This window comes from Mesoplodon densirostris, chromosome 3 (genome assembly GCF_025265405.1).
Source record: "Mesoplodon densirostris isolate mMesDen1 chromosome 3, mMesDen1 primary haplotype, whole genome shotgun sequence".
Lineage (NCBI taxonomy): Eukaryota > Metazoa > Chordata > Mammalia > Artiodactyla > Ziphiidae > Mesoplodon > Mesoplodon densirostris.
In genome coordinates this window covers 132,019,008-132,091,096 of record NC_082663.1, presented here as the reverse complement: position 1 = coordinate 132,091,096, position 72,089 = coordinate 132,019,008, and the positions used below count along the sequence as shown (strand labels likewise).

General features: G+C 40.2%; 1 protein-coding gene across 1 annotated transcript; it reads left to right on the top strand.

Annotated features, from left to right (window-relative positions):
* The first annotated feature begins 21,072 nt into the window (after positions 1-21,072).
* On the top strand, positions 21,073-34,841 carry NMUR2 (neuromedin U receptor 2). The gene is given in 4 exon segments (XM_060092083.1): positions 21,073-21,789; positions 28,727-28,811; positions 31,274-31,399; positions 34,546-34,841. Coding segments are annotated over 4 exon segments (1,224 nt in total).
* The last annotated feature ends 37,248 nt before the right edge of the window (positions 34,842-72,089 follow it).

The window sequence follows — 72,089 nt, the reverse complement described above, 5'->3', positions numbered from 1 at the left end:
GGGTACAACTTACTACTGCATACCGGCACCCTTACACCAGTCACTTGGTGACACTTCAACTTGCTGCCGTCTTCTTCCAGCAGTATGTTCTGCCTTCTAGACAAGAATCTGTCAGAGTACCACCACAGTCTATGTTTCCTTCCAGTGGGTGTGACACACTCAGTCATCTCAGAGGCCACACATCTCAAACTGCTAGTCAGGAGCCTTGTGGCAGAAGGGAAGAGCTTCCATGTTTCCTGATATGCTTTACCTGGGGTCCACTCTGCATGGACCTGCTTGGAATGTCTCTATTGCATTGTCTCTCCATGAATAGCCAATAGGACAATTCAAAAACTACTACTTCCTCAACTGAAAAACTAAGAACTGAATTTTCAAAAAATTCCGACCAGACAGACCTGGGTTCTCGCCTCAGTTCTACCAATTATTAAATCTGTAGTTTAAAGTAACAAACTCTCTGAGCGTCACTTTCCCTATTTGCAAAATGGGATGACACTAATGGAAATATTTTGAAGAATAAACTATATAAAATGCTAGGAATGACTGACCCTCTTAGAAGGAAAAAAAGCCCAGCTGAGAACAAAGCAATCACATACACCATTCTTTCTCCCTACTCTTTGTGGTTATAACCGATATCCCAGGCATATCTTTCATTCCTCAAAGACTTTGGTACCTGGTTGAGAGTATTTCTCTCTACAAAGTCCATCATCATGTTGGGTGTTTCACCTCTACATGTATAAATCCATTCAACACCCTGGCCATTCTATTTCACGACCATCTCCATCTCACCTCTAGTGACCCCCTCCACTCCATCTGAGACAATCTGTCTTGCACCGTACTCTAGATTTTTCCTTTAACCATAACTATTCTCTTTCCAAAATCACATATTTATGAATCCCATTCAAGCCATAATTTCCTGTTTTTCCAGTTTGCATCTTCAACTCTTCCCAATGCAACAACCAGTTCATTAATTCTTCATTAATCCCCTTTTTTCTATTTATTTCTCTTATTATTTTAGTCTCCATGATCAATTATTTAAAATGCTCAATGATATTCAAACTCCGTTGTTTCTCTGCTTTTTTTATTACACTTTTCAGACAAACCTCTATCTTCATTTGTAAAACTTTATCTACTGTCTCTATGACTATAATCTGACAGTCAAGTATGATTGGTTAAAATCATAGTGTAAGGAAGAGTAGTTTAGTAAGACATCCATGCTTTAAAGAAACACTAGTTCTCTTGTGGAGCTACGAAGCCTACATAACTCACCACCTTGTCACTACGAGTAGATTCCTCAATAGGAGAGTCTTCCCTCTCACTCACTACTATATCCTGAGGCCAGAACAACGTCTGGCTCAACCAATCTGTGTTGACTGACTGATTGACCAGCCTAAAGCGGGCCCTCATTAACCAAGCAACCTTACAACTTTTACTGATTAACTTAGTTTCCTACTTGCTGATAAGCCTAACTGAGTTGTCCTCCACCCTCCCCAAACTTCCACCTGACCTCTGACCCTTCCTCCACTTCAACTCCCTCTGCCTGTCATCTCTTTGATGACTCTCAGCAGCAATCATTTCTTTGTACTTCACAAAGAAACTAGAAGCCACTAGACACTGGCTGGAGGCCCTCTACTTTCTGCTACAAAATCTAGAAACCATCTTCCCTTCTCTCACATTAGAGGAACTGTCTTTTCCCCTTAGTCTAGGTCAATTCTCCCAACTATAAGGTGTATGTCCCCTTTCCCACCTAGTCAGGAATCTTGCACACACACACAGTGTTCCTTTGCTCTTTTCATGTTCTCTCTCTTTCATCTTTCTTCCATTTTTCTCTTCCTTTCAAAGGGATCCTTTTGGCTTCTAAATAAGTCTCTTCCATTAAAAATTGTAATAATTACCAGAACTCAAAATTATCCTCTAGTCTCAATCTCATCACTCTTCTTCCCCTTCATAGCCAAACTTCTCAAAATAACTTCTCCAATTGCTGCCTGTTAATAAGTCCCCATTTCCTTACTTCCCTCTAACTCCTAAGATTCAGTGCAATACACACCCGCCACCACTATGATTATACACTTTCACAGAGTCAAGAATGATTGTGTCTTGACTTCTTAGAGGATCTCTTAGACTCTTGGGCGAGGTTCATAGTCTATCTTGCTATTAAATGTTGGAATTTCTCAATGCGCCAATCTGTATCCTGTTCTCATCTGCAGTCTTTCCCTAGGCAACCTCACCCACATCAACAGCTTTAATTATCCTCTACAAACAAAGTCTCACACATTTACATCTGTAGCCAAGATCTTCTTTATGAGTTCTACTTACCTATATTCAACCACTTCTGGATTTTTACACATAGCTGTCATCAAGATTTATCAAAGCCAACATGCTTAAAATTAAACATAATTTCCCCCCTAAATTCAGACCTATTCTCAGGTTCTTTATTAATATGAATAGACCTATATTTGGGCTGGTATAGTTTAATAGATTGCCCTCCATTCAGTTACAACAGCCCAAACCTAGGAATCATAGTGGACACTCTCCTCTCCTACACACACTATATCCAAACCGCCAAGTATGTCTGTTTTACTCCTTAAATATCCTCCAAATCTAATTCTCTTTACCTCTACTCCACAAACCTAGTGTAAGCCCTCCTCATTCATCTCATTGACTCCTACAATTGTTTCCTGATACACCCTACAACCACTCCTAACACCTCAAACTATTCATACAGCAACTGGAGGTACTGTTTCCAAATGTAACTTTGGTCATGTCGCTCCCATGCTTATGATCCAACAGCTTCTCACTGTCTTAGGCTAAACACCAGAACCCTTAAAATGACCCAGTAAGTCCCACTTGACTGCACCACACGCCCCCGGATGTTTTCATACCCAACTTTCATTTGCTCTCCGCATTCCAGGCACATGACCCTTCATGTGGTTTCTCAAATAAATCATGCTTCCACTAGGCATGGATTCTTTTCATGCTCATCTGTGCCTAAAATTTTATCCCTGAGCTCCCTTCACCTGGTTAATTCCTACACATCCTCCAATATCCTTTCCTCTTCAGAGACATTTTTTGTCCTGCCAGATAAGACCAAGTCTCCATATTACATGCTTTCTATGCCCAGTGTATTTTTCTTTTCATCGCACTTATTCCAATTATCACCATACATCAAAATTTAAGTGTTTATTTCATTAAATGACTGTCCTGCCACCAGATTCTAAGGTCCATGGGGGCAGAATTATACCTAGCATAGTGTTTGATAAATAGTTTAAATATTAATACCTGGATAAATTACTCAGTAAATCCTGGTGGTGGTCGTGGTAAGAGTAATTGTAAGAGTGGAGCCGTAACACTCTTTCTGTGTAGACAAACAAATCTACGGAAAGAGAATACCCAAGCCCAGCCACGTTCTCTTTTGTAGCTAACCATGTTCTCATTTTTCTGAGTCCTAAATACACCCATGGCTTAATCTGGCAGATCAAAGAGAAACAGGGAGATGAAGATATAAAGATGTGACCTTCACAGATCACGTCATGGACCTCTGTCCTTACTGCCTGTCTGGTTCCCTCCTCCCATCTCTGAATGGGGCACTGGACTACCTCTGTAATTCACAGAATTAGGCAAGAAATGTAAGCTAAGCCAATCTCATTCTTTCTTTGGGGAATGTGATTCTTAAGCAGAGATAGAGAATATAGCTGGAATTAAGCATCAGACAACAGTGTCCCAAAGATGCCGTTCATGAGCATCTACTCCTTGGCTCTTCAGTTAACCTGGTTCCTTTCCTGCTTGAGGCTAGGCTGTTTAGTTCTGTGAATTACCTTTAATTTTGTGAATTACAGAATAGGCTACAACTAAATAAGTTGTGTTTGTTTATTTATTTGCTTCTACAGCATTATTAGTGCTCTCCATCAAAGAAAATTACCTCATGTAGTTAATAAGAGGAAATTAATACAGATCAGATTTTTCATATCAAAAATACACCTCCTTTTTGAGTTTTCATACATTTATAAAAATGAATCATAGATCAGACCAAAGAAAAAAACTCAATAATTTCAAAAGGCAGAAGTTGAATCAACATGTTAACATAAAAGACTAAAAAATTCAATCATGTAAAACAACAGCACAGACTTATAAACTGCCTTCAACTAAAACGTGATTGAAGACAAAAATCAGTATTATAGTTATGCATTCTACTTCAAACCACTTATTGGATGCCTCCCGGGCACCAGTATAATGGCCATCAATCAAATCTTTTTATTAGTAGATCAAACTCCTTGAACTGTTAGTGCAGGAAAATAGCATTTATTGAATGCTTACTGTATACCAAACACTATGCTTAACTAGTTATATCCATTTTGCCATTTAACCCTCACAACAATGCTAACGAGTTAGGAATGATTAATGCCATTTTACTGATGAGAAAATTGATGTTTAGATAGGGTATGTAACTTGCCCAAGGTAATATACATTCAAGCAGCAAAATTAAACCTAGGTCTTCCTGACCAGTTTAGTATCATCAATGAAATAGCAAAACCTATGAAAGAAACATCAGACCAGAAGACCAGAAAGAAACTTGTAGAAAACGTGATTATCACAAATAAGACTTTAATGCCACACAAGCTGTCAACCTGCTGTTCATCCAGCTTCCTTCCTTCCTTCTTCTTTCCTTCATGTATATACCTATCCATTTAACCAAGCTTGATTTAGTGCTCTTTATGCTTTTACGTGGCAGCACTGTCCTAGCCATGAAAGTAGAATAGTAAGTAAGAGTGCCCTGCCGTTATTCATCTTAATGTCTTTATTGAGAAGACTGACAGTTTAAAAAAGAAACTACAAAATCTCTTGGAAGCCACAAAGTATTTTCCTAAAGTATTATTGGAACTCACAAAAACCCTGTGAATAAGTGATGTAAGAATAACCCAGGGCTTCCCTGGTGGCGCAGTGGTTGACAGTCCGCCTGCCGATGCAGGGGACACGGGTTCGTGCCCCGGTCCGGGAAGATTCCACGTGCCATGGAGCGGCTAGGCCCGTGGGCCATGGCCACTGAGCCTGCGCGTCCGGAACCTGTGCTCCGCGGCGGGAGAGGCCACAGCAGTGAGAGGCCCGCGTACCGCCAAAAAAAAAAAAAAAAAAAAAAAGAAGAACCCAAATTTTCCGCATAAGGACATGGAAGTACATCCATATAAAATAACTTGGCCAAGGACCCACCCATTATGCTAAACATTCCTTAGATGGTGGAAGTGGCGTTTATATACAGGTCCTCTGACTGCTGGGATTAGAACTGCTACTTGACTCTTCCCCGTTTTCTTCTCTGGTCTAAATCATGATGCTAGACTCTTTATTGAAACCAATGACAAACCTCAGCTGGAGAGTCTGAGGGCGAACTAAAGAAGAGCATATATTATGCTGAAGAGTGCCGGCATTCTTAGTTTATATTCCTTTCCACTTCAACTGCTGTTCATACTGCTCTTCACAGCCTGCTTTGCTAAAACCTGGAAAAGATTCTTTCTGACGTATTTACAATACCCCCCCTCCTTGGGTTTGGTGTTTGACCCTGAGGACAGCCATCAGATTTATCTAAAAAGCAGATTGACTTAAGAATTGTGTGTGTGTGTGTGTGTGTGTGTGTGTGTTAGAGGTGGGGATGGGGAGAAAGAGATGGAGAGGCAGAGAGATCGCAGGCAGAGAGATCGCAAGCTAGGGAGAGAACAAACTTGGTTAGAAATTGAAATATAAAGAAACTATCAATTTGCATTTTAACCTGGGCAAGTCACTATCCCTTTCTGACTTTCAGTGCTTTCTGCATAAAATAAAGCTGTAAACCAGATAATCCCTGGGTGTCTTCCACTCGGAGACTCAACAGTTCAAAATTCACTCTGTAAGAAACAACACTCACTTCTTCCTGTATCACCGCAGGCACTGCTGAGAACTTGGTGCAGAAATGAGTGGAGAAGTTTGAAAAACCCTACAAGCCCTGCCAGCTCAGCAGGACCTCCTCCACTGTCCTCATGCCACGTCCAAGTTCCCTGCTCTAGAGATCATACCTGGGCTCACAGGGTCATTCCAATTAAAAAAGAACTACAGAAGTTATTTAGTCTAGTGTTCCTCACACTTTAATGTACCCACAAATCTCCTGGGAGTCCTGCTGAAATGCACACTCTTATTCAGGAACTCTGAGCTGGACCCCAAATTCTGCAGGTCTAATAAGCTCTCGTGTGCCACTCACGCTACTGGTCTGTGGAGGACACTTTGAAAAGTAAGAAGCTCACTCATCCTTGTCTGATTTATAATCCTTTTCCAGCAGCTCTGAGCAGTCTCCAGGCTCTCTTAAATATCTTCCCCGCTAGGAAAGTCCCTACCTCTCAGAGAGCTTCCTTTATTTCTATTCAGAGAATTCAGAGAACCATTAGAAATTTTTTCCTTGCTTTAACTTAGTATGTACCTGTTTGTAGCATCATTATTTGGATCAAAGAAGCAGCACCTTGGGAAGACTAAAATGTGAAAAATAAATTAACTTTTTTTTAGTCTCTAACACAGGCTTTACAAAGAACTTACAAAAGGAAGTAACAAAAATATATATTTAGGGTTAATTATTTTTAGTCCTATCTTTTTGACCCAGGAATTCTACTTATATGTATCCAGTTATTGAAAATGGTTTCATTTCAGTTAACTCTCCTTCCTCCTAAATTTGGTAATATGACCATTACTACTATAATGACTTCTTCTACAACTAATACTAAAATAGCTAACACTTACTTAGCACTTACTATGTGCCAGGTACCCATGTAAACTCATGATAACCTTGAAGTAGATACTATTGTTTCCAATCTCTACAGAGGTGGAATAGTGACTCAGAGAGGTTAAGCATTTTCTCAAGGTCACTCAGTCAAGCATGGTGGGCTTGGACACAGTAGTCCTGCTGACATTTTTTTCTATTTCAATCTCCTGCCATCATCTCCACTGCCACCATCTAAGTCCAAGTGACCACCATCTCTCACTTGGACCACTGGAATAGCCTGTGCCCCTCATCTTCCCCATCTCCATTCATTTCCTTACTGTAGCCAAAAGAAATCTTTCTGAAGATCGTATCATATTCTCCTGCTTAAAAGTGTCATTGGCTTCTTTAATAGCAAACTGAAACAAAACCAAAGAAAGCCCTTGGTATGGCCTATAGGTCCCTGCATGGTCCCCATCTCACAGCATAGGCCCCTGATTCAGTGGCCCCTACACTTCCTCCTAATGTACTAGACTGCCTCCCTCCCACCACAGGGCATTTGCACATGCTCTTTGCTTGGTTTGGACTGCTCTTCTCCCAATCCTTACCCCCAAAACTTCTTTTCAGTTGCTTCTCATCTCTGAGACCTCAGATCTAGGTCACATCTCGTAGTTAGTTCTGTTAATAAAGTGCCTCTCTTATGTGACCCTGCCATAATTTTACATTATTTATTAGATTAGTTGATTAGTCTGTCTCTTCATATGGATCACCCCCAAACCCTGCATACTTTCATTCAAAATACTTCCCACGGTGACAAGCACACTGTATGGTGTTATCTACAAGTAACCCTGTTGTGTAAATAGCACTAATACAGAAAATTGCCATCTACTTTATTCTGTGGACCAATTTATACCACAACAATCTGGATATGCTTCTATGTGAAACTTTGACAGCTTCTATTAACTTGAGTGTATGAAATTTTATTTTTTTAACTTAAATCAAGAAGTCCTTTAAAATGTGAATTCCAGAGCTGAGTACATGTCAGCTATGGACTGATCTTTGTGTGAGTATGTTGTGTCCATAAGAATTCTCTGTTTAAAGGTAGATATCCCAGAAACGCATGGCTCGGTAGTTCATGTGAGAATAAAATAACATTTGTTGCGTGATAATTCTGACTCATGAATCAGGGCAAAGGCAATGGTTAGGTTCGGTTCAGGTCCTAACTCTGATGGTAATTAACTACGTGAGTTCATAAGGCATTTAACCTCTCTAAATCCTGGATTTTTTCATCTGTAAAATGGAAGTAATAAAAATACCTCCTCATTGGGTTGTCTCAAGGATTAGATTAGAGAATTCAAGTAAAGCTCTTAGCTCACTTCCTGGCACATAGTTAATACTCTATCATGGAAGCTGGCACTGCTGTTGATTCTACCGCTACTGCTCCCAGTGATGAGGATGAGGATGAGGATGAGGATGAGGATGATGTTATTTTCCCTCAAAGTGATGAGAAGCTTAAAGAAATGATAAGATTTTAAACACCAATCAGGGCAGGACATTCAGCCAGTGGGGGCTTTTCCCTACTTGTAAATCATACCACATAGTCTGGTGCTGACTTTCACTGAGTCCCCTTCTGATCTGCAGAGAAAACTGCTCTGGATGCTGCTCAGGTATTCACCTTCATAAAGACAATTACTAAACCCTCCATTTGTGAGTGGTTTAAGCACCCTTAGTCATTTTCTGTTTCCAATCAATGAAAGTCATTGAGACTAGGGGACTAGAGCTGAAACTAACTTTATTTCCATCAAATAGTTTAGAAAGAAATCAACAGCTACCATGATTCTCTTCCTGGACACGTGACATCTCCTGCCACAGAAGCCCCCACTGACTTTCTGGGAAACTGTGGATCCAGAGAAGTGTCTGTGAAAATTAGGCTAAATCAAGGTCCTCTTCTTCTTTCTCTCCTGTAAACCTGCCAGAGTGCAGACCCACTGGGCTTTGTAAACAAAGGACAAGATTAGTCATCAAAGGTAGAAGGATTACCATATTAGCCAAATGCCATCAATAGTATGGAATATTAGTATTTTAGGGACCTTGGCCTTGGTGATCCGGAAACTCAGACTTTGAGAGATTTAGTAACTTACTTAGGGTTTACAGGTAGCCCAAGACAGAGTCAAGACCATGATGAAAACATTCAGAGATCTACAAGTAATCATGAAATGGATTACAATAATTATATAAGGCAGCATAGATATGGTAAAAAATGAGATGTCAGGTCACCAGGGGTATCTCAAAATCATTTATTAACTAAGCGAGTATTTACTGAGTGATTAGTCTGTCCAAACATCATGCTAAATACTGGTGACACCATCATTAGCCGGACCTGGGTCTTGCCCTTTGGGATACATGGTTGAGTATAATACTATAAACCAGGAGTTTTCTGTAAAGAGCCTGTTATGGGCTGAGTTTTGTCCACTCCAAAATCCATATGTTGAATTCCTAACTCCCAGAGCCTCTCAATGTCATCTTATTTAGAGATAAGGTTCTTATAGAGGTAATCAACTTAAAATGAGGTGAACAGGGTACGCCCTAATTCAATATGACTGTCCTTATAAAAAGAGGATATTAAGAGACAGACAGGGACACAGGGAAAACAACATGTGGCCATCAAGGCAGAGACTGGGGTGATGATTGGTGTCTACAAGTGAATGAATGCTAAAGATTGCTAGAAAACCATCAGAAGAGAGAAAAGGCATGATTCACTGTCACAGCCCTCAGAAGGGACCAATCCTGCCAGTACCTTGATCTTGGACCTCTAGATTCCAGAACTGGAAAACAATAAATTTCTGTTGCTGAAGCCACACAGTCTGTGGTTCTCTAATATAGCAGCCCTAGCAAACAAATATAGAGCTCAAGAGTAAATATTTTAGGCTTGATGGGCCATTCGGGCTTTGTCACAACCACTCAGCTCTGCCACTGTAACACAAAAGCAGCCACAGACAAAGCATAAACAAATAAATGTGGTATTCTAATAATACTTTATGTACCAAAACATGTGACAAGATGTATTTGGCCTATGGACTGTTTTGCTGACCCCCACTATAAAGTGTTAAGATGAAGGCATGTAAAAGGTAAGAGAGTAGCACACAAGAGGGACACCTCATCCAGTCTGGAAATAAAGGAGATGTCTTCTCATAAAATGTGTTGGACAAACTGAATTCTGGATGACTAGCACATGTTAACAGAGTGAAGGGAGATGAAGGAGGAGGGAAGACCACCTCGAGCAGAGGGAACAATATACACAGAGGTTTCATGCTCTTTGTGGGGCAATTGCCAGCAATATAGTCTGGCAAGAGCATGGTGTATAAAGGAGACTTAGGAACTGAAGATACAGAAGAGGAGGAAGCAGATCATTAATTACCTTATGAGTCATATTAAGGCAACCGAGACCCTTGAAGGACTTGAAGTAGAAGAGATATATGATCATATATGCATTTTAGAAACTTTATTCCAGCTACAAGATAAGATGGTATTGGAGAGGGAGCAAAGAAATGGGGGACCAGCTAGAAGTCCAGTGAAGAGATGATGGTGGCCTGGAAGCGTGAAGCGGTAGTGAGGACAGAGAATAGTGGATGAAATAACACATATATAAACGTATAAACATATATATGTATACATATATATATTTGAGGTATAATGGTTAATGGACAGGAAGATTTGCATGTTGATCAGATGACACTGGGTAAATGAGAGGGCAGAGTCAGTATGATACATAGGTCTCTAGCTTCGACAACTAAGCACATGGTAATTCACTCACTGAACAGAGAATACAGGAAAAGTGCAGCTTTAGTGGGAAAATGATGCATGAACTTGGTTTTAGACATGTTAACTTTTCTTTGTTGTTGTTGTTGTTTTTGTTTTTGTTTTTTGCGGTAGGTGGGCCTCTCCCGCTGCAGAGCACAGGCTCCGGACATGCAGGCTCAGCGGCCATGGCTCACGATCCTCCCGGATTGGGGCACGAACCCATATCCCCTGCATTGGCAGGCAGACTCTCAACCACTGCACCACCAGGGAAGCCCTAGACATGTTAACTTTGAGATGCACACTGGACACCAGGAGGAGATACTGAATAAGCAGTAGGCTATATGCAGCACAAATATGACTCTTTACAGGAACCCCAAAGGTAAACTAATCCTAGTTTCCATAACCTGATAAAATATTAACAGATGGTCACTCAGCCTTAGTTGAGTGCCTTTAGTGACATGGGTGACCCATTTCTATTTTAGTCTGCTCCAAATGCTCAAAATCTTCCTCTTTATACTGACAACCCATTGCTCTCAGTTCTGCCCTAGGAAGTGAATTAGGATAAATTAAATTCTTCTTCCATTAAAACTATATACTTTTAATAGTTGAAGGCAGGGATCGTGTCTAAGGCAGGTTTCCTCTTTCCTAGGACAATAACTCCAACTCCCTCTACTATCCCAGTTGTCCTCAATAGACTACGCCAACTTATCAAGTCCCTCTTTAAGTGCAAGAGTCAAAACTGGAGCCAATACTCATTGTCTGGCCTAACTAGTGTATACTGCGACCGATGATAACCTTCCTTGTTTTAGGCACTATACTTTCACTGATGTTATCCAGGGTCACATGAGCATTTCCTGACACGTGAGGATGCCAAAGTTAAAAACTGGGAATGTTATGCCTCTTAACCAAGCTTCTATTCCCACTGCAGAGTCTCTGGGAAATGTGTTCAAATTGCTCACATCTATAAAAGAAACACTTATAAGATGGTAACAATTTTCCTAATTACCTCTTCAACAAATATGATTTCTTCATAGCCAGTCTAGTTCCTACAATGCCTCTTTATTTATGATCCATTTACTGAGTACATTCTCAATACCCAGAACAGTACTAGATGTTAAAGGATGGGGAAAAGTCCTCCAGAAGGATGGGATTGAGAAGCTACACCCCCACGTCAGGTCTTCCCAACAGTTTTATCATGGTGTTGTGAATGGTAGAATATTCTGTATTATCCTGGGAAAAGATAGTGCTGTACAAAACTTTCTCTCCCCAGTCACAATACACACACAGCACAAAAAAGAAATAAGCTTTTGCTGTTTAAAGTCACTGAGAGTTTGATGTTGTTTGTTACTTCAGCATAATGTAGTCCAATTTATTGACTCAAAACTGCATATGGAAGTAAAGCACTGCTGTAACAAAAAAACTCTAAAATATATGGCATTAAATCAAAACTACAATGAGGTACCACCTCACACCATCATTAAAAGTCAGAATGGCCATCATTAAAAAGTCTACAAATAACGAATGCTGGAGAGGGTGTGGAGAAAAGGGAACCCTCCTACACTGTTGGTGGGAATGTAAGTTGGTTCAGCCACTGTGGAGAACACTATGGAGGTTCCTCAAAAAACGAAAAATAGGATTACCATTTGGTCCAGCAATCCCAATCCTGGGCATATATCCAGACAAAACTATAATTCAAAAAGGTACATGCACCCCTATGTTCATAGCAGCACTATTCACAACAGCCAAGGCATGGCAACACGCTAAATGTCCACTGACGGATGAATGGATAAAGAAGATGTGGTACATATATACAATGGACACTACTCAGCCACAAAAAAAGAACGAAATAATGCCATTTGCACCAACAGGGATGCGACTAGAGAGTATCCTACTAAGTGAAGTAAGTCAGAAAGAGAAAGACAAATACCATATGATATCACATATGTAGAATCTAAAATATGAGACAAATGAACCTATCTACAAAACAGAAACAGAATCATGGACATAGAGAACAGATTGGTGGTTGCCAAGTTGGAGGGGGTTAGGGAAGGGATGGAGTAGGAAGTTGGGGTTAGCAGATGTAAGCTTTTATATATAGAATGGATAACAACAAGGTCCTGCTGTATAGTGCAGGGAACTATGTTCAATATCCCATGATAAACCATAATGAAAAAGAATATTAAAAAAAGAATGTAGACAGGCGTGTCTGCGCGGCCCCTTGACAGAGCAAGCCGCAAAGAAAGGTCCCGCCAGATGGCGGGCCTAGCTGGCGGCTGAGGAAGGTAGAGAAACCATGGCTCTGAAACCGTGCCCCGCAGTCAGCGGAAGCTCACACCTGACAGGAATTCCTGAGCTTGTGTTGCAGAACAACGGATAAGGGAGCGGCTTGTTCAAACCCCTTTGTTTGTAAACTGCCTTCGCTAAGCTCGCTTTAGGTTTTACGTTCTACTTTCTCTCTTTTTTCCTCTCCTTAATTGCCTACCTTCTCAGCTTCACACAGCGCGCCCGTTCTCCAGAAAGCCGGCGTCAGCTCCCACCAAGCGCAAACCGGCTGAGGCTGGTTTGGACCACGGGCCCTGAAACTGGGCCTGCGCAGACGTCCCGTGACCGGCCTGTTGACTCCACCCTCAGATCACGCAAATCCTCGCTAATGAATATGCAGACGCACGGAACCCCTTTGCGCCTGCGCAGAACCTCAGTTACCGCCCCTCTTCCCTGCCTCCCATCACCTTTCCCCGGTCCTGAGGCCCTCCTGCTTGTCCCGTAAATGTCCCAAGCCCCTTTGCCTCTCGGGAGGCGGAAATGAGACTTGCTCTCTGACTCCTGGCTTGGCCGCCTTATGAATAAGCTCTTTCTCGGCTGAACCTCGGCGTCAAAGCGGCCCACTTGCTGCGCATCCGGCAAACGGCCCTGGTTTCTTAACAGCTCGCTGTGCTCTTTTTGTCCTGTCCCTTCTCAACATCTTTGCACCTTGACTACTTTTGTTATGTTACACTGTCAATGACAATTTTTTGTTAATATTCTGATACACTGTTAAGTTGGTTTAACATCTCTTTCTGGGCTTTTTTTTTTTTAATAAATTTATTTATTTATTTTTGGCTGCGTTGGGTCTTCGTTGCTGCGCGTGGGCTTTCTCCATCTGCGGCGAGCAGGGGCTACTCTTCGTGGTGGTGTGTGAGCTTCTCACTGCGGTGGCTTCTCTTGTTGCGGAGCACGGGCTCTAGGTGCACATGGGCTTCAGTAGTTGTGGCATGTGGGCTCTAGAGCGCAAGCCCAGTAGTTGTGGCGCCCGGGCTTAGTTGCTCTGCAGCATGTGAGATCTTCCCGGACCAGGGCTCAAACCCATGTCCCCTGCGTTGGCAGGCGGATTCTTAACCAGTCAGAGACAATGGGACCCAGAGAGGAATTTTAACAAACTTTACTAAGTTGCCCTGTCTACACACTTAGTTCCTACTGTAGGCTCTATGGTGACAGCTCCGTTCCTGGAAGAGGCCCTCTGCCTACATTTTTTAGGCAGTTGGTGGAGAGGTCAAAGGTTCTTCCTGAGTCTATTAAGCTTGTTTTCAGCTTGAAATAATCCACATGCCAAAGAAACATTTTGCTATGGCAAATTTTACTTTCCTACAAATTCTTACAAAACGTTCATATTTTAAAAGATTCCAGCTCTTTTTAAGAGATCGTGTGTGTAAATACACACACACACACACATATATATATATATGTAATTTAGTTGGTTCCTTCTCCTCATTTAAAAGACAGAATTTTCACCTTAGCATCATTATTGGAGTACTTTGAAGTCTCAGAGAACAGACCTTCTCCTGCTGAAAATGACTTATGTAAAGTAATAGTGTTTCACTAAGTGTAAGTAGTATTCACTGTTAACTTAGCATCACTGTCTCTCATTTCTTTGTCCTTTCCTTCACTCCCTCCAATCTTTTTTTTCTTTCTACCTCTTTCCTAATCCTTATGACATTTATTGAATGTGTGCTCTATGCTGTGTTGCTAAGACACAAAAATAAACAGGGCATGATCCCTGTCCAATAGGCATGGAAAGCAGGGTGGACAGAAATGGTATATATCAACTGAGAGAGTGCAGTCATCTGTAAAATGTACTCAACAACAGAACAGATTTTTTTGTTTCCCCCTATAAGACTTTGTCTGGGGCTAATAAATGGTTTTGTTATGTTTTTTTGATTATTTTGTTTTATACCATATTAATTCTTAGGTAATATATTTCAACTATACATGAACAATTGAAAATGATAATTAGTAATTGAGGAAAATTCAGAGTTTTACATTATATACCATTTATAAATGATATCAAAAAGGCTGATTAAATAATATTTTTAACTAGTGTCTTGTGATTTAAGTAAAAAGAGAGGTCAGCTGAGAGTGACTATCTTTCTGCTTGAAGAACTGGATGCAGGTCTGGGTGGGATGCCCAACTCTCATCACATTTTCATGTAAAGTCACATGGGCAAGTGTCCAGCCAAGAAGGAGAACAAAGACACGAAAAATATGCTAAGAAGTTATTTTAAATAGATGCTACTTCTACTCTTAGATTGCTTTAACTGAAGACATATTCTCTTCTTTCAAAGTTTGAGAAATATATCAAATAAAAGGCTTAATATCTTCTAGTGCATCTAAAGATAATCAACAAAGTTTCCCATCACTTCAACTTTTGTTCTGATAACTATACAATATTTCCCTCACATAAAATAGAAATAAGTATTTGTGTCTTCTGCTTTCTCATAAAAGTAGAATCCAAATAGTTAAGCATTTTGATGATTCTAGCAATAAATCCTGAAAATGACAGACAGTTTTACTGATTCACTGGAATAAATATAAGTAATTATAATCTGTCATTAATGTTATTTTTAAATGCTATAAAATAGTAGGATGATTTTATTAGATTAATGTAATTTTAGTAGTTTATAAAAAATGTTTCCTTCTATAATCTATGGATAACAAAAAGGAAAAACTATATGAAAAAAATGTTTGAGAACGTATATCTAATATTGACTATTCAAATTAAAAATAAAACTATACTACAATGGAAAGCAATAGGAATTTTGGGGTGTATATTTCATAGTAATAAAGAAGCCAATTTTCTCTAATGAAATAGATGTAAAGCTTGGTCACACACACCAAAAAAATACTAAGAACTCGGGTAGATCATATTAATTTCTGGTACATTTTTAAATAATGAGATTATTTTCCATTTTAAAAATATCAATATAATTTTTAAAGTATAACATAGTTAAAATAATAGTGGTTCATATTCTGATATCAAAATATTCACAGTGATATCTACATGGGGAAGATCACTTGATGAAATGTTAAGTAGCACATTGAAGTAAAATATAAACATACAAATGAATGTAAAATACCATCTTCTAATAATTTTGTTTTAGGTTATAAGGAAAGATGAAATCATTTCAGTCTTTTAATAAAAAATATCCAAAAAGCTGCTAATGACACTATATTAATGAAATCATTTTAGAATATCTAGAGCTAAAACAAATGAACTATCAATGGCTGACACTATCTGATGTCGGTAATCATTATCAAAGAGGTAGGAAGGTCAGATACTAATTACATGGACTCTGGAATAAGGCTCAGGGTTTGAACTCTTGCTCTGTTACTTCTTACTTTTAGAAACTTAGACATATAATCTCTAGCACCCTCAGCTTCCTCCTCATCAGAATATAGAGATAAAACTGTTCCCTATTCATGGGACTGTTGTAGGAATTAAATGAGAAAATACAAGTAAAGTACTTAAAACAGAACCTGTCACAGATTCAGCATTTGCTAAATGCCATTAGCATTTTTACAGGACCAAAATGTTCCATTAAAATCAAAACCTAAGAGTCGACATCAATATGTAAACAGAGAGCCCCATAGATTAGTCCCTTGCCCTGTAGCCATATGGCACCTAATACGAATCAGCCTCCTTCCTCAGACCATAAGCAAATCCAATTACACTCCCTGTTCAAACATCACTTTTAAATTGAGGAGGTTGGACTAAAATGCTTTACAAGATTGTAAGCTCCTGGAGGGCAGGCAGTTTTAGACTTCTCTGATTCTATGATAAACTCCCAGAGACAGAGTTGCCTACTGGAAAGAAAAATAATGTTTAGAATATAATAGAAATAACTATGGGTGTCCACTATTTCCTAGGCAGAGTGCTGGACGCATAACTAAGACTTAAAGTATTAAGTAGCTTGCCACAGTTAACCAACCAGCAACTAGTTGGAACTGGAGCCAGGACCCCCTAAATCTTTCCCAGGCTTGAAATTGAAAAAACAAAGAAACAAACAAACAAACAAAAAAAAACAACCCAGTATTTTTGTGAGTTTAAATTCTCGCAAAAGTATTGATCACTGCAAATCAGTGAATGATTGCCAAATAGGAAATTAGCTTCACACAATTTGTAAAATCTTCATCAGTGGTTTCTACTTGAATCACTCAGTATAAGCTACTGTATTCCAATACCCAAACTGTTTAAATTGCACATTGCTACCTACACAATTTAAAGTTTCAAAACAGCTACTTTGGTATCTAGAGAACAGTGACTTGAGCAGACTACTGAGAATCACCCCCTTTTTTCCAAGCTTTTACTCTGCAGGCTGCTATCTCATCTTACCTCTGGATCCATCTAAGGGGGGCCTATTGGCTGCCTTTCCAATGGGCCCCTCTTAGAGTGTGACCTAATGGATAATTTTTATAAATGGTTTAAAGAAAAGTTAAAAAAGGATACTTTAACATTTTTGTGCCATATAGACTAATTGAAAAGAAAAACTAACAAAAATGATACTAAAACATTTTAAAATAAGAAGCTTTCTAAAGAAGGCTACATGCACTCTGATTTGGGATATAACCCGATCAAAATCAAGTGAATAATTCTCCCAACCCAAACAAGATTGATTTAAAATTAAACAAGAAAATCAAAAACCGAAAAACACAAACTTCAGTGTTGTACAAAATTCAGGAAAATATGAATTATCCTGTGGAAGACATAAAGTCATTCGTGAACCCTCTGAGATCCTGTAAAAGTGTACACAAAATTAATTAAATAAAAATGAAATAACAAGATTGTGCCAGAATTAAAGATTATGTATGTCAGCATCCAATAATTCTATTCCATGCTCAGGGTACCTGAGCCTATACAGCTCCAAAATGAAAAGGCATCTCCACTTAAGCCTCCATTGAGACTGTTGTGACTACAGGCAAGACAAAGTTCTGAGCTCTGCTCCGTATCTACTACTGCCAATAGGCCTGATGTATTATTAAGGACATTCTGAACTGTGATCTCAAAAGGTAACACCATTTTCCACACCCAATGTAACTGTTAGAGAAGGATACCACTCCTGCATCCAATGGAATAATCACCATGAGAGAGAAACACTACTTGGATAGAAACACTGTGACAGAAAACACTCTTGAGGCATCTTAGTGGATCATAATGTAAAAAGTATTAAGAGATTGTCTCAGGAATGTGAGGCAGTAACAGGGGATTCCTGGTCCACTTGGCTGTAGCATGCTTCTTCTTCTTCAAAAAAAAAGAATGTATATATATGTATAGCTGAATCACTTTACAGTAATAAACACAACATTGTAATTCAACTATACTTCAATTAAAAAAAACAAAAGGCATTAGTCTAGGGGTGAGATGGTGGGAAATGAGAAAACTGTTATTAGCAGATGGGAGGATCCACATGGGGAGCTGGTAACATGTCCTTCAGTTTCTAGGTCTCAGGGACAGACAAGAGGAGTCACATGTAGATCTGATGGAGAGAATACCATGTATCACCCAGAGTTCCTGGACTTTTAACTTAAAGCTGTGTCTGGATAGGCATGTTGAGGCATCTCTGTTGGGGCAGGGAGAAGCGTATTTTTTCCTGCAAGAAAGAACACAAGCTAAATCTTTGGTATCCAGAGGGGCAGAATGTACAGTCACTAATTCTGTTTGCCAAATACTGTTGGTTTGCTCTTCCTAAACACATGGTAAAATTGTTCTTCTTATCCTTTTGGGGGTTAGGAGTGGCCATGTAATTTGATTTGGCCTATGAAATGTGATTGGTTGTGATATTTGTCTTTTCCAGGAAGAAAATTCAAGAGCCAAGGTCCCCTTTGGGCATCTTCCTTTGGGGATTATGTAAGCATAGATTGGAGCCTGCATCCCAATGTGAGAACAACATATAACAGACGCTACAAGGCAACCCTGAATGGATAGGTAGAATAAGCAGGAAATAAACCTTTGCTTACTTTAATGCACTAAAATTTGGGAATTTTTGTTACTGAAACATAACTTAACCCAAATGCCTGATACACTATGTGAGCTTGAACAAGCCCTATAAGTGTGTGCCTCTGTTTCCTCACCCGTGATGCAGACATAAAAAAAGAACCTACCTCATAGAATTATTGTACAGACTGCATGTGCTATATATAAAATATTTACAATAGTGCCTAGGAAGAATAAGTGCCTAATAAATATTAGCTACTGTTTTTTTTTAATTTGAAAGATTTTCACAGATGACACTGGTACCCCCATATCACATCCCCTTGGCCCACCTGATTTCAGCCACAGAGGGTAGCCCTGTGTTTGCTCAGACTTACCTCTGTTGATAAATTCATGCTGCATTTCTATTGTCTACCATAATATGGAAGCCTGTTCAATCTATGGGCAGAAACAGTCCAGAGACACTGGGGAGTTATTGGCCCCAGGAGCAACCCTCCTGCTCAAAACCCTCCAAAGATTTCTCTGCAGCTTGAATCAGATCCAAAGTCCCTGCATTTTGAATAAGATCCAAACTCTATCAAATCCTAGAAAAATTTATATAATCTGGTCCCTTCCAGTCATTTCAGTCTAAACACTCATACTCTCCTGTCCACTCATTAAGTTCCAGCTATACTGGCCCTCTTGATGTTCCTGAAACACATCAGACTTGTTACTGCATCAGAACCTTTGCACTTGCTATAACTTTTGCTGGGAATACACTTCCCTCAGCTCTTTGATGCTTGACTTTTCATCTGACAGAACTCAGCCCAAATGACATCTCCTGAGATAAATTTTCTTTGACCATTCTTGATAAAAGAATGCCTCCAGGGCTTCCCTGGTGGCGCAGTGGTTGAGAATCTGCCTGCTAATGCAGGGGACACAGGTTCAAGCCCTGGTCTGGGAGGATCCCACATGCCGCGGAGCAACTAGGCCCGTGAGCCACAACTACTGAGCCTGCGCATCTGGAGCCTGTGCTCCGCAACAAGAGAGGCCGCGATAGTGAGAGGCCCGCGCACCGCGATGAAGAGTGGCCCCCGCTTGCCAGAACTAGAGAAAGCCCTCGCACAGAACTGAAGACCCAACACAGAAAAAATAAATTAATTAATTAATAAACTCCTACCCCCAACATCTTCAAAAAAAAAAAAAAAGTCAACCTGGAATCCATTTCAACATGGAATTGACAAATAACAATTCTCACCTGATACTAGTGATTCTTGTTTAAAAAAAAAAAAAGAATGCCTCCAGTCTTATGTTTGTAGGTCCCTTATCCTTCTTTTTCTTTACAGCAAAATTATGATCTGTAATTATATTAATTCATTAGTTTGCTTGTACATTTTCAGAATTCCCTATTATAAGAAGAGTTCCATGTAGGCAGAGACATTTTCCTGCTTGTTCGCTGATGTTTCTACAAAGTCTAGAACACTACCTGGTACACAGTAAATCCTCAAGAAGTATTTGTTGAATAAAATAGAATGAATGAATCTCCAATTTACAGATAAGGAAATGTGGTTCTGAGAGTTGGAGTCACTTTCCCAAAGTCTTACAGGGTTTCTACAGATGTTCCTGATTTTAAATCCTACTGACTTTTGCAACAGCAAGGTACTGTCTAAAGAGATTGAAGTGTCAGACAGCAGGCAGGGCGAGATGACATGCAGGTGTTGGATTCTATCGTGGACACAATCAAAACCAAAAAGGCATATTGATCACACTTTCCCCAGGGAGCCCCGAGTTGCCAATGGAACAAGATAACTTGAGAAATCTATTGATCTCCCATTTTTGTTATGCTGTACAGGTGACAAGGATCAATGGAGATTTGTACTCTTCTACACATGACCTTGCGACCTAAATTTGTATTTCCACCCAGATTCCCAAAACTTTGCAAAATGCACAGCTCCGAGTGCCCACACCTTATTTAACTTAATGTCACCGTCTGTGACAGCTCTGCTTTCCCAGCTCCTGTCAATTCAGAGAAACGTCTCCCCGTCCTCTCCTGCTTCCTGCACAGGAAGCTAGCACGCCCCACCCAGCTGTCCTCTTACTGAGTGTCTGACACACACATTGGCCCACAGCCCGCAGAGGGGCGGGGCTTCTGTCTCGGGTGGGGGGCTCTTCAGAAGAGATCTGATGTCTGAGCAGCCCAATGCTGCTGAAGCTCTAGCCCTCTCCCGGCCTCTTTCACTGAGCCTGTGCTTTCCTGCCTGCTTTCTCTTTCTTTTCTGGCTCAGCTTGGGACAGAGGATCATTCCACAGGAGGCTCAGGTCTTGGATTTTAACGGCAGTGATGGAAAAACATGAGAATGTTTCCTGGATCTACCAAAAGGAACTGGAAGATCCATTCAAGAAATACCCGAACAACACTGATGACTACCTAGCTTTGCTCTGCGGGCCTCCACGCAGCCACCTCTTCCTGCCAGTGTCTGTGGTGTATACTCTGATTTTTGTGGTGGGGGTCGTTGGCAATCTCCTGGTGTGCTTGGTGATTCTTCGGCACCAGACTATGAAGACACCCACCAATTACTACCTCTTCAGCTTGGCTGTCTCTGACCTCCTGGTCCTTCTTCTCGGGATGCCCCTGGAAGTCTATGAGATGTGGTGCAACTACCCCTTCCTTTTGGGGCCCGTGGGCTGCTACTTCAAGATGGCCCTCTTTGAGACGGTGTGCTTCGCCTCCGTCCTCAGCATCACCACGGTCAGCGTGGAGCGATACGTGGCCACCCTCCACCCGTTCCGCGCCAAGCTGGAGAGCACCTGGCTGCGGGCCCTCCGAATCCTCGGCATCGTTTGGGGCTTATCTGTTCTCTTCTCTCTGCCCAACACCAGCATCCACGGCATCAAGCTCCGCTACTTCCCCAATGGGTCCTTCGTCCCGGGCTCTGCCACCTGTACGATCATTAAGCCCATGTGGATCTACAGTTTCATTATCCAGGTCACCTCCTTCCTCGTCTACATCCTCCCCATGATGATCATCAGTGTCCTCTACTACCTCATGGGGCTCAAAGTGAGTATCCAAGCTGGCTGCAACCGTTATGGCAGCATCCCTTCTTTTTTCTCTTACTCAAAGTTCGGAGAAACAATTAGAACTGGAGAAGTTCAGAATTGGAAGGGAGCATAGATGAGCAATAGGATGAGCTCAGAGGGGAAACTCGGAAGCTAAAGGACTGGATTCAAATTGGACAAAGAGTAACCACAACTATAACTCATTTCCTTTAACTCACCTTCCATTGTTCTTCCCTCTATACCTGTGGTTCTCAAACCCAGGTGTTCCTACAAATCACCTGGAAACCTCACTGTGGGTACCCATGGGTAGGTCGCTCCCTCCAGGAAAATCTGATTCAGTAGGTCTGAGGTTGAGCCTCATTTTAAGTAGCACAAGGCAGCTGCCCATGGAGAGACTGTTTCACACCCTGCTGTCTCTTTCCTGCCCTCACCTGCTTTGCCTGCATTGAAATTTTCCTCTGCACCAACTTGGTCTGAGTGTAAAATAAACTATCCCTGCCTATTTTATACTCCAAGACAGATATAGTTTTAAAGTCAGACCCTTCTTTGTGGTTGCTTTGATCCTTTGCTTGAAATATCAGATTAAAATGTAAAAATATGGCCTAAGTGAGATCAACCTGGACTTCTTTTCAACAGGTGGAGACTGAGGGACGAGGAATTAAACAGAATACATAAATTAGATTAGAGGACAGTGTGAATAAGAGATGCCTGGAATTAATAGAATATTATTACTTAGTTTGCAACATTTTATAATTAGAGGTTTCTCTCCTGTGCTCATCATGGTAAACCGATTTCTTTCTTTTCTCTTTCTTTCTTTCTCTTTCTTGCCTTTCTCTCTCTCTCTCTCTCTCTCTCTCTCTCTCTCTCTCTCTCTCTCTCTTCCTTCCTTCCTTTCTTCTTTCTTTCCTTTCTTTTCTTTCTTTTTCTTTTTTCCTGCATCTGAATTGTCTGAAACTGTTGTTTTGCTTTTGATGAAGGTAGGAGTGAGTCTATATGATTCCTTTCCTGGTATATTCTGCAGCCAAATTCATAGAGATGAAATCTAATGATGACAATTTTATACCCATTTAATAGGTAGGTTGTGTAGGAAATAGTCATGAGACCACTCAGACTCCCAGGTCTGAAGCTCACATATAATATGCCTTTAGGTAAAGCCCCTTAATTCTTTCCTGGAGTTAGGTTTTACATTTATAAAATGAAAAGGTTACATCAGATCATATCTAAGGCTCCTGATAGCTCTAACAGCCTGTGATTCCTTAAAAAAAAAAGGAAAGGAAAATCTGTGAGTGGGAGCAATGTGAATTATAAATGAAAGGAAAACAAAGCAGACATCACATTCACATCATATGTACCAAGATGGCTCTGATACCATGTATTATGTGATAATCAATATACTCCCATCTCAGTGCATCTCTGACAAAGGTGTGTGTCAGAAACGAGTGCTCCACAGGTGGTCCTTTCAAATAAATACTGTGCCTAAGCAGAGTGGCAATGTCTAAGGAGAAAGAATAGATTTTAAGTACAACAGATGTCTGGACAGAGGAGTAAATCTAATCAGGCAGAGTTATGCCAGTCTCCTGGAGGGCTGGCCCCTATAATTCCCAGAGACAAGTGTCAACTCAGACTAGTTTACAGTCATCGTGTCTTTAGAAAGCCCTGTGTATCCAACTGTGGCGGAAAGGACTTCTGCAGGATTCCAAATATCATGAGCCCTATGAGAAATATCCATCCCAAATTTATCAATACCATCTCTTCAAACAGCAAACAATCACTTGCCTTGGATCAACTTAGAGGAGATATTTAACTGTGAATAGGAAACACGTTTCTTCCTCCAAGCAATTAATTTAAGTGTCACTTTGTTTTGTTGTCATGAATCTACAGCTACCTTGTATCAGGAGCTCAGTGACAGCTCAGACAACAGCTTAGAAACCACCCTAGTTTGCTTTGTGTGTGTAGTGCAACTTACAGCATCCTATTCTCAGGAAGGATGAGGTGTTACCCAGAGGACACCAGGAAAGGAACTATTGCTTAGAATGTCACTTCTATAGTAACATTTAATTTAAAGACCTCTAGACTGGGAATCAGAAGTAGGCCTTAGTCTGTGACATTGGTCTCAAGACCTTTGCACCTTCTGCTCTATTTTTGCCAGAAATATTCCTTCTGTCTACTACCACAATTGTTTTTGCCTTTCTAACTCCCAGTGATCCTTTAAATCATACTTCACTCACACTTCCTCCAGGAAGCTCTCCCTGATTCCCTAACTACCTGGTCCCTCTCTAGGTGCTCATGATTCTTAGCAATTTCCCATCATTGCATTTATCACAATATATAATTCTATATTTGTGGGTTCCTTAACTTCTTCCTCTCCAACTCGACTGTAAGCTCAATGAATGAGTGAATGAGGCTAAATTATTTCCTTTATTGCTGGACTTCAGCTTCTCTACCTTCAAAATGGGAGACTTGGAAACACTGTCTCAAAAAGCCTTTTTGAGCTAAAAGATTTTTGAAGAGATTCAATCAATTCTGAGGAGTACTGATTCTCATGGCAAGTCGAAAGTTATGAATGACTGTGGGCCCCATTGCCTTCAGAAGGCAGAAAACCAAGACTGGTGTAATCCCAGGACCAGGGAAGAAGGAGGGGAGCAATATGTATGCTCAAAGCTGAGCAAGCAGAGCTGCTTCATCGTTACAGGACACAAGTGTCCACCGAGCTGCTCTCCAGGGTTCGAACATAATGGAGTTGGGAAACAGGCAATCCCAGGGCAAGTTCCTTCCCACCTGGGAAGCTCTCACTTAGTCCTTTTATCTCCCACATGCAGCATTAAAGCTTGAGCCGAAGCCGATGGATTATGAATTGTAGCAGAATTCAGCCAGGACAAACAGGGTTGGACTGATTTTTTTTTAAATAAACAGATTTTGTTCAGATTATAGAGATATTTACACAAAAGCTATGATTATATCTTGGCATCCTAAAGCTATATAAATGAATCACAATCTATATAAATGAACAGCTGGTGAAATGATTTTAAGCAGTATAAACAACAGATCAGGATTATACATCAGTCTGAATGATAATCAACCTCACGTCTCCCCTTCACCTTTTATCTTATGTAAAAATGACGAAAAGGAGTGAGGTAGGAAGAGTTCTGAACTTCCTATAGAGTGATGACAATTTTCCTCTCCTATTTATGTAAGTTGACTTTTAAAGTGTTTAGGGGTGGGTGAGAATAATTAATGGATAAATATCTACTCTACCAAATATCTGAAGAGAAATGAAATTATTCAACAAGAAATAAAGCAGCATTTAATGTTGGCTAGACAAACAGTTTGGATTCTATTCTACTATGTCAACCCCTTCAAATTCTGCTGGAACAATGTATAATATGCATAAATATTCTGTTTCTGACTCTTCTTCTAGTTGGCTAGTTGTGTCACTGTAACCTAAGGAAGCTGAATTGTGATGATTAATAGACTCATAATTTTTCTTTTCAGGGCAAACTAAGCTGTACAAGAAGCCTGTTCATATAAAGATTGTGTGCACCATTTGCTTGCTGTTTGATTTAAGGAAATTTTTCCCTGGGGTGGAGAAATCCCCAGTGAGAATTGTTAGAGCCACCGAAGAAGTGACTAACAGATCTTAAAAATCTTTCTTTGTTCTTGATTATGGACTGGAATCAAATAATGGAATAACTATCTTGTAATAAGGACAAAATTTCTTAAATGGTATGAAATCATTAGAACATAATTGAAGATGAGTTAGGAAGATGTGCAGTTTGATGCATTGCTCTAACCTTCAACACCAGTGGTTTTCTTCTCAGTGTATCTGGATGCTTCTTTGCATCAGCACGAGTACAGCTTGTGGTGAATGGTACCATGAGAAGGAGAATTTCTAGAAGGGACTCAGTAATACACATGAGTGGGCCTGCAGCTATAAATAAATATTTCATAAAAATGCCTTTCAAGTAAACCCAGGACAATAATCAGAACCACAATATATGAAACATTTTTTTTTTTGGCCATGCTGTGCAGCTTGCAGGATCTCAGTCCCCCACCCAGGGAATGAACCCGGGCCATGGCAGTGAAAGCCCGGAATCCTAACCACTAGGCCACCAGGGAACTCCCAGAATCACAATCTATAACTTACTGAGTATCATGTGCCAGACATTGAGTTGAGAACTATACCTGCATTATTTTGTTTTACTATTATATTAATAACATCACCTTTAGTTCGCTCCCATTTATTCCTAATAACTGCACAATATTTTCCCCTATTTCGTTCAAGTTCTAGGTGACTCCAAAGGGTCAAATCTCACAGAACTTTAATCCCTCACTTTCTGAAGACACAGGTATATGTAGAGAACACCAATATATCCAAGAGACAGACGGCCAGTTTTGTTAATCATCCACATGGACACTTCAGGGCAGTGCAATGCTGAAAGCAACCTGACTTCTAGGAGCCTACATGTTTGTTAGAGACAGGATATTGATCTGTTGAACTTTGGAGGCAACTATTAATGATCTTTTCTTCCAAGTCTTATTTAATTTTAAATACCTTCTCTAAAATATTCTGTAGGGACTTCCCTGGTGGCACAGTGGTTAAGAATCCACCTGCCAATGCAGGGGACATGGGTTCGAGCACTGGTCTGGGAAGATTCCACATGCCATGGAGCAACTAAGCCCGCGAGCCATAGCCACTGAGCATGTGTGCCACAACTACTGAAGCCCACGCACCTAGAGCCCGTGCTCGGCAACAAGAGAAGCCACTGCAATGAGAAGCCCATGCACTGCAACAAAGAGAAGCCCATGCACTGCAACAAAGAGTAGCCCCCGGGGCTTCCATGGTGGCGCAGTGGTTGAGAGTCCGCCTGCCGATGCAGGGGACACGGGTTCGTGCCCCGGTCCCGGAAGATCCCACATGCCGCGGAGCGGCTGGGCCCGCGAGCCATGGCCGCGGAGCCTGTGTGTCCGGAGCCTGTGCTCCGCAACGGGGGAGGCCACAACAGTGAGAGGCCCGCATACCGCAAAAAAAAAAAAAAAAAAGAGTAGCCCCCGCTCGCCACAACTAGAGAAAAGCCTACATGCAACAATGAAGACTCAATGCAGCCAAAAAGAATAAAATAAATAAATAAATTTATTAAAAATAAATAAATTAATTAAATATTCTGTAAAAATGCCATCTAGCCCAGGAAGCTCACAGCATCTTAGAGCATTCTGTTCCACTGTTGCACATAACCACACTAATTTCTTCTCTATCTTGAATTGAAATATGTCTCCCTATAATTCAATAAATTGATCCTAATCTACCCTGAAACTATATAAAACAGGTTGAATTTTTCCTTCCACTGATGGTCTTAGTTTGTCAAGACTTACTACATTGCTAATGAGGGAACTCCAACTCAATCTGACAAAATATGGAAGAGAGCATAGACCTGAAAAATCCAGAGGGAGAGCTGGCTCTTGGGGAAGATTAATCCAGTAAGACACACAATGTCAGCAAGGACTAACTTTATTTCTGTTTCTTTGATCTTCTATGGTATTGGTTTCAACCTCCAAATCTGCATAGCAGTCCACTGGTGGCTCTAAGCACATTCCTTATGGTGAGGAAAAAAACAAAAAGCTCCCTCTGGTAGTTCCACTAAAAGAGAAATGAAACTTTCATTCCTAAATGTATAAGCAAATATCTGAAATCTCATTGGTCTCAATTATCCAATCACTGTGACTGAAGGATAGCAGCTAAGTTATCTAGGGACTAAACCTGTATCTGGAGGTGGGATCATTCCCACCCAAATTAATGACTATGAAATGGAGAAGGAGTAAATCCACTAGGAAAATCAGGGCACGATTGGTAAAAGAGGAGAATAAATGCTGGAGAGCCAATCGGCAAATATATACTATATTATCTTCTAGATATATGATGGTAGTTTATCATGAGACCTTAAAGCTTTTTTTATCTGGCTGACTATCACCACAAATTAGAAACATATGACTTAAAGAGAAAAGATTCACAACTAGATGAATGATGTAGATCTTCAGTGGTATGTGAGTTCAGAGAAGGGAGAGGACAATAGGCTACAGTGGCCACAAAAGTCTTCCAGGAGTAGGTGGGACTTGAACTGGGCAAGAGAGATGGCATGTACAGGAAATGTTAATATTTGAAATTTTCAGATGCTACTTTAAGGATCACCATATCTTCCAACAAGGAGGAGTATATTTTAACATCTAAACTCAGAAACACATATACCCTTATGGGTAATATTTGTAAAGCAGAGTTTCCCAAATTGTGCTTCTCAAGATGGTACCAGGTGTTCCACTGGAATGCGTTGGGAAGGGTATTGTTTAGTCAAAGAAGCACTATCCCCTTTGAGGGTGGGAGATGTGGGATGTGCAAGGTAGGGGTGGAGGAAAGGTGATACATTGTCCCCCATGGAAATGTGTAAAGTCCATTAGCATTTTAAGGCTCTGAGAAGACCCAAAATAAAGACTATAAACTTCATGAAGCAGAAATACTACCTGTTTTTGTTTTCTACTGCCTACCCACCGCAAGGCAGAGGGATGTCATTCTAATAGATGTCTAATAATTATTAAATAAATGAATGGATGAATGAAAAAGCCTATCTAACATTTTTTAACTTCAGAATTTCTTATTTTTCATGGAATATCTATTAATATGCTACAAAACTAGGGTTCTACCGAGTAGCATAGGATAAATGGTTGCCTGGAACTTGGTCACAACCATCTATCCAGTTGAGTTAGGTGACCTTGATCCAACTCCACCTCCAACTTATTGTTAAACATATTCTTACATGTTAACAAATTCTTACATTTCTTTAAGTCCAGTTTTTTGTCTGCAAAACGAGTGTTAGAGTCACACTTCTCAGATCTTAATGGGAGGGAAAAATGTTTCCCTTTCTTTATATCTCTTTGCATTTCTCTTGCAGCTGAAGAAAGACCAACCCCTTGAAGCAGATGAAGTAACTGCAAATATTCAAAGACCATCCAGAAAATAAGTCACTAAAATGCTGTGTAAGTCCTCCATTTTGTATTTTGCTTGTTTGTTAAAGTAAAGGAGTTATATTTGGTATTGATCAAGTACTGCTGGGATCTGGATCAAAATTCTTCTGAAGCACAGTGTCATGTTCTGATCTTCCATGGCTTCCTCAAGCACCTAGGACCTGTCTATTTTGTTCTATTTTCGTTTTTTTGTTTGTTTGTTTGTTTGTTTTTGTGGTACGTGGGCCTCTCTCTGTTGTGGCCTCTCCCGTTGCAGAGCACAGGCTCCGGACGCGCAGGCTCAGCGGCCATGGGTCACGGGCCCAGCCGCTCCGCGGCATGTGGGATCTTCCAAGACCGGGGCACGAACCCGTGTCCCCTGCATCAGCAGGCAGACTCTCAACCACTGCGCCACCAGGGAAGCCCTCTATTTTGGTTTTTAAACCTCAGAATAGCACTCTAAATCGCAACCATTGTAATACACTCTGTTCAATGCTTAGTAAATCATATCCACTCTAAGAGCCTTTAAGTATCTCTTTTCCCCCCTAAAATGAGCAGGTGGTTCTTAACCGATTTTGTGTTATGTGTTTCTTTATAAATATTGTGGAAACAGTGAATTCTCCGCTCAGAAAGTGTACAAACGAACATACATCAAATGGATTACAATCCATTTCAGGGGGATCCTGAACCCCCTGATACCCAAGTTTGGACTCCGTGGGATCTTTTACTTCCAGGATAAGGACTTCTGGCTAAGAATCCTTCTAAGTAGTCATTCCTGCTATGACATTGTATGATTTTATATAAACGGTGCACTCTTTTATATAGATAAGATATTTTAAAACACATCCAGGCACTGATCCACACTCTCCCAAAAGAATGTTATAAAAATATATGATCCAACTGGTCTAATGAGATACCAATCAATTAGAGAAAGGAGGTTTATAATATACTTTCCAAGTCACAGCGTGAAAGTTGGAAGAAACAAATCCTCCAGGCGAATATGCATATGAAACACTCACTGTAACTACGTGATGTCTATGAACCAAAAACAAAAAAAACAAAAAAACAAACCCAAAAACCTGTGAGGTCACTGTATGTCTTTTCAACTCTACTAATCACCTTCTTGAAATTTTTTAGCCCCTGTTAGCACCTGACTTTCCCTACTAAGATATCTAGTGTCTTCAATATTTCTCCCCAATTCTCTTTGATCATAATCTCTCTGATCATAATCTCTCACAAAAGGACATGAAGTGTACTCACATTATAGTTACAATGATAAAATATACTGTGAACTATTTGCCTTTGGGGACAGAGAGTTTAATTATAACACGAATTAAATTTTTAACTAGAGGGAATTGTAGGCAGTAGTAAGCAGATTAGGGACTTTTTCTTGGGAGGTAAATTCAGAAGAATCTTCCAGATATTCCTGAAACCACATCATGCAGGCAGACAACTTACTCTGAGTATTTTAATGTCAACAGGAAACATATGTACTATTTACTATGCAAAACATCAAATGTGCTCTTGAGTACAGAGAATTGTAAAATGAACACCGAAATACCCATCACCCAGCTTTAAAAGTTATCAGCTCATAGCTCATCTTGTTTCCTCTATATCCCTGTCTCTCCTTTAGCCCCTACTAGATTATTTTGAGGTAAATCTCAAGCCTCGAAAGGAAAGGAAAGGAAAGTATTTTACAAATTCAGGAGAGAAAAAAACATACATGTTTATTTTTCTGGAGAATAAATGCCCCTTAGAGAAACTATGGTAGCACCAATCTCTGTCTTGGGAGCTGAAAATAAGAAACTGGAAGGTGCAACTTCTTGTAAATCTGTAATCATTTCAAAATAAATGTAAAAACAAACATAAAGGAAGTGGAAGGAATTCCGTGCTCTAGCAATTTATAATATAATAGACACATCCCCATTCCAGTCCTAAGATGCTTGTATTATGCTCATGGTTGTTCGACCTTTCTCTTTCCCTTGGTGACTTACAGAATTTTAAATGATTAAAATCATAGAAACTTCTGATTTTTTTTTCTAGAAAAACAAGATAAATTCATACTATACTTCATAGTTTGTTATTAATCTATAACTTTAAAGAACACCAAATTGCTTGAACACAATCATTTTACTTATATATCCAGTTTATGTGATTCCAACAGTCTACTTGCAACATAATTTATTTTCCACAATAGAATGTTTTCAGAACTTTGAATACATTCAATACTATTCTAAATATCCTGAAGGAAACTTACATTACACAAGAAATCGTTTACAACCATATGGACAACTGATTCGCAATCCTATAAACTTCATTCTTATGTTTACATATTCTATGTAGAGTCTCTTTAGGATCTAGTTGGCCTTTAGCAATTATAACTTAACAAAGATGGAGGGGAAATGCTAGAAGGAATGGATGAACTCAGTGTGGGCACTGTATACCTATTCTCGCTTTGACTGCCGTTAATTCTCCCCTTCATCATCCTTTTCCAGTTGCCTTGGTCTTAGTGTTTGCTATCTGTTGGGCCCCATTCCACATTGATTGGCTCTTCTTCAGCTTTGTGGAGGAGTGGACTGAATCCCTGGCTGCTGTGTTCAATCTCATCCATGTGGTATCAGGTAAAATTTAGCTCATTTGTGTGTATCACAGGTGTCCAGGTAACTGCAGCTTCTTCATCTTGCTTAGAGCAGTAGGTTCTATTTGTATATACCAATTTATCATGGGGATCTGCCATACTGCAATGAAGACACTAGATTTTTATTTTATTTAAGTATTGATTAGGTATGTTACAGGTTCAAAAGAAATACGCCATATTACTATTTGAGACACTACTTTATGAAAGACGTCAACTCTAAGCTTGATGATTACAGCAGGAAAATGGTCAAAGGAATGATTCCTTTGGTTTTCCTTTCAATGGCCATGTGATTTAATTGGCTCTTATTTATTAAACATCCATGTCCCTGAAATCCTGTATTGTCTTCAGCAAGTGTTAGACCCTCATGAAAGTCAGCCAAAGGGTATTCATGGGGCCTCAACGTCTGCTTTTAGGCTACTTTAATGCTGCTTGTTAAAGACACCACAGAATATGAGAGAGAGTGGTTGAAAGGTTACTAAATCAGGGGACCTGGATTTGTATCTCAATACCACCATTTATATTCTGAGTGATACGGAGAATATGGCTTCCTTCTTGCCAAAGTTTCCTCAACTGTAAGGTGGCAATAATGCCTGCTCTATATACAACACAGGCTGATGGTAAGAAGCAAATAAAATAATTGCTATTGAAGAACTTTTTAAGCTGTAAAATGCTATAGCCTATCTTCTACAACCATCACAAGTTTGTAAAGTAGATATTATCATCAACATTTTATGGTTAAAAAACAGTTCTACAAAGAAGAAATGACTTGTCCAAAGACACTCAGTTGGCAAATGGTAAAAACAAGGTTCAAGCCTGAGTCACCTAACTTCAAGTTCAGGGTTCTTTCCTCTAAAATGGAGCAAAGAATGGCCACCTGAGTCTTTCTTTCTCAGTCAGTGTAACTATTAGTCTTAGGGTCACACCGCTTCTATCCCTCTACCTCTGCTAGTCACTGGATGGTTCTATGGGCTCTTTATCAAAGACATCATTAAGGAAGAAAGATAAGATCAATTTATGCAAGTTAAGCTCCAGATGTGCACAGAACAAAAACAATAGCATTCATATGCATACTGAATACCATATATATTATCTATTTTCTACAACCATCTTTTTGGTACTCAACAGGGCTTGTGTACAGTTTATACCTGGACATTAGGACTTTCCTCCATGTTAAACTATTTATTATTCTGGACAAAAAATCAAAACTGTTTATAGCTCTGATCTTTGTGGTTCGTCTGAGAAAATGGGAGTGTTTAAATAATATATACACTACTATATATAAAATAGATAACAAATTAGGACCTACTGTATAGCACAGGAAATTCTACTCAATACTAGAGTGGATATATGTATATGTATAACTGATTCACTTTGTTGCACACCTGAAACTAACACAACATTGTAAATCAACTATACTCTAATAAATTTTTTTAAATAAAATAAAATAAATTATTCTTTAAAAAAATTGGAAAACATACAAGATCACATGAGGCTTGATCTACACTTCTCCAGAGGCATCAAGACAACCAATTCAAGAGTCCCAAGTTGTGCATTTACAATAACATTTTCCTGTTAAGATGTAATTTCTCCCTTCCCCACCTTGCCAACCAGATGATGTCTAAACCTCTTAAATGCTACCCCAGAAATGGCCCCAACTTGCCTTCTGACCCTCAAGTTATAGTATTTTCATTCATAAACCATGTATTGAATGCTTGTCAAACTGGTGAATCAGGGATTTCTCCACGTTCTGCATTATTCTTGCACAATAATCATTCTATAGCACACTGGTGCACGCTAAGCCTTCTACTTGCAGCACTCTCTCCTCTCTTCCCCAAGATCTCCTACCCATTTCATGGTCTCTCTAGAGTCCAATCACCCCCATTAAATTTGTCATGACCATTAGAGTTCTTGTGTTTATGCCATTATGTGAATTTCCATAGCATGACTGTTGGTATCTCTTTTCTTAACAGATACTGTTTGGTATCATCCTTTTGTTAATTACTGAAGTTAGGCATAAATCTTGTTCTGCAATATTATTCCAAGTCCTTGGAGAACAAAGTCTAAATCCACTACCTTCCACTGTGTCTCAAAGTCGTATAATGAGTTCAATCAGTATTTCTTTATTGAACAAATTAACAGTCTATAGAAATATTCCCCTCCTACACTCCTCCCTGCCCAATTCTGTCCACAGGGCATACGGCACTCTGAATGTCCTGAACTATATAAATGAGGACAACAATGAATGTGTTGAGGGCAGCACCTATCGCTTGTTTTATATTCTTATTCTCAGCCCTTCTGTAGACAGTATCTCACTTTAATCCTCACAATAATCCAGGGAGGTGAGTTAAAAAGGTATTATCATTCCCATTTTACAGAGAAAAAGAAATTCTGTCCAGGGTCACAGAATAAGCAAAGGCCAAGATCAGAAACGAAGTCCTCTGATTCTCAACCTTAGGCTCCCCTTGTGCCTTGAGAAAATAGAATAGAATATGGTAATAAAGGAAAAGTGTATATCAACCAAGAAAATGCCAGTGTGCAAGACATTTGGTGGAGAAAACAAATGGAAAAATACAAATATTCAATAAGGTTGGAAATAAGGTGGGAAGAGCCATCAAGGGGAAAGGCTAGGTAGGGAAAGGATATTGGGGAATACTTCTTTGAAGAGATATTTAGCATTTTAAGGACTCTCAGCAGAGACTATGCCTTGACTGATTTACTATTCCTCCATTACCTGCAGTTTCAAATTATAGATTTAAGTAAAACTCCAATGAGATAAGAAAACATCTCTCTTTCCTATGATACTTAAGCACCTCTCGTTAATGCTATGGGAACATGTTCTTTGATTAAACGAATTGGCATCAAAGGAAGTTGCCAAACATCTCAGAGAGATCCCATGCGAGCCTCAGTTTTTCCAAGACTCTTTAATCTTTCTGGGTTTGAATCCTAAGTACACAGCTGGTAGATCTGTTCAGAGTATTTTGTATTCTCAATTAGAGTCTTATGTATATTATCACTTCCAAACGAGGCAATCAAAGGGATTCAAGACCTTTGTTAAATATTTATGCTTCTCCCTGTTGTACCTCTCCCCCAGTTTCTCCTTGGCATGTCTCTTAATCCCCTGCATTCCAGGTGTCTTCTTCTACCTGAGCTCAGCTGTCAACCCCATTATCTACAACCTACTCTCTCGCCGTTTCCGAGCAGCATTCCGGAATGTGATCACTCCTTCCTGCAAACAGCGGCACTCCCAGAACCACCCACAGGGGCCATCTGTGCAGCAGAACATCTTCCTGACAGAATGTCACCTTGTGGAGCTGACTGAAGATGTGGGTCCCCAGTTCCCTTGTCAGCTGTCCATCTGCAGCTCTCACTTCCCCACAGCCCTCTGTACTGGACAGGCACTAAGAAACAAACTCTCAAAGAGTTGACATTCCTCTATGGCTCCACACTAGATGGAGGGACATCCCATAATTTACGCCTTCCTATATGATATTAAGGAGGTAAAATGACCCTTAGAACTTATATATCTAATTCCAGTTTTTCTTTTTTTAACAAATGTGAAAATTGCTACTTAAATCTAGATCTAAAACCCAGAACCTCCTGATTTTTAGTTAGCTTTCCACTATCTTAACTGCTTCATGCCCCTTTACTAGTTCATGAAAAGAACATGACTAGCAAAGCATGGCACCTATACTTTGAGTCATTTCCACTATTGGGAATGGTGTGTTCTGTTATTCACGCTTTGAATCAGGCTGTCTTTCTTACAACCAGTGGTTCCTGTGAGACACACAGGGAGACATGGAGAAGCTGTTTATATGATTTGAGGGGTCCATGCCAGTTCTTCCATAGCAAGCTGTTTACCCTACTGCCTCATATTGTGCCATTATAATGTGATTCTTTGGAGTCCTGACGCCTTTGACTTTAAGAGTCCTCCTGATAACACAGGAATGCTCCTCAGAACTATTATTCCCACTGTTCCAATCCCCAAGTCATTATCAGACATTCCTCACCAGGGGTGGAATTAGATACAAGTTCTGAAGAATGGGAAGAGGGAGAAGGCTATGGTGGAAAGTCCAAAGAATCAAACCATACCAAACATAAACTTAGTTGTTTCATAATTTGGTCTAGACTTGGATTTCTAATAACTTACGCCATAAGCAGACAGAGGTACGTCTACTGTCTCAGAACAGAGACAAGTCACATGGTGACTACTGGTCTCAAACCCATGAGTGCCCCCTACTCAATCCTTCATTACCTCTATAACACTGTCACTCATATAATATGGGTAAAATCTACCTTCCAGACTCACCTTCCATTGTATCATCACAAATACTATATATTTCTACTCAGATTGAATTACTTGCTCTTATGAAAACACACCCCAGTTTCCCCAGCTGCATATATATGTTTATAGAATACCTTCTATATTTCCATTCTCCATCTGATGACCCATTCTTCAATCTCCAGCTCAAAGTGGTGCCTCTTCCATGAAACCATGCTTGATTTATTCAAATAGAAGTGGTATCTGACTTTTCTATCAGTTTATGTCCCTTAAGCTCTTTCTTCACACTGCTCTGTATTTCCATGATTTATATTCTTGCTTTGCCAGAATGTACATTTGTCAAAGGCATGAGGTAACCTGTGTTCCTTTTTGCTCTTACTGGAATCCTGACAATATATCGATCACAATGGTAGATGTTCAATAAATATGTGATGAGCTGTCTCACATTCCGATGTACTGAACCAAATAAACAGCTCCAAATGAAACCATGTTAAAGAGCTGAAAGACTAAGATTCTGTTTCTGACAGGGTCATCTGACCTTCAGTTGGCCGTTTAATCAGTATGATTATAACGGCCTGCCTGCTGTGCCTGCCATGTGAGAAGGCTCTTCTCAGCACCAGGCTTCAGTGATGCTGAAACATGCAAGCTCTAGCTTTTAGTCTCTGAATTTTTGCCAAGTGGAAAGAACCATTCTACTAAAAAATGAGAATATTGGTCTCTGGCATCATTTCCTAACTGAACAGTCATCTTCAAAGTGATCCAATATATTTTTTAAATCTCTTAGCTAATTTTAAGCCAACTTTAATGAATCTGAATTCTTAGTGATGGTTTATGTTGGTGAGCAGAAATTCTCTGGTCATTTAAGAATTAAGTTGAAAAGACGCAACAAAACAAAACCCTCAAAAATGGAGGATAAATGAGTTTCCTGCTTGCCTATTGAAGGTCTAGTATGATTATTCTCATCAACATCAGCTCCAACTGACCAGGGATAAAAATATTGCTGCTGTAGCTGGATGGATAGAAAATGAAACAACACTAAAACTGAAGCTGGTAATTTGGTTGCTTCATTAAAACTTTGCTCTCTTTTTTTCTCCTTGTTTATCTTTTTTCTCTTAAACATTTATATCCAAAATATTATCATTAATTCTTTCATTCAACAAATTTTCAGAACCCATTAGGGAATGTGCATGTGGCATCACCTGGCCTTTAAATTATACATATAATAGAAGAAATGATTATTTTTGAAAATCATTACAAAATTAATTGTTTAAATCTAATTGTGAAGTGTGCCACAAAATCCAAATACAAGTACCATGGGACTATGTAAAAAAGGTGTTTGACCAAGTCAGAGGGCAATAGGTTTAATTAAGCCTAGCCCTAGAAAAGGGAGAAAAAAGTGTTAATTTTGTCTATATAGACATACATACACATGCACATATGTACATATAGGAAGCTTGTATTTAAAAATGAAGATTGAAATATCACAAGTCCTACAGTTAGCTTATATAATAGTTCACACAAAATTAGTAGAATAAAGGGAGAAACTAAAACTAAATTGTTCAATGTTACTCAGTTGAACTCAGTAATGGACCACATCATCTCCTCTTGAATTCCCTGTGATCACTGAATTTTAGAATAATGACAGAAAAGGCCAGATAGTAAACATGATTAATAAAGTATTGGTAATTTAACTTTTCTGCAATGAAATGGTGATTTTGAGCTCTCCAGTCATTCACAAACTTAGTGAACTGAAGCAATGAAATTCACAATGTTGCTTGCCAGATTACTTTGGCCCAAAGAGATAGCAGAGATTATTAATCTGAGACCCATGGACAAGTTTCAGAGGTAGAAGAATCCCCTGAAATCGTATTCATAATTCTTAGTGTGTACTTTATTTTTTTCTTATAGAGAAGGTTTTATAGCTTTGATTAGCACCTCAAAGTAGTCTATGACTTAAATTATTATAATCATATTCTAAAGGGCCCTTAACAGTCTTACATAAAGGCACTCTCTTAATGTATGAGTTGTAGTTGAATGAAGGCACTGCAGGATAATTAAAAAGCATCATTATTGTACATAAGAGTCCAGTATGTACAAGAACTAACTGTTTAGTGGTGTGCTGCCTTGGACTGGCTTGCAAAAATTTATTATTGCATATTTAGGAATTTTGAGGGGCTGTTGTCAAATGATTGGTAGCTTGAAAGGAGCCCCAGTGGAAATATTTACACCATAGAAATTGGTAAACACTGCCCATCAGAGAGCTGGCTTATCAGCACATGACTATCTATCAGTACGCTGGCAATCTGCCATCTTGCTGGAATATATGTGATTTGTTTGTAGATTAAATCCTCGATAGCACCGTTATAATTACAGACCACTTATACCTGCAGTTAACTCCTTGAAAAAAAGTCAGTGGACCATATTTTGACCAAAGAGGTAAGAGATAAAATAAGCTAAAGCATACTAATTATGACATGAAAGTCTCATAAGCATTTTATAATTAACCTAGAGTGGAAGAATTACCCTTGGATGCTGTCCATTAATATTAGCACAGAAAATAGCAACAGATCTACTTTTCTTCCCTATACATCTGTTTTTAAATATCCCACAGGGTTCATTGTAAAAAGATGCAAAATTTCCACATTCTCTCTACTTGGCTGGAGACCTCATTTTTAAATATGTGGAAAGGTACTATATAAACATTGTAAGGAAGCTTAAGCTTGTCCGGGTTTATGCAAGCCAAGTGAAGGTTCAGTTCATCTAAACAATCTATTCCCTCTCTTTTTTTCATCCCTTTAAATCATTACATCACATTTAAACTCTACATTAGATATACATATATGTTATACTTTGGAAATATTTTCTAGGTAATGTGAACATTTGAAAGTTTTAACTAACCTAACACAGCCTAGAAATTGTTGCATATACTCAAATTATACTATTGCCCATTAAATATACACACTGTGAAATATATATATATATATATATATATATATACCGTGAATTTAGTAGGCTAGAATGGTTAGGCTGAGCTGGTTAAAAAAAAAAAATCAAAAAAAAAAGCACTTCATGGGCTTCCCTGGTGGCGCAGTGGTTGAGAGTCTGCCTGCCGATGCAGGGGACACGGGTTCGTGTCCCGGTCCGGGAAGATCCCACGTGCCGCGGAGCGGCTGGGCCCCTGAGCCACGGCCGCTGAGCCTGCGCGTCCGGGGCCTGTGCTCCACAATGGAGAGGCCACGACAGTGAGAGGCCCGCGTACTGAAAAAAAAAAAAAAAAAAAAAGCACTTCATTAATTTAAAAAACATGAAATTCCTTTTATGTTAAGAAGCCCACGTTAATGCATGATAAGAATGTTTTGTTAGGACTTCCGGGTAAGATGGCGAAAGAGTAAGACGCGGAGATCACCTTCCTCCCCACAGATACACCAGAAATACAGCTACACGTGGAACAACTCCTACAGAACACCTACTGAACGCTGGCAGAAGACCCCAGACCTCCCAAAAGGCAAGAAACTCCCCACATACCTGGGTAGGGCAAAGCAGAGAGATTCCCGCACAGAGGAGCGGTGCTGAGCGGCACTCACCAGCCCGAGAGGCTTGTCTGCTCCCCCGCCGGGGCAGGCGGCGCTGGAGCTGAGGCTCGGGCTTCGGTCAGAGCTCAGGGAGAGGACTGGGGCTGGCGGCGAGAACTCAGCCTGAAGGGGGCTAATGTGCCACAGCTAGCCGGGAGGGAGTCCGGGAAAACTCTGGAGCTGCCGAAGAGGCAGGAGACTTTTTCTTCCCTCTTGGTTTCCTGGTGCGCGAGGAGAGGGGATTAAGAGCGCCGCGTAAAGGAGCTCCAGAGACGGGCGCGAGTCGCGGCTGAAAGCGCGGAGCCCAGAGACGGGTGTGGGACGCTGGGGCTGCTGCTGCCGCCGCCAAGAAGCCTGTGTGCGAGCGCAGGTCACTGTCCACACCGCCCTTCCGGGAGCCTGTGCAGCCTGCCACTGCCGGGGTCCCGGGATCCAGGGGCGGCTTCCCTGGGAGAACGCATGGCGCGCCTCGGGCTGGTGCAACGTCACGCCAACCTCTGCCGCTGCAGGCTCGCCCCGCACTCCGTGCCCCTCCCTCCCGCCCGGCCTGAGTGAGCCGGAGTCCCCGAAGAGGCTGCTCCTTTAACCCTGTCCTGTCTGAGCGAAGAACAGACGCCCTCCGGCGACCTACATGCAGAGGCGGGGCCAAATCCAAAGCTGAGACCCAGGAGCTGTGAGAACAAAGAAGAGAAAGGGAAACCTCTCCCAGCAGCCTCAGAAGCAGCGGATTAAAGCTCCACAATCAACTTCGTGTACCCTGCATCTGTGGAATACATGAATAGACAGCAAATCATCCCAAATTGAGGAGCCAGGAGTCAGTGCTGTGCCTCTGAGGTGGGAGAGCGAACATCAGGACACTGGTCCACAAGAGACCTCCCAGCTCCACATAATATCAAACGGCGAAAATCTTCCAGAGATCTCCATCTCAACAGTAGCACCCAGCTTCACTCAACGACCAGCAAGCTACAGTGCTGGACACCCTATGCCAAACAACTAGCAAGACAGGAACACAATGCCACCCATTAGCAGAGAGGCTGCCCCAAATCATAAAAAGTCCGCAAACACCCCAAAACACACCACCAGACGTGGACCTGCCCACCAGAAAGACAAGATCCAGCCTCATTCACCAGAACACAGGCAGTAGTCCCCTCCACCAAGAAGCCTACACAACCCACTAAACCAACCTTAGCCACTGGGGACAGACACCAAAAACAACGGGAACTACGAACCTGCAGCCTGCAAAAAGGAGACCCCAAAAACAGTAACATAAGCAAAATGAGAAGACAGAAAAACACACAGCAGGAGAAGGAGCAAGATAAAAACCCACCAGACCTAACTAATGAAGAGGTAATAGGCAGTCTATCTGAAAAAGAATTCAGAATAATGATGGTAAAGATGATCCAAAATCTTGGAAATAGAATAGACAAAATGCAAGAAACAGTTAACAAGGACCTAGAAGAACTAAAGATGAATCAAGCATCGATTAAAAACACAATACATGAAATAAAAAATACTCTAGATGGGATCAATAGCAGAATAACTGAGGCAGAAGAACGGATAAGTGAGGTGGAAGATAAAATAGTGGAAATAACTGCTGCACAGCAAAATAAAGAAAAAAGAATGAAAAGAACAGAGGACAGTCTCAGAGACCTCTGGGACAACATTAAACGCACCAACATTCGAATTATAGGGGTTCCAGAAGAAGAAGAGAAAAAGAAAGGGACTGAGAAAATATTTGAAGAGATTATAATTGAAAACTTCCCTAATATGGGAAAGGAAATAGTTAATGAAGTCCAGGAGGCACAGAGAGTCCCATACAGAATAAATCCAAGGAGAAATACACCAAGACACATATTAATCAAACTGTCAAAAATTAAACACAAAGAAATCATATTAAAAGCAGCAAGGCAAAAACAACAAATAACACACAAGGGAATCCCCATCAGGATAACAGCTGATCTCTCAGCAGAAACTCTACAAGCCAGAAGGGAGTGGCAGGACATACTTAAAGTGATGAAAGAGAAAAACCTGCAACCAAGATTACTCTACCCAGCAAGGATCTCATTCAGATTTGATGGAGAAATTAAAACGTTTACAGACAAGCAAAAGCTGAGAGAGTTCAGCACCACCAAACCAGCTTTACAACAAATGCTAAAGGAACTTCTCTAGGCAAGAAACACAACAGAAGGAAAAGAACTACAATAACGAACCCAAAACAATTAAGAAAATGGGAATAGGAACATACATATCAATAATTACCTTAAATGTAAATGGACTAAATGCTCCCACCAAAAGACACAGACTGGCTGAATGGATACAAAAACAAGACCCATATATATGCTGTCTACAAGAGACCCACTTCAGACCTAGAGACACATACAGACTGAAAGTAAGGGGATGGGAAAAGATATTCCATGCAAATGGAAACCAAAAGAAAGCTGGAGTAGCAATTCTCATATCAGACAAAATAGACTTTAAAATAAAGACTACTAGAAGAGACAAAGAAGGACACTACATAATGATCAAGGGATCAATCCAAGAAGAAGATATAACAATTGTAAATATTTATGCACCAAACATAGGAGCACCTCAATACATAAGGGAAATATTAACAGCCATAAAAGGAGAAATCGACAGTAACACAATCATAGTAGGGGACTTTAACACCCCACTTTCACCAATGGACAGGTCATCCAAAATGAAAATAAATAAGGAAACACAAGCTTTAAATGATACATTAAACAAGATGGACTTAATTGATATTTATAGGACATTCCATCCAAAAACAACAGAATACACATTTTTCTCAAGTGCTCATGGAACATTCTCCAGGATAGATCATATCTTGGGTCACAAATCAAGCCTTGGTAAATTTAAGAAAATTGAAATTGTATCAAGTATCTTTTCCGACCACAATGCTATGAGACTAGATATCAATTACAGGAAAAGAGCTGTAAAACATACAAACACATGGAGGCTAAACAATACACTACTTAATAACGAAGTGATCACTGAAGAAATCAAAGAGGAAATTAAAAAATACCTAGAAACAAATGACAATGGAGACACGACGACCCAAAACCTATGGGATGCAGCAAAAGCAGTTCTAAGAGGGAAGTTTATGGCAATACAATCCCACCTTAAGAAACAGGAAATATCTCGAATAAACAACATAACCTTGCACCTAAAGCAATTAGAGAAAGAAGAACAAAAACATCCCAAAGTTAGCAGAAGGAAAGAAATCATAAAAATCAGATCAGAAATAAATGAAAAAGAAATGAAGGAAACGATAGCAAAGATCAATAAAACTAAAAGCTGGTTCTTTGAGAAGATAAACAAAATTGATAAACCATTAGCCAGACTCATCAAGAAAAAAAGGGAGAAGACTCAAATCAATAGAATTAGAAATGAAAAAGGAGAAGTAACAACTGACACTGCAGAAATACAAAAGATCATGAGAGATTACTATAAGCAACTCTATGCCAATAAAATGGACAACCTGGAAGAAATGGACAAATTCTTAGAAATGCACAACCTGCCAAGACTGAATCAGGAAGAAATAGAAAATACGAACAGACCAATCACAAGCACTGAAATTGAAACTGTGATTAAAAATCTTCCAACAAACAAAAGCCCAGGACCAGATGGCTTCACAGGCGAATTCTATCAAGCATTTAGAGAAGAGTTAACACTTATCCTTCTCAAACTCTTCCAAAATATAGCAGAGGGAGGAACACTCCCAAACTCATTCTACGAGGCCACCATCACCTTGATACCAAAACCAGACAAGGATGTCACAAAGAAAGAAAACTACAGGCCAATATCACTGATGAACATAGATGCAAAAATCCTCAACAAAATACTAGCAAACAGAATCCAACAGCACATTAAAAGGATCATACACCATGATCAAGTGGGGTTTATTCCAGGAATGCAAGGATTCTTCAATATACGCAAATCAATCAATGTGATACACCATATCAACAAACTGAAGGAGAAAAACCATATGATCATCTCAATAGATGCAGAGAAAGCTTTTGACAAAATTCAACACCCATTTATGATAAAAACCCTGCAGAAAGTAGGCATAGAGGGAACTTTCCTCAACATAATAAAGGCCATATATGACAAACCCACAGCCAGCATCGTCCTCAATGGTGAAAAACTGAAACCATTTCCACTAAGATCAGGAACAAGACAAGGTTGCCCACTCTCACCACTCTTATTCAACATAGTTTTGGAAGTTTTAGCCACAGCAATCAGAGAAGAAAAGGAAATAAAAGGAATCCAAATGGGAAAAGAAGAAGTAAAGCTGTCACTGTTTGCAGATGACATGATACTATACATAGAGAATCCTAAAGATGCTACCAGAAAACTACTAGAGCTAATCAATGAATTTGGTAAAGTTGCAGGATACAAAATTAATGCACAGAAATCTCTGGCATTCCTATATACTAATGATGAAAAATCTGAAAGTGAAATCAAGGAAACACTCCCATTTACCATTGCAACAAAAAGAATAAAATATCTAGGAATAAACCTACCTAAGGAGACAAAAGACCTGTATGCAGAAAATTATAAGACACTGATGAAAGAAATTAAAGATGATACAAATAGATGGAGAGATGTACCATGTTCTTGGATTGGAAGAATCAACATTGTGAAAATGACTCTACTACCCAAAGCAATCTACAGATTCAATGCAATACCTATCAAACTACCAATGGCATTTTTCACAGAACTAGAACAAAAAATTTCACAATTTGTATGGAAACACAAAAGACCCCGAATAGCCAAAGCAATCTTGAGAACGAAAAACGGAGCTGGAGGAATCAGGCTCCCTGACTTCAGACTATACTACAAAGCTACAGTAATCAAGACAGTATGGTACTGGCACAAAAACAGAAAGATAGATCAATGGAACAGGATAGAAAGCCCAGAGATAAACCCACGGACATATGGTCACCTTATCTTTGATAAAGGAGGCAGGAATGTACAGTGGAGAAAGGACAGTCTCTTCAATAAGTGGTGCTGGGAAAACTGGACAGGGACATGTAAAAGTATGAGATTAGATCACTCCCTAACACCATACACAAAAATTAGCTCAAAATGGATTAAAGACCTAAATGTAAGGCCAGACACTATCAAACTCCTAGAGGAAAACATAGGCAGAACACTCTATGACATAAATCACAGCAAGATCCTTTTTGACCCACCTCCTAGAGAAATGGAAATAAAGACAAAAATAAACACATGGGACCTAATGAAACTTCAAAGCTTTTGCACAGCAAAGGAAACCATAAACAAGACGAAAAGACAACCCTCAGAATGGGAGAAAATATTTGCAAATGAAGCAACTGACAAAGGATTAATCTCCAAAATTTATAAGCAGCTCATGCAGCTCAATAGCAAAAAAACAACCCAATCCAAAAATGGGCAGAAGAACTAAATAGACATTTCTCCACAGAAGACATACAGACTGCCATCAAACACATGAAAGGATGCTCAACATCTTTACTCATTAGAGAAATGCAAATCAAAACTACAATGAGATATCATCTCACACCAGTCAGAATGGCCATCATCAAAAAATCTAGAAACAATAAATGCTGGAGAGGGTGTGGAAAAAAGGGAACACTCTTGCACTGCTGGTGGGAATGTGAATTGGTACAGCCACTATGGAGAACGGTATGGAGGTTCCTTAAAAAACTACAAATAGAACTACCATATGACCCAGCAATCCCACTACTGGGCATATACCCTGAGAAAACCATAATTCAAAAAGAGACATGTACCAAAATGTTCATAGCAGCCCTATTTACAATAGCCCAGAGATGGAAACAACCTAAGTGTCCATCATCGGATGAATGGATAAAGAAGATGTGGCACATATATACAATGGAATATTACTCAGCCATAAAAAGAAATGAAATTGAGCTATTTGTAATGAGGTGGATGGACCTAGAGTCTGTCATACAGAGTGAAGTAAGTCAGAAAGAGAAAGACAAATACTGTATGCTGACACATATATATGGAATTTAAGAAAAAAATGTCATCAAGAACATAGGGGTAAGACAGGAATAAAGACACAGACCTACTAGAGCATGGACTTGAGGATATGGGGAGGGGGAAGGGTAAGCTGTGACAAAGTGAAAGAGCGGCATGGACATATATACACTACCAAACGTAAGGTAGATAGCTAGTGGGAAGCAGCCGCATAGCACAGGGAGATCAGCTCGGTTCTTTGTGACTGCCTGGAGGGGTGGGATAGGGAGGGCGGGAGGGAGAAGCAAAAGGGAGGGGATATGGGAACATATGTATATGTATAACTGATTAAATTTGTAAAATAAAAAAAATTAAAAAAAAAGACCCAACACAGCCAAAAAGCAATAAAAAAAAAAAAAGAATGTTTTGTTAGTAAAAAGATATTTTGAAAATATGTCTTAATAAGCCTTGGGTAAACCTTGTTTATTTAAATATATCAACAGAAGGAATATCATAATTTCATGCTTCCCTCCGTAAACACTGAAAATTTTAATACTGATCCTAACTTGATCACCAATTCTTTAACAATAGAAACTGAAATGTTTTACTTCATAACATTCATTTGTAATCTTAGCTCAGTAAGTTCTCACAGCTTCACTAGGAGGAAGGTATTGCTATTATTCCCCCTTTACGGTTGACAAAATAAGACTTAGCCTCACTTTACGCTTGGGAAAATAGACAAGCAAGCACAAAGTCTGAGTGAGACATACAACAGTAAGTGTTTACACCTCACTCATACATCTGCAGGGTGGCTGGGCTGGCTCCACTCCAGCTGAGGCTGGGGCACTGATGGGGACCCAGTGGCCACCTGGAGTACGTGCTTCTCATGGCAAGCAAGTCACATGGCCAATCCCAAAGTTAGGGGGCCCAGCAGTACACTCCCATCGCCCCACCAAGGGTGGGAGGTAGAACACTACCAGAGGGGACAAAATGTTGGGACTAAGGACACACATCTAGTAAGCAGTACAGTGAGTATGAACCCAGGACTATCTGACTCCAATGTCTGAGTTCCCCCATTTCACTATACTGATTCCACATGGGACTCTATTCCATCAAAATCACTGAAAAAGCTTCTCAGTTTAATGTCATCCCCAAATATTACCTCTTCATTGACTTCCCACTAAATCACTAATACAGATGGGAGAGCAAACACAGAAGTCAAGAGCATGAGTACTGGAGCCAGATGCCTGCGTTCAAATTCTGGCTGTAAGATGGTTAGTTGTGTGACCTCGGGCGAGTTACCTAATCTCTCTGTGGCCCAGTTTCCCTGTCTGTAAAATGGACATAATGACAGAATCTATATCAGAGTGGTGACATAAGGATTAAGTAAGTCAATATATGATTTGTAACACTCTTAGGACAGTGTCTGGCAACTAGGAAGTGCTGTAATGAGGGTGGGAAAATGATACATAGGAATGGGAACATTTGTTTCATGAAGATGTATGTTTTATAAAACCATGTCATTTTGTTTACACTTTTTAGAAGCTTACTCTCTTTGGCAGCATTCAAATGTAAGATGATTTAAAGGAGCTCTACACCAAGAAATGTGTCAGGTGTTTTTTTTGTAGACATTTCCACCAGATAAACAAACTGTCCAAAACGTCATCACCAACTTCTAAGATTTCATTAATAATGAAGGCACAAATATGTATTAAAGACTGTTTCTGTATTATATGAAAGATTAATCAATATTCTGATAGGGCAGTCAGCAAATCCACAAGGTACCCAGGCTGCTAAGGATGGCCATGCATGGTAATTATTTCTGAAGACCTTCAGCCTGTCTTCATCTAGGGAATTAAATGTCTGATTTTTGGCTTTCAGAATTAGAAGACAGGGCTAAGGCTCCAACTAATGTCATAGTTCTAGCATAAACACCAAGCTCAGAGATGAATACCAAGGAGACAAGCCACTGGGTATTAACTGTTACACTATTTCTGGTACATGTAGAAAAGGATATTTAACTGTATCCCCGATCCTCAATATCGAATTTACATCATATATGGCTATTTTATTGAACACTTACTAGGAGACAGACGCTAGGCCATGTGCTTGACATCTGCATCAAGTAAATCTTATAACAATCCCCATTTGACACATGGGATAACTGAGGCTTGACAAAGATAACTGAGCTGCCATTCATACACACAAATAAGTGGAAGGGCCAGGAGTCAAAGGCAGGAAGTCTGACCTGGAAACTTATTAACTGCTGTACATCTGTACTTTATTCAGTGCCCCACCCCAGGAAATACTAAATACATATCAAGGGGCAGATACTGAGCTAGATATAAAAACACAAGGAATGAATAACAAGTAAGTCCTTATCCTCAACCTATTGCAACTCTATGGTTACTCAAAGTTACTGACTGAAAGGAAATTTATACTCATTTTTCATTATATATTCTCAGCTCCACCCCTGACTGAATGGAAACATGTAGCCTGCTTTAAACTCCTGTATAACTTATGAAATTTATAAAAATTTAGAACATGGAGGCTTCAAGATCATCTAAGCCAACATTTCTTTCATATATCCATAACACTTATTGAAACTTTTCTAGCTATTGTACTAAGAGCTTTATATTTATTATCTGAATTAATTTTGCCAACAATCCTAAGAGATGACAGACGAAAAACACATTGAAACAGAGAAGTTAAGTGACTTGCTCAGGGTCACACAACTAATAATTGTTGAAGATGAGGCTTAACTCAGTTCTAGGTCTAGACCTCCAGCTCTGAGCTACAAATCTATACCACCTGCCTAAAGCACGAAAAAGAAAGGTGGCTTGTCTGAGATAAAACAGTGAGTGACAGGGTTGATATCAGGACTGATTTTCCCTCACTCTAGTCCATGACTCCTCCCATATCTAACTACATTTGAATGAATGGAAAGAACCCACAGCCTGGATAATTCAGAAAATAAAGCATCATCTAAAAACAGCATAATTCTTAAACTTATAATATTGGTCTTTGGACCCCATTAAAGAGGATTTCATCAATAGGTTTATATCTATTTGATTAGCTATAAAATTAGCTTGTATTCCCTACATACAGACCAATTCTTGACAGCAGCTTGTAGCTTTAAATTGTGGCTAGGTAACAGTTACATGGTTCATGCTAAGACTTAAAAAAAAAAACAAAAAAAAGGAAGAAGAATCTAAATCACACTTTGACTCAAATTGAAGAAATGTCTAAGAATCTAGGTTAAATCTGTCCCCTGTAATTTTTATTTACTGGAGCTGTCATTGCATTGTGGTATAAAATGAAATAAAAATTCCACCAGACACTTGTTAAAAATGGCAAGAAAGACTTTCAAGACTATTGTAATAAGGGATAGAGGTTATTACAATGGAGGGGAAAGACTGAACTCAAATACAAGAGGACCACGTGAGGATTTATGGACAAAGACCAGGATGAGGAAGTGGGTATAAAATTGCTAAGAGAGGGCTTTCCTGGTGGTGCATTCGTTGGGAGTCTGCCTGCCGATGCAGGGGACACGGGTTCGTGCCCCGGTCCGGGAAGATCCTGCATGCCGTAGAGCGGCTATAGGCCTGTGAGCCATGGCCGCTGAGCCTGCGCGTCCGGAGCCTGTGCTCCGCAACGGGAGAGGCCACAGCAGTGAGAGGCCCGCGTACCACCCCCCAAAAAAAATTGCTAAGAGAAACATGGTTAGGTATCAAGGGGAGGGAAGGGGAAGAGCAACTTGATTAGATAAAGGAGAGAGGGAAAGAGCTTGATTGGATATCAGTGGTAAGAAGGATGATCTATAAATGGACTTAGCAAGATTCTTTGCTACAACTAGACTCAGACGAAGATGGGGGCCAAGGAGAGGCCTCATGCCAACGAGGGCTCAAAGGAGCCTGATGAAAGTTTGGCCAAGGAGAACATCCTTGTCAATGGCTTTTAGGAGTTGAGAATGGCAACAGGAGGACCCTGTGGCAGATGGAGAAAGGTCCCAAGTGTTACATAGTGCTGGGCCCTGGAATGTGATGCTCAGAAAAGTTGTGACTTCTGTGAAATTCTTCTGTCCATCTTCTAGAGAGAGAGACAGACAGACAGACAGACACAAAGAGATTTATCATAAGGTATTAGTTCATGTGATTATGTAGGCTGAGAAGACCCAGGATCTGTAGTAAACACACTGGAGACCCAGGAGAGCTGGTTGTGTAACCACAGAGTCTGGGTCTGAAAGCCTGAGAACCAGGAGAGGCAGGTCCATGGTATAATTTCTAGCCCAAGGACAGCTCAATTAGTCAAGCAGGCAAAGTTCCCTCTTACTCAGCCTTTTTGTTCTATTCAGGTCTTCAATTGATTGGATGAGGCCCACTCACATTAGAGAGGGCCATTTGCTCTACTCAGTCTGCTAATTCAAATGGATTCAAATGTTAATCTCATTCAGAAACATCCTCATAGAAACACCCAGAATACAGTTTGACCAAATGTTTGGACACACCTGCTTAATCCAGTCATGTTGACACATAAAATTAACCATCACAGGACTAATGTGGACTTTCACACAACCATTTCTGTGGAGTCTGGAAATTATTCTCTAGTAGTTTCCTTTACTTCAGTGGGATAAGGATTTTTTATGGTTAATATGAATAGTGTCCCACCTCCACCCCACTCCCTGACAGTGTCACTAAAAACAGCTTCTCATCTCTAGGCCTTGAATTTCTGCCTCAAAAGATCCCTTCCCTTTTAAACTGCAAATACTTATAAGTTATTAACACTTGTATATTAATTAATTTATAGACTTTTTTCTTAATGGAAAAAAAATCAAAATATTACAGAAAAGGAAATTATTTTTATATGCTAGATTAATTATAGCGCTGCCTATATCTGTGGTCCTCAAAGTCTGGAGACATTTTTATTGTCACAAAGAGGGGGCTGATCCTGACATCTAGTGAATAGAGGCCAGGGATGCTGTTCACTATCCTACAATGTCCAAGACAGCTTCCCCCTCCAACAACAACAAAGAATTATTAGCCCCAAATGTCAACAGTGCTGAGGCTGAGACACTCTTGCCTAAAGGAAAGAGAGTTGGACCCCCTTAGAACAGAATTTTGTTTGTTGCAAAAGAATACCCAAACCAGAATGGATCTTAAAGACTATAATCCCAAATTCCCAACGTGGGATTAACATATACACACTACTATATATAAAATAGATAATCAACAAGGACCTACTGTGTAGCACAGGGAACTCTACTCAATATTCTATAATAACCGATGTGGGAAAAGAATCTGAAAAACAATAGATATATGTATATGTATAACTGAATCACTTTGCTGTACACCTGAAACTAACACAACATTGTTAATCAACTATACTCTAATATAAAATAAAAATTAAATTTTTTTAAAAAAGAGCATAATCAAATTGCCTCTCTTTGTTGACAAGGAAACCAAGGTTCATGACTTAAGTGCTTGAGATGCTGCAGCTGATTGGCACAGAAGAAGGACCAGAACCCCTGTTTACTGACACCAGAGCAAGACAGGTTCTGGTTACTCTGCCATAAAAATGGAAATCTGGGGCTTCCCTGGTGGCGCAGTGGTTGGGAGTCCACCTGCCGATGCGGGGGACGCGGATTCGTGCCCCGGTTCGGGAGGGTCCCGCGTGCCGCGGAGCGGCTGGGCCAGTGAGCCATGGCCCGTGAGCCATGGCCGCTGAGCCTGCGCGTCCGGAGCCTGCGCGTCGGGAGCCTGTGCTCCGCAGCAGGAGAGGCCGCAACGGTGAGAGGCCCGCGTACCGCAAAAATAAAAAAATTAAAAAAAAAAGGAAATCTGATTAAGCACTGAATGCTGTTTTAGTCATTTTTCAAAAGAGCAATGATTTAAAATCATAGAGTTGTAAAATCTGTCTAGTGTTGAGCAGCCTGTAAAATGGCCCCCTGCGATGATCCCCATTCCTTGGAACTCATGTCCTATGTAATAGCCTCCCCTTGAGTGTGGGTGAGACTAGCTTCTACCTGACAGAAAATGACAGAGTGTCACTTCCAAGATTAGCTTACAGAAAGACTCTGGCTTCTCTCCTGGCATGTTCTCCCTCTCCCTCTCTCTTAGCTAGCTTTCTCTGGAGGAGCCAGCTGCCAGTGAGCTTAGAAGCAGATTCTCTCCTAGGCAAGCCCTGAACTGACTGCAGGACTGTGGACACCTTGATTGCAGTCTCCCGAGAAATCATGAGCCAGGGGTGCCCAGCTAAACTGCACCAAGATTCCTGACCCACAGAAACTGTGAAATAATATTCATTATTTTAAGCCACCAAGTTTTGTAGTAATTTTTGTTATTATGGTAAAAAATATAAAAATCCTGAAATAGTTTAAAAGGAGGAGAATAATTCAAGTGTTGGCATATCTTTACAACTCAGGAATTTTCAAACCATCTCAGGACTATCTCAGTGAATTGAATTGAATTGAATGGAATGAAACTACCATTATAGAATTAACTCAAATATCATTCAGCTTCTGGGCATATATGTTGCTGATAAAAGTTTTAATTTGTATGTTTTTAAATCTTTGGGCATTACAGGAAAAAAAAAGGAAATGAAATCTGTGGTTGCTCATAATTCCTATTGTGTTTATGCACTAGAAGAAACTGTCACTTACAAAATACAAGAAATAACACAACATCTAGTTGGTACTATTTTCACTCACATGTGTACTCATGTATTCACAGAGAAAATGCTGAAAACTCCCTGGAGATACTGAAAAAATACTTTACTACCCCAAAGGGGACATATTATTTTTACAGAAATAAAGTGCAAAATTGACGTTGTCTTCGAAAAACAACAACAACAAAATGGTATGCAATGATTATAAAAAAGACTCAGAATCTCAGAGCTGGTTGGGACTTTAAAACTTAAAACTTTAAAATTTAGAATCCTAGAACGAGTGAGATATTTGAATTACCTCTACAATTTATCTTATGCTTGTACATTTTTAGTTATATAAGTTTGCTACCTACCAAGGCAGCTCATTCTCTTTGCAGACAGCTCCATTTAGTTACTCTAGTAAGTCTTCATTTCTCCTGCAAACTGTCTGCAAACCACGCAAGATCTCTCATGTCGCCTACACTGTTCTTAATGTTCTTAGTGATTTCCAGAAAAGGAGATGCTACAACTCTCTAGAAAACATATTCAAATAATGCAGAGAAATGGATTTTAACATTTCTTGGATCTTACCCTAAAAACCTTCCAACACTGCTTCCTTTGTGAAAATGACTGAACTGTTCCTAATATACAAAGAACCCCTGTAAAAAAATAATAAACAGGGGCTGCCCTGTTGTTGCAGTGGTTAAGAATCTGCCTGCCAATGCAGGGGACACGGGTTCGAGCCCTGGTCCGGGAAGATCCCACATGCCGCGGAGCAACTAAGCCCATGCACCACAACTATTGAGCCTGCCCTCTAGAGCACGTGAGCCACAACTACTGAGCCTGAGTGCCACACCTACTGAAGCCCATGCACCTAGAGCCCGTGCTCTGCAACAAGAGAAGCCACCCAATGAGAAGCCCGCGCACCACAACGAAGAGTAGCCCCCACTCGCCGCAACTAGAGAAAAGCCTGCAAGCAGCAACAAAGACCCAACGCAGCCAAAAATAATAAACAAATAAATAAATAAAATTTTAAAAATTAATCAACAGAAATCTTAATTAAACAGTCTTGGGATACCAGGAGGGGGAGTTCTCATGCCCTCCAGTGATAGTAGAACCCTACAGGAAGAAGAAAGATTCCTCTCCTTCCCTGGCAAGGACTCAACCAATGAAAAGCCATGGACTCTTTGTTAACCACAGCCCTCCCAACTTTATTTCCACCTCTATAAAAGCACTTTCCTTCCTTTGCTGTGTGGGGCTCACTTGTGTCTCGCCATGGTTGCAGACCCTGAATTGCAATTCCCTGCTGATCCCGGATAAACCCATCTTGGCTGGAGAAATATCTGGCAGTCTATTTGTTTTTGGTCTTTTTTTTGGTGGTACGCGGGCCTCTCACTGTTGTGGCCTCTCCTGTGGCGGAGCACAGGCTCTGGACGTGCAGGCTCAGTGGCCATGGCTCATGGGCCCAGCCGCTCTGCGGTATGTGGGATCTTCCTAGACAAGGGCACGAACCTGTGTCCCCTGCATCGGCAGGCAGACTCTCAACCACTGCGCCACCAGGGAAGCCCCTAGGTCAACATTTTGATGTCCCATACAGGGACAAGACAAGACACCCCAAAGGCCCCAGGGCTGGTGAGCAAAATAGGTATGGTACCCAAAATTGAGCCCACTGAGCTCATTGCTTTTCTTGCTGATCCCTGGATCTTTCTCCTGGATCCAAACTTACAACCTCTTTTCATTTGAAGTTCTCCAGGCTCTATTAGGGATCTGTTTTAAGGTTTCATCTTTTTGGTTAAAGCCTTCTTCTGTATGCAAGTACTAACTTGGCACTTCAGTCTAATTTGGACATCAGGTTATTTCAGTCGAAGCTGGCTGAGATGCCTTTGGCCCATTCCTTCAGGAACAAGGGCTGCTTCACTGAAACTGTACCAGTTCAGCCACTGACCCACTCCTTTGGAATACGGGCTGTCAGAGAATAAGCTGTGTCCTTAGAATTGGCTGGTGTTAGGCCTGCAGGCATATGAGTTGCAAGCTGTTTGAATTGAGCTGTTTGAGCTATGTGAAAATTACTCTTTTACTGTAGAGGAAAACCTCTGAGAAATGGTATCCCAGTAATCTAAACATTTTGAAGGTGCCCCCCTGCAAGGACTCTGATAGATTTTATGTTTAAAAACTGTGTTCCTTCCTCATGTGCATTTTAAACTAAATGGACCAACCTGACCAAAGGTGATTTAGAATATCATTGACCATTATGGGGAACTTTTGAAGTCCTCAAACTTAAATTTCTTAAAACCAAATCAGATTACAATAGTTCAAAAATGTCCAGAATTGAATGGAATGCCTACTTCAACTGGTATTTTGAGGCTTTCCAACCTTTTCAGGAGTCTAAAATTGCCTCTCTGCAAAATAAGATTTTTAATTAACTGAGATAAACAAATCATTCAAGAAACAAAAAAATGGCCCTTAAAGCCTCAGTCTAGTCTTCCTCGGCTCCTCTGTCGCAGGCTTGCCTCTGGCTCCATTTTGTTTCTCTCCCTTCATTCCTCATGATCAGACTCACCTCTGGTGCAACCCTTTCCTCTCCCTTCTACACCACCTATGCCTCTTCTATGCCCTCAATTCCCCCATACTAATTCTCTTACTGAACTTCCCTTTTCCTCTGAACATCTCAGAAGCTGTCCCTTTAAAATTAAGCTTTCTAAGGATCCAGAGGCTAAACCCTTAATTTCTTATATTCCCTGGACTAAAGCTGATATGTGAGCCACAGTCAAAGGCTTTTCCAAAGTAATCAAAGATCCTTACAGATTGGCTGGGGAATTTAATATAGTCATTCAAACGTATCAACCTGGTTTCTCTGACTTATATCAGCTAGTTCATATGCTTGTCAGTGAAGGCCAGCCCAGCGTTGGATGAAAACTGCTGATTGGGAAAATCCTAAAAGGTCTCTAGAATTACAACTGGGAAACCAGTCCACTGACTTATTATATGATCAGGCTAGGCAACTTCACTGAGCAATTCTTAGGGCTTTTCCAAAGCCTGTGCATTGGAACAAAATTTTTAAGGCCTTAAGGGAGAGTTTGATGAACCTACCTGCCCTTGGGCATCCCAATTATCAGATTCTCTTTTTCCTTTTTCTCTATGAAAAGGAAGGGATTGCCCTTGGGGTACTCACCCAAAAACATGGGGACCACCATAGATTCACAGAGTATTATAACCAGCAACTGGATCCGGTGGCATGGGGATGCTCCCTTGCCTGAGAGCCATTACAGCCACGGCTCTTTTGGTTAAGATCACCAAGAAATTTGCTGTGGGATCCCCTTTAACCATTCTTGTACCTCATGCAGTAGAAGCTTTCCTGAATTCTTATCACACTCAACATTTCTCATTCAGCCACTTCACCTCCTATGAAGTCCTTTTGTTAACTGTTCCTTGCATAACTCTTTATGTTGTAATAACCTGAACCCTGCTCCTCTTCTGCCCTCCATCACTGAGGAAGTCCCTTATGACTATTTAATACCAACACACCACCCCTGACTCCTCGTGAAGATCTACAGGAAATTCCCCTGGTAATACTGACTTCTCATGATTCAATGATGGGTCTTATTCAAAAGATGACAATGGCAAATATTGTGCTGGGTATGCTGTTGCAACTCATTTTGATGTTGCTGAGGCAGCATCTTTACCTATGGCTACTTCAGCCCAACAGACCGAATTATATACTCTTACACAGATTTGTACTTTAGCCAAGGGCAAAACTGCCAATATTTAACTGATAGTAGACATATTTTTCAGAGTATCTCATAATTTTGGAATGTTATGGAAGCAACATGGCTTCCTTACTTCCAGCAAAAGTACAATTAAAAATGGTCCCTATGTTCAGGAATTATTGGATGTAATACTTTTACCTGCCACTTCAGCTATTATTAGATTCTAGGACAGTCTAAACTTGACTCTCTGGAAGCTAAAGGAAATCATCTTGCTGATATTTCTGCAAGAAATTCTGTCCTTAAAGGAATCAAGAGCACTCAAACCTGTATCATGGTCCAAAGGGATATTTCCCCAAATGATAATTTGGAAAACATGACAAGAGAAACACACAATTGACCTCAGAAAAGGAAAAATAAGATTGGAAATTCAACAACTGTTAGTTTGATAAAAAGAGAAAGCTCTGGTTTGGACCAAAATCCAACCCAGTTCTACTAGAAACTCTAAAATTTCCACTCCTGCCCACTCTACATGCATTAAACTATTGGTCTACTAACAAAATGACAGCATTCATGAATCAATACTGGTGGGGAAAATGAACAAGGCTGCAAAAAGTACTTACCTCACTTATCCCACTGACCCCAAATACAACCCAGGGTGGCCTACTTGCACTACTATTGGACATTTAAAACTGCCTAATGGACCATTTGCGATCTGGCAAATGGATTTCATACAACTTCTTCCATCTAATGGATATAAATAAGTTTTAGTTATGAACTGTATGATTTCTCACTGAACTGAAGCCTTCCCTTACAGATGGGCTATTTCCTCTTCTGTGGCCAAAGTCCTTTGGGGAAAGATTGTCCCTACCTGAGGAACTTCTGTCAAACTTCAGGAGTTTGTGACCAAGTGACCAAGGAACCCATTTTACTGGTCAGGTACTTTGAAAAGCATGTGCTGTTTGGCTGGTTTTACACTTTCATTGCACTTACCACCCTCAATCCTCTGAAAGCATTAATGGCATTATTAAGACTTAATTGGCAAAATTTGTAGACCCTCAAAATACCTTAGCCAAACGCACTGACCTTGGTCCTTCTAAGTGTCAGATTCACCCCTTTTGGAATTAATTACCTCTTACCCTTTGAGATAGTCACAGGACACCCAATGTACTTTTCTCCTGTTTCTTTTGACCCACAACTGATAGAAGGAGAGATACTCCAATATGCAGAAGACCAATTGCTTCTATTAAAAATAACCATATTTTTTATGGGCCTCCCTGGTGGCGCAAGTGGTTGAGAGTCCGCCTGCCGATGCAGGGGATACGGGTTCGTGCCCCGGTCTGGGAGGATCCCATATGCCGCGGAGCGGCTGGGCCCGTGAGCCATGGCCGCTGAGCCTGCGCGTCCGGAGCCTGCGCGTCCGGAGCCTGTGCTCCGCGACGGGGGAGGCCACAACAGTGAGAGGCCCGCATACCGCAAAAAAAATAAAAATAAAAATAAAAATAAAAAATAACCATATTTTGGAAGAGCAATCTTTTCACAGTGCACCCTCAGAAGACAGAGACCTGAAGCATCACACTTGGCAAACGGGAGACTTCATCTATTGGAAAAGATACCTCTGGAAGAACTCTTTTCAACCTGGCTGGAAGTGCCCCTATCAGGTTTTGCTAACCAACCCTTGTGTAGCCAGACTCCAGGGAATAGGCTACTGGATTCACACCTAAAGGAAGCACCAAACCCTGAATGGACCTGCATATTATCTGGTGACCTGAACATAAAGATTTCCCAGAATTGAAGCAGACAACATCTGATGAGACAGTTTTCCCAAGATACCCAGACCAGTCTTGCTGGAAGTTTGTTGTCAAACTTTTGATGATGACATAATGCTTCAATGATCTCCACTGTCTATGTTCTTGATAACATACGGACTTTAGATAAAAAGTGCCTGACAGGGCTTCCCTGGTGGTGCAGTGGTTGAGAGTCTGCCTGCCGATGCGGGGGACACGGGTTTGTGCCCCGGTCTGGGAAGACCCCACATGCTGCGGAGCAGCTGGGCCCATGAGCCATGGCCGCTGAGCCTGTGCATCGGAGCCTGTGCTCTGCAACGGGAGAGGCCACAACAGTGAGAGGCCCGTGTACCGCCAAAAAAAACAAAAAAAAGTGCCTGACAGTTCTCCCTCCTAACCTCTCTTTGTTACTCATATGTGACCTCAATAGGTTTCCAATCTGTGCACTTTTTCTCCAACACTACACCCAGGAATGGTTCTTCCTAGCATTGAGGGACAAGAAGACACTGAAACTGAAAAATCCAACTCTTGATCAGCGATGCTTTTAAAGAAAGACTTTGATCAAAAGAAGGAATTTATAAGAATTAATAAACAGAAACCTCAATTAAATAGAGTTGGGAGACCAGAAAGGGAGCTCTCATGCCCTGTAATGATAACAAAGCCCAACAGGGAGAAGACTCCTTTCCTGGCAAGGACTCGGCCAGTGGAAAGACATGGACTCATTGTTTAGTATATAGCCCTGCCAACTTGCTTTTCTCTCTTCCTTCCCTTGCTTCCCTTGCTGTGTGGGGACTTGCATGGGGCTCACCATGGCTGTAGACCTCAAATTTCTATTCTCTGCTGAACTCGAATAAACCTATCTTGGCTGCAAAAATATCTGGCATGTTGCTCCCCATTCATTCCCTTCAACTTCCTTTACCCATGAGTCTGGCATGAGATGGTTATAGTCCAAGATTTAAATCAGGGGGAGGATAGAAAGCCTTATGTGCCTTAAGTTATAAATTGTGTGTTTCACTGTGGTCATTTACTGGAGAGCCCTGCATTGGAGTTTTGGACACCTGAGCAACTATTAATAAAGTGGCATTTTGTTCTCACTCCATTTTTCCTTATACATATTACTTGTCAAGGGAACTTATGGAAAGAAGTTCTTTCAGGCCAGAACTGGGCATTTTTAGGAATCAGAACCATAATGCCATCCTAATTCCCCTAAGATTTGATTCTTAAACGTGTAAAGCACATTTTATCCCCCTTTCAGAGACTCACATTTATAGTGGCATTTTAAGGCTCTGCAAAGTCCTGCAGTGAGGAGATTTGCTTAACCTCATTTAATTTGGAGTTCTCATGCCTGTGTATTCATTGTATCCCACTGTGGTAATGTCACTGAGGACACAGTTTAGGAAATAGTATAGACTAGGGGGTCAGCAAACTTTTTCTGTAAAAGACCATATGTGTTATATATTTTAGGTTTTTACAGCCATACACATTCTTTCACAACTACTCAATACTGTCATTGTAGCATCAGAGAAACCACTGACAATATGTAAATTAATTAGCATGGCTGTGATCCAATAAAACTTTACAAAAAACAGGTAGTAAGCCAGATTCGGTGTATGGATTATGGTTTGCTGACTCCTGGTTTGGACTAAAAAAAGTCAACTGACTTTTTTTTTTTCTTTTTACATTTTCTCCTAGGTTCACAACCTAATCCTGTTTTTTAAGGTCTTATTTTTTTGATGGGGAAAAACATTGGAAGAAAAAGAGAGAAGTGATTCATCATTTTGACCTAAACTAATCAGAGTTAGTTTTTGCTTTGAATTTTATTGTTTTGATCTCGATCTCTCTCTCTCTCTCTCTCTCCCCCCACCCCCTTAATCTGTAATTAGTTCTGACCAGGACATGGGCTTCCCTGGTGGTGCAGTGGTTAACAATCCACCTGCCAATGCAGGGGACACGGGTTCGAGCCCTGGTCCGGGAAGATCCCACATGTTGCAGAGCAACTAAGCCTGTGTGCCACAACTACAGGAGCCTGCTCTCTAGAGCCCGGGAGTCACAACTACTGAGCCTGTGTGCCACAAGTACTGAAGGCCGCGTGACTAGAGCCCGTGTTCGCAATAAGAGAAGCCACCACAATGAGAAGGCTGTGCACTACAAGGAAGTGTAGCCCTCACTCACCGCAACTAGAGAAAGCCCGTGGGCAACAATGAAGACCCAACGCAGCCAAAAATAAATAAATTAATTTAAAAAAATAGTTCTGGCCAGGACAGCTGGCTTTCTGGAAAAGTGAAATACCAAAGCACTGGGCAGAAACCCAAAATAGAAGAAAAGAGTATCATGGCCAAGGAAAAATGAGAACAAGAGGGAGAGATCCTAAAAGGGAAAAGAGAGACTTTGCCCAGTACATAGCTGTTTTCCCCTTTATGCTTTACTGTAGAACCTTTACCATTAGCAAGGTGGCCTGGCTGGTACTTAGAGTCTATTTCATCCCTTATCCATAGGGAAGGTCTTTCTCCTCCATGTGGATAGAAAGAGGTTAACAGAGTAGAGAACAAAGACAGTCTCAAGGGTCCATTTAAGATTAGAGTAAGTGATCAATAGTTATAAGTAAATCCATTCCCTCCCTTGAGTGTTATTTTTGAAAATTTGGTTCATTAAACAATCTTTTTATGGACACTACACACTTTCCCTCCATTTATCTGCTTCTCTTTTATAGCAAAATTACATGAGTCTATATTCTCTGCCTCTATATTCTCTTCCTCATCTCGCACCTTCTCTTGAAATCACTCCAGTTGAGCTTTTGTTCCCACTACTCCAGGGAAACCACATTTCTTAAGCTCTTCAGTGACCCCAGGTATCAATTATCAAGCCTCTCTTTGCTCACCCTCTCCATGGGAGGAGGACTGATTTGATCCTCCTCCTTACTGAAATACTTTCTTCACTTGACTCCCTGGACACCACACTCACCCTCCAGCCGCTTCTCAAACATTTCTTCACTACCACTCTAATCCAAACCTTCCTCCCTTACATTACCTATCAAGTAGCTTCATAGTTTGTTTTCTTGATTCCGCTTTTGTCCCCCATAGACTATTCTCTACACAAGAGACGCAGTGATAGTTGATTTGATGCTTTAAAAAGTCTCAATCTGTTCAAAATCTACTAATGACATGCCAACACACTTAGAACAAAACCCAAAACTACTGCATGGCCTACAGAGGCCCTGCATTTAATGTGATCCTAACAGCTCTCTGACTTGCTCCCAAACGCACTCCACCCACAGGACAATGGCCTTACAGTTCATTCCCATCTCATGGCCTATGTGCCTCCTGTCCTTGCTCCCTGTAACACACTTCTCCCAGATGTTTTGCTGGCTTGCATCTTACTTCATGCAGATCTCTATTCAAACATCACATCTCAGAAAAGCTTTCACTGACCAATACTCCATCTTCACTGTCTATCTTCCTTATATGACTTTAATTTTATTTGCAATACTTATCACATCTTAATTATGGCATATATTTATTTCTTGGTTGGTCTGTCTTCCCCAATAGAAAATGAGCTCCACGAGGGCAGAGACTCGATATTGTTCATGACTCTATTTACAGCCCCTAGAATACTGCCTGGAATATAGATGTTCAGTAAATATTTGTTGAATGGGCTGGGCACTGGGATATAAAATACTTATAATACTTGGCCTTAAAAAGGCCCTGTAAATCTAATTCATAATATGGAATAGGAAGCAATGGAGAATCATGCATACAACTGGAAAGATATAAGGCAGAGTTATGGCTATAAATAAAAGAATAAGTTATAGTTTATAAAAGCATGGTTGATTAGACATTACCTCTTACTAGGGAAAGACTTTACAGAGCAGATGACATTAAGCTGAATGTTAGCGAATGCATAGTGTTTTGCTTGAAATAAGAGGAAGAAGGAATAGTCCCTAAAGGTGACCCCAGCCCTGTGCTGAGTCTTTGCTCAAGAAAATGAAGCACTGCCAAACCACAAAATGTGCATTGGTCCAACTCACACTGCCAAAGCATTTTCGGTAATTCTCCACTTATTCCTTTCTGTAGTTTTCCACTTTCCTACAGCCCCCAATTCCTTCTGGTTCCCCCTTTTTTACTTTCCCATAGCCCTTTTGTGATCTCTCTCTGTTTTCCCTTTAAAAATCTCAGTTACCTTTGTCTTAGCTGGAGTTGAGCTCAGTTTATACTAGAGTCTCTCTCCCTTACTGCATCAGTCTGAATAAAATCTGCCTTGCCACTTTTAAGTTTTTGGTGCTACTGCTCTCTGATCAAGTAAAGAAAATATATTTCAGAACTAGAATGAAACATCATGATGAAGGATTATAAGTAGGGAATGAACATAAGGAACAAATCAAGGTTGACTCCTGGGATTTCAGCCTGAATAGTCTCTGAGTGGGTTCTCAGGTAGACGAAGGTTCCATTTAATGATATGAAATTGTCTTGGTGGGGGTGGGAAGCATGGAAGAAGAGGAAGGAAAAGTTTTAAATTCTGTTTTGAAAATGTTCATTTGACATGCCTATCATATATCCAATTGTAATTAGTAAAGAATCAGATGGATATATTAACCTGGAACACAGGAAAGAATACAGGATGCAGATACAGATTTGGGAGCCATTTTCATCTATTTGGTATTTAAAGCCATGAGGTAGATGAGATCACTGTAGGAAAATATACAGCCAGAGAATTGGTCTGGGACCCATTAGTGGAGAACTCAAACAAAGGTAGGATTGAGACGGTAAAATCAGGGGAATAAAGGGGGATATAAAGAGACAAGTACAATATTATGAGAGGGTTGTATCCTAGATACCAAGATAAGAGTTTTAAGATGGAAAATGTGGTCAACAGTAAATGATGAGTAAGAAGTTTGAAGACGTGTCCATTCGTTTTGGTAACATGATGACCATGGATAGGAAAGGTTTAGAGAAGTAATGATGGTGAAAGCCAGATTGAAGTAGATTAAAGAAATAGTGGAAGATAAGGACCAAGGTACAGTGAGTGTAGAACAATTGTTCAACATTTACTGTGAAGGAGAATAGAGAAATATGATGGTGGTAGAAGTCAGATCATGAGAAGGTAAATTGTGAGAAACTGGAGTACATCTATATGCAATGGGAATGATTTGGATAAAAGGAAGAATTTGTGATGTGGGAGATGGGGAAACTACAGAAACAGTTACTATGGAAATGCAAATGAAAACGACATACTACCATGTACCTATTAGAATGGCTAACATAAAAATTTAAAAAACAGATAACACCAATTGCTAGCAAAGATGTGGAGCAACAGACACTCTCATCCACTGCTGGTGAGGATGCAAAATGGTGCAGGTACTTCAGAAAACAGTATGGTATCAATAGTTTCTTATAACACAAAACATAGTCTTACCACACAATCAAGCAATCACACTCCTAGGTACACAACTGATTAGAAAACTCATGTCCATACAAAAACTTGCTCAGAAATGTTTAGAGAATCTTTGTTAATAACTCCAAAAACTAGATGCAATCAGGATATCCGTCACTAGGTGAATGGATAAATAACCTATAGTATGTTCAAACAATGAAATACTATTCTGTGATTAGAAAAGAATAAGCTATCAAACCTTGTAAAGACATGGATGAATTTTAACTATATTGTGCTAAGTGGAAGAAGCCAATCTAAAAAATCTACAGACTGTATGACTTCATGTATACCATGTACATAAAAGAGTTAACATAGCAGGCCTGAGACTTGTATCCTTCGAAAGACTTGCTTGCAAGCTGCTCCTTGGCTGGTATCTCAAGAAGTAGATTTCAGAAGGATTCCCAACATTCCAAGAATTCATAAGAGTGGATCATTATGTTGAAACTGCTTGTGAAAACAATGTGGTGTATGCTGAACACCTTGTTTTCTTCTAAGAATGTGGAATTTTGTTATGTGCTAGACAGAGAGTGCCTGTGTGACCAGCCTCTGATAAATCCTAAGTCTCTAATGAGTTTTCCTGGTAGACAACACTTCACACATGATGCCATAACTCATTGCTGGGGGAATTAAGCACATCCTGTGTGATTCCACTGGGGGAGAACTCTCGGAAGCTTGTGCCTGGTTTCATCTTGACTTTGCCCCATGTGCCTTTTCCCTTTGCTTGTATTACTTGGTATTCTTTCACTGGAATAAATCTTAGCTGTGAGTATTACATTCTGAGTCCAGCAAGTTCTCCTAGTAAATCATCAAACCTGGGAATGTCTTGGAGATCACAATACATATTACATTCTGGAAAGGCAAAATCACAGAGTCAGTAAACTGATCATTTGTTTCCAGGAGTTGAAGAGGGTGATTAAAGCACACTGGATTTTTCAGGGCAATGAAACTGTTCTGTTTGATACTGTAATGGTGGATATGTGACACTACACCTTTGTCAAAACCTATAAAACTTTGTAGCACAAAGAATGAACCTAACATACACAAACTTTGTAAAAATAATGATTTAGGAAATCAGGGAATCTCAGGATGGAATGCAAAATGTGACGGAGGAATCTAACTGTATTGCAAATGTATGAAGCATCCTTACGTGTGGGAATGGAATAAACCTAACTTTGGAAATTAGTGGAGCCTGTAAGATTAAAGGGAAAAGAAACTATACATAAGCACTGGATTCTAGTTGATAAATGTTTTCCCCATGGGGGTGCAGGTCAACTCTGAAACCATTAAGCATGTATACTGGAGTGGAATAATTAAGAAATTGAATAACAGATGGTGGGAGGAAGGTTCTTCATTGTTGAAATCAGAAATTATACATAAGCAAGGGGAGAAGCCTAAAATGACCTATGTGGAAATGGATTAGAGTTGGAGACACCAAGATGAACTCTTATTTAGCTCAATATAGATATAGACAGTTAAATATAGAACTATTTATAGATATGTATATATACACCAAGTTAGTATATTTCCTTGCTCTGTCAGCTGAGACTGCCTAGCAACCACGGCGCCCTAGTTGCAAAAAGCACATCTAGCACCCAGATCTTGGTTCCAATATCATTCATACACATACACACACACACACACACACACACACACACACAGAACCAACTAAGCCTCTTTTGTAAAAATGGCTGATTCTACTAATTCTAGGACTGGGACAGGAAACGTATAAGATGAGCCTGAAACACCCTACAGTGCCAGAAAGTAAGGAAGTACTAATTTACTAATAAATAAATCAATACCCACAATGATAAAGGTATGTCAAAAGAATATAGGAAACAACTTATAAAGCTCCCAATGGCCAAAGATGGAATAATTTGAGCAACAAAATAAAATCACATGGAATAATAACAATAATTATTATTATTATTATACCTGGATTTCTGGTACAAGCTTTCCAAATGACCACATGCAAGCTATTACTTCTCAGGAGTAAAAGAATGGTCACTCCTGCCTTTCAGTGGTTTTGCTTGGCTCACAGTGTCCTTGAAGATTCCTCTAAAACTCCCACTCTGCTATCCCAATTTCAGGTTTCTCCCTCTAGGATTTACAGTTCAAGCATGACTTGATTCTATTGTTAAAACAGATTCTTGTTGGAGAGAGCGATTTCTGTCCAGGTCCTTACCTGACAGATGAGCAGCAACTGACTGACCTTCCATTTGGATCCAGCTTCATGTTGCATTCTATCTGGTGCCATGTGGGTTCAAGCCATGATTCTTCTCCTTACAAAGTGGGGAGTTTGGAAGCATCATTTTCCCCAAGTGTCAGAATCTTCACCTCTGAAAAGGAGATCATTCAATTACCATGTTCATGAAAAGGTTGTCACAGTCAAATGAGAAGATGAATGGCAATAAACACCATGAACTGCAAACCCTTACCTACCTATGAAGGTTAAAGATAACTCCCTTATACATATACACATCACTCTCTTCCAAGGATGTGCTAACAAGATCATCCTCACAAAGAGCACAACCAACTCTCCTTATAAAAACTAACCCAACTGTCAAGGCTTACCTCAAATACTACTTCTTCCATGAACCCTTCCTCAGTTCCCAAGTCAATACTCCCATAGTTCTCAGTACTGTTTTTTTTACTGCTAATAAACCCTTCCCTTGTACTTCATTTTCTGTCCTGTAGTCGTCATCTCATTCGAGATTTATCTGAATGGTATTCTTTTTTTTTAACATCTTTATTGGAGTATAATTGCTTTACAATGGTGTGTTAGTTTCTGCTTTATAACAAAGTGAATCAGCTTTACATATACATATATCCCCATACCTCCTCCCTCTTGCATCTCCCTCCCACCCTCCATATCCCACCACTGTAGGTGGTCAGAAAGCACCAAGCTGATCTCCCTGTGCTATGTGGCGGCTTCCCACTAGTTATCTATTTTACATTTGGTAGTGTATATATGTCCATGCCACTCTCTCACTTCGTCCCAGCTTACCTTCCCCCTCCCCGTGTCCTCAAGTCCATTCTCTACATCTGCATCTTTATTCCTGTCCTGCCCCTAGGTTCTTCAGAACCAATTTTTTTTTTAGATTCCATATATATGTGTTAGCATACAGTATTTGTTTTTCTCTTTCAGACTTACTTCACTCTGTAGGACAGACTCTAGATCCATCCACCTCACTACAAATAATTCAATTTCATTTCTTTTTATGGCTGAGTAATATTCCATTGTATATATATGCCACATCTTCTTTATCCATCCATCTGTTGATGGAGACTTAGGTTGTTTCGTGTCCTGGCTATTGTAAACAGAGCTGCAATCAACACTGTGGCACTATGGCACAGTGGCATGACTATGTTTTTTTTTTGCGGTACGCGGGCCTCTCACTGTTGTGGCCTCTCCCGTTGCGGAGCACAGGCTCCGGATGCGCAGGCTCAGCGGCCATGGCTTACGGGCCTAGCCACTCCACGGCATGTGGGATCTTCCCGGAACGGGGCACAACCCCGTGTCCCCTGCATCGGAAGGCGGACTCTCAAGCACTGTGCCACCAGGGAAGCCCTACAATATATATTTTTTAATTCAGATATAATCATGTCACTGTTAATATCTTTCAGTAGCTCTCCACTGCCCTTGGGGTGAAACGCAAACTCCTTAGTATAGCAGGGCTCTGCCATTTTTGGACACTGTAGGCTCATTTCTTCCCACTCTCATCTTGTCACACACGATTTTCTAGTTTTCTAAATGCATTAAATTTTCTCATGGCTCAGCCTCTTTACTGCCTAAATTCTCCCACCCAAACATTTGCCACAACCGCCCCCCTCTCTTCATGTGGATAATCTCTCACTATTTTTTAAGATTTTATCCAGGTGCCACATCTTCTCCATAAAAATGTCTTTGGCCTCCCTCAAAGTCAAACTATATGTCTGTTCTATGGTTTACAGTGCTCTGGACATAATGCTATACACACTGAAGGAAACAGAATATGTCACCCCAAAATGTGTCTCTTCAACATAAAACTGTCCTGAGCTGAAGGCAATCAAGAAGCAATAAACACAGAAATAAATGCCTTTTCTATTTAAAGACAGAAGATAAATCCTTCTTTTTCTAGAGACAGACTCTTAACAGCCCAGAGGAATCTGCAAACCAACCTTGTTAAGCGAACCTTTATCACTACCTAGTCCTAATTGGACTATCCCTAGCTCAAATCCCTTTGTCTTGTCAATTCTTCACAAATGTATTCTTTCTTTGTCTAAAAGGTACAAAACCTTCCTGCTCTGGTCATTTTTTAGAATCTTCACTCTCTTGTGAAGACTCCCATATACATGTAAAAATTCAATAAAATTTGTATTGATATGTTGTTTTCCTGTTCATCTGTCTTTATCAATTTAATCTTCAGACACAGTCAGGGACCTTAGGAGGGTCAAGGAAAACGTTTTCCTCCCTTACAGTGCGAAAGCTAAGTGAATATCCCATACACTTATGATTATCATTATTATTTTTTCTTGGCATTGAACCCAAAGTTTTTATTTTATTTTTTAACATTTTCATTGGAGTATAATTGCTTTACAATGGTGTGTTAGTTTCTGCTTTATAACAAAGTGAATCAGTTATACATATACATACACTTATTATTATTTTTATCTCTCTCCCCATTGGACTGTGAGTTCCTTATCAGATAAAGAAACAAATGAATGAAGTCTATACCATATTCCAGGAAGTTCCATCACCAGGGTGGTTTGTGCTAAGAAAGACTGCTCTGAAGCTAGTATTTTCCTTTTGAAGTACCTGGGCCCATGGCCTAGTTTCTGGAAAATTAGCCTAGTTTATTATAAACTATAAGCTAGTCTTCCCCTGGTTGTTGGTGACCTGTAACACATTAATTTCAAATACTAATGTGTTACTCAAGGACTTTATGTCCTAATGCCAGCTGGAGGGCTGATAAAATAATTTAATTCAGTGAAACAAGGTATTACTTACAGTCACTAATTAGGTGTTTTCAAACCAAATTGTTGTCTCTGCCAAAAAGAAAACTGTCCAATTTCACAGAATCAAATTCCTGGCCAGGTGGCCCAACACCTCCACATTTTTCTCAAGAAGCCAAATGACATCCTCTCATGCACGGGCTGAGTAGATGGAAAACTACCCAGTGTGCGATGAGGGGTAAGGAGAAGGCCTATGAGGAAGGCCCCTACAGTGCCCCATCTAGGAAAATCTTTCCCCTTTAGAGAATTTTTGATTCCAAATTTGCTAACTCATTCCTTTTGCTACAGCAAATTAAATTCCTGTGATTGATCTAGAGCAAGGGTGTTGTACAGTGGTTTGGTATGATGTCAAATCGACCTGTTTATGACAAAAATGAAGTTGTTTTTAAGAGTGAAGCTGTTTCCAAGAATGAAGTTATTGTTTTGATACAAAGGTGAAACTGTGTCAGGATGTCATCATCCACATCTGTGGTTGTCGATAAACACTCAGGAGCTCAGCTGGGGGCTTATTAACAAGAACATATGAAGAAGCAACTATGGTGGGGACGTTTAGACAGTAAATACTCAGTTTGTAAGGACTATAGGATAGTGTTCAGTCTGGGTAAGGTGACCCCTTGCTGATCTAAATACCTCTCTGATGACCCTGGGGCATTAGCTCCTGCCTTGGTAATTGAGATGCTTTTACTAGTAGTCATGAAAACTGTGCCATGGCCCCAGGAAGAGATCATCTAGCCCATCAACGGTGATGCCACTGTTCCCTAGCAACATGCTGTAGCAACAGGTGACTTTTGCTCTTTGTGCTGACAGCTGGATATCAGCTCTCACTTGACTAAACCACCTCCCCTGAGAACCAATTGGTAGAAAGGCACATCTCAACTAAATTTGGACTTTATGGCATCATGTCCCCTTGCCTGGAACAGTAGTGTAATTAATCTATCATTGATTTGGAGTATGTTGTTTCTTTTTTTTTTCTTTTTTTTTTTTTTGCTGTACGCGGGCCTCTCACTGCTGTGACCTCTCCCGTTGCGGAGCACAGCCTCCACGGCCATGGCTCATGGGCCCAGCCGCTCTGCGGCATATGGGATCTTCCCAGACCGGGGTACGAACCCATGTCCCCTGCATCAGCAGGCGGACTCTCAACCACTGCGCCATCAGGGAAGCCCGAGTATGTTGTTTCTTTATTGGCTTGAGAGACATTATCCTGTATGCTACTGGCTTGTGAAATTATTATAATTCCCACAGTGAACCTATATTAAATAAAATATTGGCAAAGACAATCTCAGTCTCTGAGCAACCCTTGCCCCAAACAAAACAAGGGGTCAGCAAACTTTTCTTAAAGGGCCTGATAATAAATAGTTTGTTTTGTGGGCCAAGCAACAAAACTGAGGCTATTACACAAGTACTAATATAACCGCTTAAAATATGATCAGTTAAAAATGTATAAAATACATCCATAGTTTGCAGGCTGTGTGGCTGGATTTTGCCCTTGGGCTGTAGTTTGCCAATCCATATGCTAGAGTGTTGTCTGTCTTCCCCATGATAGCTCTTTGGGTACCTGAAGGTAGCATACCCCCAAATGCTGACCATACTCAATCCCCACTCAGAGTGTTGGCTTCTTTATCCCTCCCCTTTCAAGGTCTCCAGACCCCTTGCTCTTAGTAGGAGTTATAATGAGTTATCTATTTAAAGACATGGCACTCTGATGAGATGTAATACTCTAGCTCTTGTTTGTGCATAAATTTTGCCCAGCATCACTTATCCAGAATCTATACTTCTATTTAGAATGCTCTTTTGTTCTCCCCTCCTACCTCTGCTTCACATAAGTAAGGTCCTATTCATCATTTAAATCTCAACTTAAAACTCCTCAAACCAGCCTCCTTTGACCACCATAACCCAAAATGCTACACTCCATCCCCCTCTTTCCCCTGTTTCGGTGCCTTTTTTTTCTTCATAGAATGTATCCTAATTGTAATTATTTTCTTAATTTGTCTGTTTGCTTGCAGGATATTTTTGTTTGTCTCCTCACCCAACAGGATAAAGTAAAAGTGTCTAGACACCTAGGATAAATTCTAGTTCTGCCCTCGATGGAGTAGATTGTATCAGATTTAATCTCTCCTATAAAAGCTGAACTATATATATACATATATATATATATATATATATATATATATATATATATATAATTGTTTACAGATGTTGGACAATTACTAAAGCAGGGTTATTAGAAGGAAAGCACATGAGGTAGAACCCCCCCATTCACACCAGCTTTTTTCTTGAGAGCATTTTCCAAATTGTGATGCACAGAGAGTCAGGCAGACAGCAACAGTTTTGCTGCAATGAGGAAAAAGATCAGAGTTCACTGCTGCTAAGATGACTGGGATTTGAGGTGCAGAGAAAGGAGAGAGCAGCAGAGAAGGAACCCCAAAGAGCTATGTAAAAATCCCTCTTGGGTCCTGGAGTGGCTGTTAGCGATCATGATAAGGACAGACTATGTCCTTTGTAGACATAAAATTTATTGACTTTTATCTACTTCTGGGCATTTATCCAAAAGAAGTGAAAGTAGGATCTGGAAGAGATATGTGTTTAACCATATTCACTGCAGCACGACGCACAAGAGGCAAGAGGTGGAAGCAATGCAAATGTCCATTAATGGATGAAGAAAAATGTGGTCTATACACATGAAATGTTATTCAGCCTTAAAAAATATGGAAATTCTGACATATGCTGCTACATGGATGAACCATGAAGACATCATGCTAAGTGAAATAAGCTAGTACAAAAAGATAAATATTGTAGGATTCCACTTATATTTAATGTAGTCAAATACATAGAGACCCAGAGTAGGATTGTGGTTGCCAGGGGCTGGGAGAGGGGGTTGGGGAGTTTTTGTTTCATGGGGACAGAGATTAAGTTTTGCAAAATGAAAACGTTCTAGAGATTTAGTAAATATAGTTAACACTACTGAACTGTACACTTAAAAACTGATTAGATAGTAAATGTTATGTTCTGTGGCATTTACCACAATTAAAAACAAGCAGACAATTTTTTTTCAAAAATCATCCAAGTTTTAAAATTGCTTACACACACCTCACCTCACTAACCTTTATAACAATCAATGCAGAGGAGGTGAAATGAGGAGAGGAAAACTCAGAAAAGTTTTAACTCATAATGAAACACATGCTTTTAGTCAGTAGAAGAACTAGAACCTATAAGACGGTGATGAGACTAATAGTAACTTATTTACAAATATGGCATATATATTTATAACACTAATAATTATTTTAACTAACATTTATTGCCCACCTCCTCTATGCAGATACCATGCTAAGCCCTTTCCATCCAGTACCTCTTTTTAATCAGCAAATCTGCTCTAAGAAGTACTATTACACCGTGCTCCACCCTCATCACCAGAGCCTTTGCCTCCGGTGCTTTTTCATGGCAATATGACTTTGTATTTGTGCTTTCTTGGAACTGACATTGTCAGAAACTGGACTCATTAACACCATTACTTTAGTTTATTTGTCTGGATGTGAGAAGGAAATCTGTTTCCTAGCAACTCTGTCCCCTGCTCCCTCAATTCCCCTTACTCATTATCTTTCCCATGATCAACTACAAACTAGCCAAATTATGGGCAGGTTTTAGACTTCCCAGAAACAGAAGGGGCACTTGCAAACATTTTTCTTTTGGCATAAAGTAGTTCTGAAGACCCATGCTTCCTGAGGATAAAGCAGGGAAATGGAAGTTAATCTTAATCTTCATGTGCCTACGGATTTGGGAGCCAGGTCTCCCAGGATGGTCGAAGTGCAATCTTTTGGCCATTTCATGTAAAAACTAATGTTAACCCTAAAGGAGTCATCATTTTGGTTCAAAAGGGATCCCCATGACAGTAATTGCCACTATGGGGGTTTTACTCTCAGCTCTATTGTGAAATCCCTAAATGACCACCCCCATTACACCTCCCACACTTTAGTATCTTGAGAATCGGACAACTATTCAAACTGGCCCGCCAAATACCCCTGTAGGAACATGAAAAAATGACCCCTATATCAATACAAAATGCAACTAGGGACTCATGCAGCCCATATTCTCCTCAAGCTCAGGGCTTTCCAATCATGAATAATCTACATTGATTACACATTTAGGAAAATCTGTCCTTTTTCCCAAATGTAGTCCTTTCTGGAGTTATCTCCTAAAATGTTCCAACAAAGAGAATTTCAGAACTGTGTCCACGAACCAAGGTTAACCCTGGGTGATACATGTTGTTAGTTTACTTTCATATATTTAT